This window comes from Phoca vitulina, unplaced genomic scaffold, assembly GCF_004348235.1.
Source record: "Phoca vitulina isolate PV1807 unplaced genomic scaffold, GSC_HSeal_1.0 scaffold40, whole genome shotgun sequence".
Classification (NCBI taxonomy): Eukaryota; Metazoa; Chordata; class Mammalia; order Carnivora; family Phocidae; genus Phoca; species Phoca vitulina.
The window spans coordinates 322,724-394,812 of NW_022589743.1; the positions used below are offsets into that span (position 1 = coordinate 322,724).

General features: G+C 40.0%; 3 protein-coding genes across 6 annotated transcripts in view; all 3 read left to right on the forward strand.

Annotated features, from left to right (window-relative positions):
* Positions 1-2,707: 2,707 nt before the first annotated feature.
* Positions 2,708-9,994, forward strand: KRT25 (keratin 25). Its single transcript, XM_032428878.1, has 8 exons — positions 2,708-3,256; positions 3,779-3,861; positions 4,281-4,437; positions 6,561-6,722; positions 6,823-6,948; positions 7,313-7,530; positions 8,145-8,212; positions 9,623-9,994. The coding sequence occupies exons 1-8, from the start codon at positions 2,828-2,830 to the stop codon at positions 9,730-9,732; spliced, it is 1,353 nt and encodes a 450-aa protein (XP_032284769.1). The 5' UTR covers positions 2,708-2,827; the 3' UTR covers positions 9,733-9,994.
* Positions 9,995-27,586: 17,592 nt separating this feature from the next.
* KRT24 (keratin 24) lies at positions 27,587-32,055 on the forward strand. The gene is made up of 8 exons (XM_032428886.1): positions 27,587-28,207; positions 29,022-29,104; positions 29,636-29,792; positions 30,275-30,436; positions 30,535-30,660; positions 30,982-31,199; positions 31,565-31,695; positions 31,894-32,055. The coding sequence occupies exons 1-8, from the start codon at positions 27,587-27,589 to the stop codon at positions 31,995-31,997; spliced, it is 1,602 nt and encodes a 533-aa protein (XP_032284777.1). The 3' UTR covers positions 31,998-32,055.
* Positions 32,056-62,428: 30,373 nt separating this feature from the next.
* Positions 62,429-72,089, forward strand: part of KRT222 (keratin 222) — a 10,258-nt gene continuing 597 nt past the window's right edge. Inside the window, exons 1-6 of one of the 4 annotated variants that reach the window (XM_032429085.1) lie at positions 62,429-62,787; positions 66,513-66,641; positions 67,610-67,830; positions 69,647-69,723; positions 69,901-70,036; positions 70,462-72,089. The exon at positions 70,462-72,089 is cut by the window's right edge and continues 597 nt beyond it. In XM_032429085.1, coding sequence (XP_032284976.1) covers positions 62,692-62,787; positions 66,513-66,641; positions 67,610-67,830; positions 69,647-69,723; positions 69,901-70,036; positions 70,462-70,690 — 888 coding nt within the window. In that variant the 5' untranslated portion in view covers positions 62,429-62,691 and the 3' untranslated portion in view covers positions 70,691-72,089. Of the gene's footprint in view, positions 62,870-66,512; positions 66,642-67,609; positions 67,831-69,646; positions 69,724-69,900; positions 70,037-70,461 lie in introns of all 4 variants that reach the window. The other 3 variants (XM_032429087.1, XM_032429086.1, XM_032429088.1) reach the window with 3 other exon arrangements.

Consider the following 72,089-nt stretch of genomic DNA (forward strand, 5'->3'; position numbering starts at 1 on the left):
GGTAACTATGTGAAGTGGTGAATGTGCTAATTAACCTGATTGTGAGAATCATTTCACAGTGTATACATATATCAAATCATCACATTGTACAGTTTAAATATATTACAATTTTCTTTGTCCATTATGCCTCAATAAACCTGGAGAAAATAAAAACTGGGGTGAAAAGAATAGAATGTAGCAAAATTGATCACAATGACTACATAAATATTAATTGCATTTCTTATGGAGTACTGGGTGTTATGCACAAACAATGAATCATGGAACATGATATCTAAAACTAATGATGTAATGTATGGGGATTAACATAACAATAAAAAAATTTTTTAAAGAATATTAATTGCATTTCTTATATAGTAAAATTTATCTAGAAAATGTGATTTCTAAAAGATATCTTTAACAATGATATTAGATAAATATCTGGAAATTTTCTAAAAAACAACATGAAAGCACATACAGAAAAATAACTTTCTACTAAAGAACATTAAGGCCTCAATAAATGGAAATGATATTCAATTTTTTGGCTAGACATACACCATATCATAGGGGTGTCAATTTTCCTCAATATCTTTATAGATTTAAGGCAAATCTTGGGATCTTATTGTATATAAAAAAGCTGATTTTAAAATTTATATGAAAGAAGAATGGAGAAAGAATATTTGACTTGATGGCGTGGAGTTGATGGAGTTCTTGCCTTACCAAATATCATGTTATATTATGGAGCAACTGTGACTAAAATGTCATGGTTCTGGCACAGATAGAAAAATAATACCTATTGAACCCTCACTTATATGAAGATTTTACTGACGACAGAGGAGGCATTGAACACATGCTTTATGACAATATGGCACTGCAGGGAAAGTATGGCACCATTCAGTAAATATGACGAAATTATCACTATCTATATTTTTAAATGAAATTTGATTCTATATCAAAGAATTTTAAAAAATAATACTTAAAAATTTTCCCAACTACCAAAGCCTGAAATGTGAAAGGCAAAATGATTAAATGTTTAGAAAACAACATCGGAAAATATGTATATGATCTTGGAGAATTAGTCATTTCTTAAATAAGATAAAAGAATCACAATCCAAAAATAAAAAGAGCGATAAATTCAACCTGCTTAACAATGAAATGATAATGGGTTAATATCCAGAATATATAACACACTCTTACAACTCAACAACAAAAAAAAACAAACTACATGATTCTAAAAATGCGCAAAGGACTTAATGGACATTTCTCCAGGTAAGATACTCCAAGGGCCAACAAGCACATGAAAAGATGCTCAACATCATGTATCATTAAGGAAATGCAAATCAAAACCACAAGGGGATACCACCTGCTGTGCATTAGGATGGTCACTATCAAGAAAAGAAATAAAAAGAAAACAACAAATGTTGGTGATGATGTGGAGAAATTAGAATCCTTGTGCACTATTGATGGGAACATAAAATAGTGCAGCTACTATGGAAAGCAGTATGGCAGTTCCTCAAAAAATTAAAAACAGAATCACCATATGATCTATTAATTCCACCATGGTGTATATTCCCATGAGAAATGAAAGCAGGGACTCAAACAGATGTTTGTACACACATGTTTTTAGTAGCATTATTCACAACAGCCAAAAAGTGAATACAATCCTAATGATGAGTGGGTAAACCAAATATGGTATTCACATGCAATGGAACATTATTTAGCCTTAGAAAGAAAAGAAATTCTGACACATGCTACAACATGGTTGAACCTTGAAGACATTAAACTCAATGAAATAAGTCAGTCACCAAAAGACAGATAATGTATGAATCTACTTATCCCAAGTGCCCAGAACAGTGACCGGCACATATAGGTGTTTAATAAATACTTGTTAAGTGAATGAACGAATGAATCTGTAACAGCCTCACACCCATAATAAATATTCAGGGAAATTTTGTCCACAAGTCAATTTCCAGATGTCTCAAAAACTTCCAAAATATTCAGGGTTTTCAATAAATATCTGGGAATCCACACCCAGTAAATAATTAGTCTACTGATGACTTTCACCTAAGCTAACCCACAATGAAATAAAAACACATGAAATATTTCCTTCCAGGTTTGCCTCAGATTTTGCAGGGTCAGGAAAAATGTTAATGTCCTTCGGAAGTCCCACAGCACATAACAGCAATTAGGGGTGTGTTCCTAATTGCCAAAATGGATAAGAGAAGACAACTATCCCCAAGCATAAGTAAGTGTCAACAGAAGATGATGGCACGTCAGCCAAAATGGAAGTGAACTTCCCATTAGAAACAGCGCCAAGAGGGAGGGGAAAACCAGTGACTGAAGGACCATTTGGGGGGAGTAACAAGTACAGGACTGTTCTCTACTTCTGTGGAAAGAACTGTGAAAAAAAAAGTAGAAAAAGTCTCAGAAACGTCGATATCTATTAGCATAATAGCCCAAAACCATGACGCCAGATTTCTATTGTGTGGTGGACTGATGAGTTTTATCTTCTGAGGATGGAAGTAAAGAATGACTCACTCGCAATTTAAAAAGGCAATAAGGAAACTGACATGGCTCCACCCAGACCCATTTCTCAGATAACCACCAACCTGAGGGCAACTGCCCTCCTACAGAAAGGAGCCCAGCTAAGTTAGTTACTAATTAGGAAAAATCACCCAATTATGCTAACTTGCTGAGGCTGGCAAGCCATGTTTTACTCTATGTAGGCAGAATTTCATCCAGAACACACTTGAGAATTGTCTATAAAAAGGCAAACAAAACAGTTGAGACGACGAGGCACTCCACTCTGGCTCTCTCCAAGACAGCTGTGCAACGCATCGGCCCTGATACCATGTCTCTTCGACTCTCCAGTGGATCCAGGAGGGCCTGTCCCCGTCCTACTGCAGGATCGCTCAGGCTCTCTGGCGGGGGGTCCAGCTTTGGAGTGGGCAATGTTTGCAGCCTGCCTGGAATTGGAAGCGGTTTCTCGTGCGCCTTCGGGGGCAGTTCATCAGGCGGAAATGCAGGGGGAGGCAATCTCTGTGCTGGCTTTACGCTGAATGAGGGGGGCCTCCTGTCAGGCAACGAGAAGGTGACCATGCAGAACCTCAATGACCGCCTGGCCTCCTACCTGGAGAATGTGCGAGCTCTGGAGGAGGCCAACGCCGACCTGGAGCAGAAGATCAAGGGCTGGTACGAGAAATTTGGGCCTGGTTCTTGCCGTGGTCTTGATCACGACTATAGTAGATATTTCCCGATAATTGAGGATCTGAAAAATCAGGTAAGAAATTACACTTCATGATCATTTTTACATAGTTTCATTTCTAAATGTTCTTTTCCTTTCTTCACTGAATACTAAAAACATGGATCATCCCTATGTGTAATTTCTTTTTTTTTTTAAGATTTTTATTTATTTATTTATTTATTTGAGAGAGAGGAGTGATAAAGCACTAGCGGGGTGAGGGGCAGAGGGAGAGGGAGAAGGAGACTCCCCCTCTGAGCAGGGAGCCCTACTCAGGGCTCGATCCCAGGACCCCAGGATCACAACCTGAGCTGAAGGCAGACGCTTAACCGACTGAGCCACCCAGGAGTCCCCCTATATTTAATTTCTTAAAGGGAATTTCAATGTAGCATTGGAAATAAGTATTAAGTAGATTTAGTTTGTGAACCTCATGATAAAAATGTCACTATCTAGTAACTATATTAATTTTTATTATTCCCACTCCCTAACCTTAAAAAAAAAAACTTATTTTTTATTGGTTGTGCTAAATTGCCCTTTAAAAGTCAAACTCCCCATTTCCAGATCATTGCTTCCACCACCAGCAATGCTCATGCTATTCTGCAGATCGATAATGCCAGGCTGACAGCGGATGATTTCAGACTCAAGTAAGTCAACTCAGAGAGTGAAAAAGATACATGGGAATTAACATGAAGCATTAAATTGAATTTATTTTTTGAGCCCTCCATTAACTATTACCAACTCTTATTCCAACACTGGTAAAACACTTGGATTTAAAACAGAATGTAAAATAAACTAAACAGAATGTTACTACTTTTTTATATTTTGGCTGTGAAACATAAAGTATGAACTGCTCTAAAAGCAGTGTCCAATCCCCTAGTTCATTTTCTGTGACAGAAATACCTCAAATTAAAGAAAATAATTATTCTTATGCAGTATACTTTTAAAATGTTTCTTGTGGCCAAATCTGCCACTTCAAAATCCCAGAATTCTAGCCCTTGATCATTGATAAGTGACTATTTTTCCCACCATATGACATACCGGAAAATCATGAATGTTCCTTAAGGTATGAAAATGAGCTGGCTCTTCACCAGAGTGTGGAGAGCGATGTCAATGGGCTACGCAGAGTTCTGGATGAAATCACCTTGTGCAGAACAGACCTGGAGATTCAGTATGAAACCCTCAGTGAGGAGATGACTTACCTGAAAAAGAACCATAAGGAGGTAAGAACTGCCTATGTGCATTTTGCTATCCCTCTGCAGACACCGTCCATCTTGCGGAAGATAATGCATTTGACTTCTTAAATGAGAAATTGGTACTAAAGACCCACTGTCAAATAGGCAATGAGGCATGAGTTGTCTTGAGAAATGGCAAAGTATTTGTACAAATCCACCCTTGCTCTCTCATCAAGTTTCCCACGGGAAAAAAAAAAAAAAGAATCCTGTTTTCCAGATCAATCAGGTTTATAAGAGTAGTGTTTGGCTAGGTAATTATAGCTAAGTTAAAATGGGACAGTTAAGAGATTACATCTAATTACATAAAATAAATATACTGTAAGGACATCCTACAAAAACTAGATCTAAATTCCTATATAATAGTGGCAGATTCAAAACACTTAAACATTTACCTTGTACATACATTACATATATACATTTAATATTAATGCATATTCTTAATAGGTGTGTCTATAAAAAGGGAGACTGAAAATAAATTGTTACATCAAAATCTTTTCTTCCAAATAAAGAATATACTTCAAAGCAGTCACCATTGGAAGCTGGGTTCAAAATCGGATCCTACAGCCACTATTCCAGACACGTCTTTGGGACTGCTTTTAGAACCACTGTTTTCTGAAAAAAAAAATCTTTATTCTTTGAAAATGAACTTGATATTTTTAAACAGCCAAAAGGCTTCTACAGTCAAGCCAAATACTTAAAGCAGGAAATCAGGCTAAAAATGCTATTTGATTAGGCATGAGCCTGTCTTATAAAAATAACTACTTGAAGAACAACATTTCTATGGTTCAAGCATGGGTGTTGCCCATCCACGGTAGTTAATAAATTTTTGATAAATCGCATACCATTGATTTTTTTACAGGCAAACCCACATGCATCTCTTTTATCTTTTTCTGCTTGAACTGGGGAAGTTTTCACTAAGTCCTCTGAAGTAAAAACCACATCTGACAATAGAGAAGATCTGGGGCTACCAGGGAGGAAAGAATGCTAGAATCGCTCGAGGGACTTGGGGCAGGAAGGAAAGAAAACCTCATTATTCATCGTCATAAGGACCAATCTAAACCCAGGACGTGGCGGAGAGGAGAGTTTCTGCAGTAGGGACAGAAGCTGACCCGTACGATTTCAGCGCACACAGTCTTAGCAGTGATGTCTGCCAGCCACAATCTGAGAGAAGAAACTCACTCCATCCCAACAGTACATACTGCATAGGGAATCATGTGTGGACTTTGACTGCAAAACTGATTCCAACTTCTACGATGATGACAATGAGCAGAATAACTAGCATTTATTTAGTATTTATACACCAGGTATATTGTTGGTCATTTTAGTAATAGTTCTTTCACCCCTTTCAACAACCCAGAGAAGGATTTTTTATCCTCAACTTTCAGATAACAATACTGAGATTTAAAGAAGTTAAGCAACTTTCTCAAGTTCATCCAGCCACAAGGCAGAACCAGAATTCACATAGAGATGTGTCTAATGTCCCTGTGTAAGCTTAATAGCTTCTTAAACAGCTAGAATTCTTTAGAGGATGGTACTCTTCCTTTATTAATTAGAAGTAAACAAATATATTTATAAGTATAAATAAATATATACACATAAATATTTATTTATAATTATTTCAATTGTTCAGAAATACTCAGACTCAGCCCCTCGCCCCTGTTCATGCTGTGTTCAGGATCTGGCTGAGTCAAGAACACATCAAAGCTCTTTGCTAAGTGGATTGAAGACCAGTCCACCAAGGTGGAGACATTTCAGCTGTAAATGAATAGAATAAGAGATGGTGGATAATTCATTTTCAATATCTTAAGTTAAGGTTTTCATTCGGAAAAGGAATTAAGACTTTCTGTGCAACAGAACTAAAACCAGTGAATTGGAGTCATAAATGCAGGACTTTGGTTCACCGGATGGGAGAGCTCTGGAGCAGTTGAAGAACTCTCTCATTATGAAGCAGGCTACTTCGTGAGATGGGAAAGAAATATAAAAAGGAGAGGAGGGTCATTGCACAGCCTGGGAGGTGAAGCCAGACGAACTCTAAGAAGCCTTCCAAAGCTAAGCCTCAGACTTTCTATGAGATCCCTGCATACCTGAGCTGTACACTTTTCTACCTCTAGGAAATGCAGGTCCTGCAATGCGCGGCCGGAGGGAACGTGAACGTGGAGATGAACGCGGCGCCCGGGGTGGACCTCACCATCCTGCTGAACAACATGCGGGCCGAGTACGAGGCCCTGGCCGAGCAGAACCGCAGGGACGCAGAGGCCTGGTTCAACGAGAAGGTGAGTCCTGTCCAAAAAAAAAAAAAAAAAAAAACGATTCCTCTGCATCTTAGTGATGGTCACAAAACTAAGATTTGCTCCCTCACTCCTACCTTTTCAGAGTGCTTCGCTGCAACAGCAGATCTCTGAGGACGTTGGGGCCACAACCTCAGCCCGGAATGAACTGACCGAAATGAAGCGCAATCTCCAAACATTAGAAATTGAACTTCAATCTCTCTTAGCCACGGTATGAAAAGGACAATTTCTTACCATCTCCCAGAGTATCGTTTTAAATATGCGCCAGTTGGTTTTAAAGCCCTTAACCACGGTGAGAATATATCCACATGTATATTTATGCAATGAACCTAGAACATAAGAATAGGATTTTACATAGAACAGCTAAAACAGCAACATTAATGTCTCTAGCTTATTCCACCAAAAAGAGAGATGTGCTCCTTTTTAAGAATGCCATGGAGTCTTCTTCATTACGTGTCCACGTGAAATCGAACTCAGTTGGAGACGAAATTAACAAGAGAAGGAAGTCATCTATCAGAGCAAACGTCTGCATATCTCGGGTTCTGCACCTCAGGTTCGTTCTTGTTTCCCGACAGAAACACTCCCTGGAGTGCTCCCTGACCGAGACCGAAGGCAGCTACTGTGCACAGCTCGCCCAGATCCAGGCTCAGATCGGGGCCCTGGAGGAACAGCTGCACCAGGTCAGAACCGAGACGGAGGGCCAGAAGCTGGAGTACGAGCAGCTGCTCGACATCAAGGTCCACCTGGAGAAGGAAATCGAGACCTACTGCCGCCTGATTGATGGAGAGGATGGGTAGGTGAAATAAGTTACGGGGAAGATGTCCGTAGTGAAGTCCACTTGACACTTAGATCCCTAGAAAGTGAACGTAAACTGACATGACTGCATCTGTTATCGTGAATGCTAAACATTAAACATAACACGTGACCGCCAAGGTACAAATTAACAACATCTCACAAAACCAAAATGGGACAAGCCCTGTATTAAAGGTATGACAATTAAAAATATCGCCTCTTGATGCTAATGCTAAAGCAGAATAGTTCCAGCTGTGTAACCCACTGCAACTGTTCTCGCCAAACAGTTAAAGAAAATGCAAGAGTGAATCTAGAATTGAAAAGGTTCTCTCTAGAGGCACCTGGGTGGCTCAGTTGGTTGGGCATCCAGCTATTGATTTCAGCTCAGGTCATGATCCCGGGGTCATGGAATCAAGCCCCACATCGGGCTCTGTGCTGAGTGTGGAGTCTGCTTGAGATTCTCTCTCCCTCTGCCTCTGCCCTCCCCCCCCACTCATGCACTCGCACTCTCTCTCTAAAATAAATAAATACAATCTTTTTTAAAAAAAAGAAAGAAAGAAGGAGTTCTCGCTAAATCACTCTCTTTTGTGAGTTTCCAACAATATGTGTTCACAGGGCTTGCAAGTCTGGAGGTTACAAGTCTAAAGATTATGGATCTGGAAACATGGGAAATCAAGTCAAAGGTAATTAAAATGAAATTCTGTTTGTATGCTGTACTATTTCATTTGCAATGTCCAGCTTGGTTGTTTTTATATTCCCAGGGCTTAGTAAGAATAGGTAATGATAAAGATATATAGTACACACATCAGCGTGCAATGGATGTCTAACTTTAGTGATATGCAGTAATTTTATTTTTTTTATTTAAATTTTTTTATTGTTATGTTAATCCCCACACATTACATCATTAGTTTTAGATATAGTGTTCCATGATTCATTGTTTGTGCATAACACCCAGTGCTCCATGCAGAACGTGCCCTCCTCAATACCCATCACCAGGCTAACCCATCCTCCCAACCCCCTCCCCTCTAGAACCCTCAGTTTGTTTTTCAGAGTCCATTGTCTCTCATGGTTCTTCTCCCCCTCCGATTTCCCCCCCTTCATTCTTCCCCTCCTGCTACATTCTTCTTCTTCTTTTTTTCTTTCTTAACATATATTGCATTATTTGTTTCAGAGGGACAGATCTGAGATTCAACAGTCTTGCACAATTCACAGTGCTTACCAGAACACATACCCTCCCCAGTGTCCATCACCCAGTCACCCCATCCCTCCCACCCCACCCCCCACTCCAGCAACCCTCAGTTTGTTTCCTGAGATTAAGAATTCCTCATATCAGTGAGGTCATATGATACATGTCTTTCTCTGTTTGACTTATTTCGCTCAGCATAATACCCTCCAGTTCCATCCACGTCGTGTGATATGCAGTAATTTTAAACAAAGTAATATGTCACCAGGCTTTTAGCTAACCAAGAAATCAAAATTCACCAAAAAATCATCTACTTTGTGCTTACTGCATAGTCCATCCTATTAAAAATCCTATTATTCCTTTAATTTATAAAATTTCTTATTCATCTTTTTTTTCAATTTTTTCATTGTGGTAAAATACACAGAACACAAACTTTACTGTCTTAGCCATTTTTAGGGGACAGTTCAGTGGCATTAAGTACATTCATACTGTGGTGCACCCAGCAACACCATCCATCTCTAGAACTCTTTTCATCTTGCTCTGTAACTAGTAAACAATAGCTCCCCCTTCCCTCCTCCTCCCAGCCCCTGGCAACCACCACTCTACTTTCTCTCTCTACACATTTGACTACTCTAAGTCCCTCCTATAAGTGGAATCATACAATATTTGTCTTTTTGTTGATAACGTACTTCACTGAGCATCATGTCTTCAAGATTCATCCATGTTATGGCATGTGTCAGAATATCCTTTCTTTTGAAGGCTGAATAATATTCCATTGAATGTATATACCATATTTTGTTTATCTGCCATCCTTTGGTGGACACTTGGGTTGCTTCCACATTTTAGCTAGCGGGATCTTATTCATCTTTTTTCAACTCTCTAAAATCTCCTTTTAAATTTTAATTTTTAGATCTGGCCAAAGCCATAGTGGTTAAAAAAGTTCTTGAGGAGGTAGACCAACGAAGCAAAATACTCACCACCAGGCTCCACTCCCTGGAAGAGAAATCTCAAAACAATTAATTTAAGACACAAGAGGGAGCATATGCCAGATACTCTCTAAGAAAAGAGAGCATTATGTCTGGAAAAATGAGCAAGCCTAAGAAAAAATGACTGTCCTATTTTCTTTCTGTTACTGAAATATAAGCACTGTGTGGGCAATCAATAGTGGTATCTCCCCATTCATCTGGAAGAATGTCACATACCAATTTGATGAGTCATTTGATTGCCCGACAGAAAATGTCAGTTCTTTGTATTCAATAAACCTTCTTCCTTTAGCAAGCTACCACTGGTGGTGTTGTCTTATCTTTAAAATGCTTGTGTCTGGGCGCCTGGGTGGCTCAGTCATTAAGCGTCTGCCTTCAGCTCAGGTCATGATCCCAGGGTCCTGGGATGAAGCCCCACATCGGGCTCCCTGCTCCGCGGGAAGCCTGCTTCTCCCTCTCCCACTCCCCCCCGCTTGTGTTCCCTCTCTCGCTGTGTCTCTCTCTGTCAAATAAATAAATAAAATCTTTTAAAAATAAAATAAAATAAAATAAAATGCTCGTGTCTGGGGTACAGATGTATGAACATCTAATAGCTTTTAATTTATATGAAAATTTTTACAAAAAATTGACAGGCTTCCCCCTAGATTTTCATGAGGATTTCCCAATAATTCAAAATAAGACAAACTCAGAAGGAATAAAAATACTTCCACTTAAATCTCCAATCTGCCATGCTGTGATATAATAACAAGCCTCTTCTCTTTCATAATAGCTACGATGTAAGCAATTCAGGTTCATCTGTCAAATACTACTACTTCTCTCGAGTGGTTATTGTAAAGATTAAACAAATAAATTATTGGATCATGCACTTAAGGAGCAAGCATTCAATAAATGCTAACTCAGTTTTTCATATTTGATATTTATAATGAGGAATTTTCAAATCTCATTTCCTTTTTGAATATGTATTTAAACAATATTCCAAGTACAGGGAGGTTAAGCAAAAGTTCTGGTTTAGAATTCCAGTTCTATTAATGGAGTCATTCACTTGTATTACAAAGTATGCTTGATGCTTATAACTCTCTTGACCAATGGATCCATCTCTAGTAAAGGGAAATAAATCAGATGAACTGAAAACATAATTTTCTCAGATCAAATATTGCCCCTAGATACTTTATTGACTCTCGGTCTTCTGTGGATGGACTATCCATATTGTAATCTATCCATGAAAATTTGATTTCAGGCTTCATCTGAAAATTAAGCAGAAAAGATACTGGGATCCTTCAAGGACACTAGAATTATCCTTGAATTACTTTTATTATCTTCTTCTAATGAATCTTAGCCAGAGGGACTACAGTCAAAATGCCTAACAGTATCCTCCATCAGATTATGTGAAACAAACCATTATAGTCTTGGAGAAAATTCCACTGAGAAAAAATATCTTGTAATTATCTAAGTGCTGAAGGAACGTACACCACCTTTCCTACCTGTCATCAAATCCCACCTCATTAAAATGATGCTGCCAGATGTAAATTCTGACACATTTGTCAAAATTTATAGCCCCAAACACATAAAAAGGGCAAATTTAAAAATTTCTGTAAATTACACCTAGTGGTATCTGGGAGCTGTTTCTCCATCTCAGAAGAACCAATTCTGTACATCTCTTCCCAACTCCCCACTTAGTGATGTCACCTTGGTAGCTTGAAATCAGCCATGGAGAAGATATTTACACCAGAGAAATCGGCTAACACTACAAATCAGGAATCCCTCCTCGAGAGTTGGTTATTAAATATTTACTAGCACATCATTGATTGCCCCTCAATAAAAATGACTTTTTTTTAAAAACCCACAGTGTTCCGCCGAGCGCGGAGCCCGACATGGAGATCACGACCTGAGCCAAAATCAAGAGTCAGACTGAGCCACGCAGGCGCCTACACACAATGTTTAATGTTTTAGTATGTGACCTCTATGACCTGGCCCTGCTCATCCCTCTACTCAAATCTTACACTCTGACCCTCACCCTCAGTTCTAACCATATTGCCCTTTATTTTATTCCTTAAATACAAGTTCATCCTGCCTCAGAGCCTTTGTGCTAACTGTTCCCTCTGCCTGAAATGCACTTGCCCCAGATCCCCCTATGGCTGGTACCTTTTTATCATTCCTATCAGAAGAGCTGTTTCTGACCACTCTAGCCAAAGTCGCTAATATATCACCCTGTATTATCTCCTTGAGAACACTCATCACCATACAAAATTATCTTGTTTTGTTTTATTTCTTGTTTGGTGTTCCTTCCTCTGAACTAGAATATGAGCTCAATAATGACAGGGATGTCATCCATTTTGTTGAAGATCATATTTCTATCACCTAGAACAGTACCTGGCGTCTGGTAGATACACATTAAATATTTGCTGAATGAATGAAAGAATGAATGCATTTATTTTGCATTTATTATCTGAGAGAGAGCGTACGCAAGATCATAGGTGTACTGCTCCACAAATTTTGATTAAATGTACAACCCATGTAACCACTATCTGGATCAGGAAATAGAAAATTAACCCCCTAGAACTACTCTTTCCTGCCTTGTCCACAGGCCCAAGCCATATGATTGTTAATTTTTTTTTTTTTAAGATTTTATTTATTTGTTTGACAGAGAGAAATAGTGAGAGATAGTGAGAGATAGTGAGAGCAGGAACACAAGCAGGGGGAGTGGGAGAGGGAGAAGCAGGCTTCCCGCTGAGCAGGGAGCCCGATGCGGGACTCGATCCCAGGACCCTGGGATTATGACCCGAGCCAAAGGCAGACGCTTAACGACTGAGCCACCCAGGCGCCCCGATTGTTAAATATTTTAAATAGCACACCTGGTTTTAGCCCTTTTCCTTTGCTTGTTTCTTTGTTTTCTTGTGTACATCCGTAGAAAAGCCTTCAGGAGCTTTTATTTATAGGCTCAGGAATGGTCTGTTGTATCATATAAAACCATATTCCACAATTCCGGGTGGTCAGTTTCCAGGGCACAAAAAAGTGACCAGACCAAGAGCTCTGTGACAACTCAGACTAGAACTGAGTGGTCCTGGCAGGTCAGAGCCTCATGGCTTATACCTTCTCCTCCTATTCATCTCACTAAAGAATCCAACTAACATACCAAACTAAAGAAAAACATAGTCTCTAACTCACTTGTTAGAGACGGTAACATCAAAGCACGGTTAAAGGGTCAGGCCCTGAACTGCCTGAATTCAAAATAATCTCTACCTGTTTCCAGCTGTGTGTTTTGGGTTGTTTTTTTTTTTTTTTTTTTAAGATTTTTATTTATTGGAGAGAAAGAGAGAGCACAAGCAGGGGGAGCAACAAGCAGAGGGAGAAACAGGCTCTCCACTGAGCAGGGAGCCCAACGCGGGACTCAATCCCAGGACCCTGGGATCATGACCTGAGCCGAAGGTAGATGCTCAACCGACTGAGCCACCCAGGTGCTCCCCAGCTGTGTGTTTTTGACAAAGTTATCTAACTGCCCTATCCTTCCATTTCCTTACCTATAAAATGGTGACAATAATGATAATAATTCCTTCAGAGGGTTGTTAGGAGTAAATATTCAATTTATGTAGTTTGAAAAGTGTTTGGTTCATATTAAGCCCTCAATAAATGTAGCTAGCATGATGAAGAAATAGAAATGTAAAAATTAAGTTCATGATATCCAAGAACTTTAAAGACATAGGAAAACGTAGAGATGATCAAGTCCATGTTTCCTCCAAAGGCTACTGAGTCCCCAAGGGGATTCAGAGTCATCCATGGTACTCAGAATGAGAGATATAATCATATCAGTCCTTTTAAAGGTGAACAATAATCCTCCCTACTTTTCGATAAGGCTCGGGCAATGAATTTAATAAATCAGCCAACTAAAACAAAAGCATTCAGGAAAAAAATGACCTAATTCCAATGATTGTGTTGCCAAAATGGCAAGTCTGCAAAGAAAACAGAGCACAGCTCCTGATCCTATCCTTTGTGATGCTCATGCCTGCAGGAACACGGTGCCCAGCGTGGCCAGGATGTTCCTGCTCAGGTGGGAGGTACAACCTGGCGCAGTGGGTAACATGCTTGAACTAGTGTCTTAGGAAGGAAGCAGCTGAAAGCTTTCCAGAAAGGGAAAAAGAACATCACTGCCTTGGTTCATTAGGGCCCTCTTGCTGCTTGATATAAAAATGGATATATTTATACACAGTACTGAGAGAATATAGCTATAAATTTTTAATTATCTAGGAGATTTAGTAACTTGGAAACATAAAAACTTTAGTAACTTTGAAACATAAAAAAGTATATAGGTATCAGAAAAGTCTCCTTAACATTTATACCCTAGTTTTTCTAATTCTTTAATCCCCACCTCTAAAACTACATACAGACCTTTTCCACTATAATTTAATGCTCTGCATTAGGCTGTAGATAATCTCAAATCTCAAGATGCTACAAGGACTTGGAAGTTGTATCGGAATATGAAAAAAGAAACACCCCTTCCTCTCTTCTTGGAGCTCTGCTCTGTGTAGGTGTGTTGGGGGCCCCAAGGCCATCCTCAGCTTCAACAATTCCCCAGAAGGACTCACAGAACTCAGAAAAGCTGTTATATTCATGGTTATGGTTTTTTATAGTGAATGGATACAAATTAAAATCCACAAAGGCAAAGGCACAGAGGGCCAGGTATAGAAGAGACAAGGCACAGTAGAATCATACAAACTGGGACTTATTTCTCCCAGAAATGACTTGTGACAACATATAGCTTTTCCAACAAGGGAAGCTCACAACACCTTGGTGTCCAGGGTTTTTACTGGGGGTCGGTCATGTTGCCAGGGGAGACCCATGTGACACACCTTAGTTTCTCAATTTCCAGCCCCTTCAGAGGCCACACTGATACAAGATAGCCGAAGGACCCCACCATAAATCCCATTGTTACATAAACTCTCTGGCATCTACAAAGGCACTCTAATCAGGCAAGATCTTCCAAGGCTTAGAGGTAATCTCTCAGGAGCTGGGTAAGGGCCAGACCTTTCTTTGGAATGTGCAGGGTTTGGGCACATTAACCCTTCACCGCCTGTGGGATCCCACAGCAGAGCCCCAAGACACTTCAGCATTCAGCTCAGAGCAATCATTCCCTACAACTCTTACCCCTGAACTGCTAGGATGCATGAGCAGTCCACACTCAAGACCTCCACGTCCCTTGGAACATCCAGCCTCTGTAGTCAAGTGCAGCTCATGGTAGAGTCCATCTTTTCTTAAAATGAGTTCTATCTTAGAGAGACCTTCTTTAATATTTAGCATCCGTCAGGTCCCCGCTGATCTGCGCTGGCATATATCCAAAACTCAGTCACAGAGAAGACTTGCGACACATTCACAGAAGGCCCCTCAGTTCCCACACAAAGCAGAAGATGGAAACAATTACCCCTGGGTGTACCTAAATCTGCGCTCAGGATCAGAGGGATTTAATAGCGTTTGGAAGCACTGACTATATTAGAGGGATAGATGTGTGTGTGTGTGTGTGTGTGTGTATGTGTGTGTGAATACTTGAAACAAGGCAAGCTTAATAAAAATTTACATGCACTGAAACCATTTTCCAGGCAATTAAAGCAAAAACAGGAAATTCAATCAATACAAATAGGCATGTTTCAGACATTTCGGAAAATAGCATTTTCTAACCTATTGCTACAATTCAGCTTCTAGGCCTAGAAACTCGAGGAGAGAGAAAATACAAAGGGTACTTACTTAACTCTGATATAAAAATTCATCTTCCAAACATAAAACTCACTCCTCCCTTCCTCCTCACCTTGAATATCGATTTTTCTTAAAGCCTGGAGATAGAACTCAAGGAAACAAACTAGCATCACAACTAATTGAATGGTGATTATACATTGTTTATAGATCACTTTAGAATTTTAATATACAGATACATAACAAGAATTTGATCTTCACAAAACCCTAGAAGATAAGAAGTGTGAAGACCATTTATAGATCAAGAGTCAGACTCAGAGATGTCACCTGTCTTGTCCTTGGTCTCATAGCAATTAAGTGACAGTATGGGACTTGGACTCAGGTCTCCAAACTGCCAGTCCAATTCTTTCTACACCCAACGCACTACCCTATGAATTTGGCAAGGATTTCAAAAACTTCAGTCCCTTGAAACTTATTCCACAAAAGGTGATTTTATACAAAATGTTTTAAAACATGTGGGGAAACAGAGAAACTGATACATATAAACTTCTTTTCTTCAACATGGACCTAACATGCTTAATTTTATGTCACCAATCAATACAAAATGAACAGAAAGTAAATTATATTCATTTCATTAAGAAGAATTTACTAGGGGCTCCTGGATGGCACAGTCTGATAAGCATCAGACTCTTGGTTGTTTCCGTGCAGGTCATGATCTCAGGGTCGTGAGATCCAGCCCAGGCGGTGGCTCCGCACTCAGCCTGGAGTCTGCCTGAGATTCTCACTCCCTCTCCCTCTGCCCCTCCCACCCCGCTCTGTCTCTCGCTCGCTCTTTCAAATAAATAAATCTTTAAAAAAAAAATAAAGAAGAATTCACTAAAGCAAAGACCGAATGCTTCTAGATTAATGATACAAGTGTGATTGTCTGGGAGTCACAGGAATATTGGTAAATTTCATGGGAAGTTTTGCTTAATTGTAACTTTCACCAAACTTGTTTCACAGTAAACATCTCGAAGCAAACCTGGCAGAATTAGGGTAAATGATAAGAAAATATTACTCATTAAAAAGATTAAAATTTTAATTGTAAAAAACTGCTTTAACATACCTCTCCCCCTCCCTCCCTCTCTCTCTCTCTCTCTCGCTCTCTCTCTCTCTCCCTCTCTCGGGTTTTTTCTTTCCCAAAGAAAGAAAATATAATAAAATATAAAATATCCAATGATAATTTTTAAACTGCTCCAAAGGGTCAGAATTTAAGGTGGAAACACTGAATTTCAAGTGTAAGGGATCCTAAAAATGAGGACATCCATGGTTTTTACTCATAAACTTCATTCTCTTCAGGTGTGACCCCTATCAGCCTAGGATCCCTTCAAGGTAAATGGGTGGTCAGGGACACCCTCCCAGAGACTCTCAGTGAAGGTGACAACACAAAGAGAGCGTGTCAACAGTCAGAGAGCATTTGATGTAGTGAAATGAGTGTTGGGCAGAATCAAGAGACCCAGGTTCTAACCCTGGTTTCTTAGCACCAACGAATTGTATTACATAAAGGAAAACATAAATTTTTAAATTTTATTAAGTTTTTCATTTTAATCTCAGTGTAGTTAGCTTACAGTGTTATAGTAGTTTTATTAGATGTATAGTATAGTGATTCAACAGTTCCATATATTACTCAGTGCTCATCACAAGTGCACTCCTAATCCCCTCCACCTATTCCCCCATCCTCCTACTCCTGTCCCCTCTGGTAACCACCAGTTTGTTCTCTACAGTTAAGAGTCTTGTTTCTTGGTTTGTCTCTCTCTCTCTCTCTTTTTTTTTTTTTCTTTATTAACTTGTCTTGGGGAAACATAATTTTCAAACTTCGGTTTCCTTCTCTGTGAAATGTCCTGACTGCCTCTCACAACTCTAATAATTATTACATTTGATTACATTGACATGTGTAAGTGAGGTTGAAAACTGCAAAAATGATGTGGAAATGCAAGTATGAATAGCAGGAGAGATTAGACAAGAAAATGATGTCTTATTTAAAGGAGCAAAAGGCCTTGAATGTGATGAATCATTAGAACAAACTTTTGAGAAATGATACTTAACACAGATTAGAGATAGTGGTGTAGGTGTAAGTATAGGTTTCCATGGTGATAAACACACCTACAGTTAAGGTAGGTGTCATGATAGAAAGACCGGAGGCTACAACGGTGGGCTTTTCCCATGTGAAAAGGATACCATCTGGAACCTCAGTTCCCAGGATACAGCATCAACAAGCTGCTGATTTGAAAATCAAAATCAATACAGAGTTGGTCCAGCCAGAGATTACAGCAAATATTATCCAGTAATTAAAGAATGGATGAGTCAAGCAAGAAACCTATACTCCTCAACCTTTCTTATAGGTGATAGTTTTGTGGGATTTTTAAAATAAAAAATAATGCATTGCAACATATTCAAAATCTTGCTTTCTATTTTTTAGGTAACTGGTCCTAGGGATTAAAATCCCAGAATTTTTTTTAAATGAGCAAAGACATAATGGTTATTGATTACATTAATTTGTCATTAAAAGCAAAAGCAGTCTTCAGTTCAAAAGGGGGTTATGTTCCAAGAGGTTTCTTAATACATTTTTCTATTTGACTAACTAACACATTTCATACTTGCCATATGCCAAGAATTACTCCTGGTTCTTTACAACTATACCTTGTTCAATCTTCATGGTAACTCTATGAAGTAGAAGCCGATGTCTTCATTTTATACCTGGGAAAACCAGTGTGCAAAGATGTTAAGTAATTTTCTCAACATCACACAGCTGATAAACAGCCAGATAGTAACTGGGGCACTAGAAGTACAAAAAAAATGTGGCTCAAGGATTCTTTCGCAGCATGCCATGCTGACTGTTTTTGTTTTTTAAAGATTTTATTTATTTGAGAGAGAGAGAGCACAAGCAAGGGAAGCGGCAGAGGGAGAAGCAGACTCCCCACTGAGCAGGGAGCCCAATGTGGGGCTCGATCCCAGTACCCTGGGATCATGACTCGAGCCGAAGGCAGACGCTTAAGCGGCTGAGCCACCCAGGCGCCCCCATGCTGACCATTTGGAACTTGAATACATTTTCCTACGGAAATAAGGTCATAGTTATAAATTCCACCATAGCCAGTTTTAACCGCATGTAGCTGAGCTGAAATTCTGTAGATCAATCAAAATATATCCCTGTTTCCCAGCCAATATCAGTCAAAGAATAAGGGCTCGATAAAAGTTTGTTGGATTCTATATAGAACAGATACCCCTACTTACAACACTAGCGCTCTAGGACAACTTGAAGGCCCAACAGCCGGAACATGGATGTTCTCCTTTCCAGCATCTCCTACATCGGTCTGAACAGTTGGTGATGAAAAGGAATTTGGGCGATTGGACCTTATGGAAGTAGCACAGGTCTTTGGATGCAGAGGACCGATGGGATCTTGGTTTTCGCAGGAGGGGCTGCAGCACAGAACTTCAGCAGCAAAACTAGGAAAGCATCATTTCTGTCACTGGGTAGCAGGATATGGCTGTAAGTCCGTGACAGAAGGTGGTATGAGCTTCTAGAACCAAGCTACATGGAAACAGGGTTTCTAACTAGGGCAACCATCTGTAAACAAGGGAAGATGATAAAACAGCCAGCAGCAACCAAGAGTCTACAACTAGGTCAACCACTGGGACAGCAAATAATCTCTATTGTTTCTCAGTAGGAAAACAAAAAAATGTAAATTATTTTTTGACACTTTCTTAACATTGTGAAAATTACATAAGAGAAGATTTGCTATGATCATATAAAATACAACAAAAATTATACACAAGTTCTCTAAGATCAGGGACTGTGACTTGTCAGTTTGATGCCCAAGATCTAGCAGAGTGGTTTCTGCAAGATGTTCAAATAATAACTGACGAAAGTTGACTTATTACTGGTATGTAAAATATAAACTAACAAGATAATAAAAGAATGACAGAATAAATGACAGAAGAGAACAATAAGAATAATAGGATGATAAGTTATAGAATTATAAAAAGAAAATAATAGAATAAATAGAATAATTGGTAAATGAATATAATAATAAATTGAATAATAAATAATAGAATCATAAGTGAATACAAGTATCCCTCACTTTTCAAAAATTCACGGTTATACCACCTCACTTTTATGAAAGACATATATTTGGTTTTGGGGGAGTTTTCTTGTTTTGTTTTGTTTTTAAAGATTTTATTTATTTGACAGAGAAAGACACCACGAGAGAGGGAACACAAGCAGGGGGAGTGGGGGAGGGAGAAGCAGGCCCCCTGCGGAGCTCCATCCCAGGACCCTGGGATCATGACCTGAGCCAAAGGCAGACACTTAATGACTGAGCCACCCAGGCGCCGCGAAAGACATATATTTGTACCTGATTTTGCTAACCGAAAGAAATCCAAAGAGGATTTCGCTTTTACAAAAGCATGAAGGGAAAGAGAGATCTGTATCAAAAAATATGTATATATACAGTGAGAAGCACAAAATTAAAAAAAAATTTTTTTAAACCTTAATAAAACATGGACAAAATCCATTCCAACCCCCAGGGGACTCTGCAGCAGCCAGCCAAGGGGCTCCAGATTTGGACAACACGATTTCAATCTTGTCCTAGCTGCAGTTTGGCGCCACCTGCTGGCAGCTGTCTTCTCTGTCCAAAATTAAGAGAGGATTCTGGGACCAGCCAACTTCCAAGAAAGCGGTAGTTCCAGGAATCCACAGCCTGTTTAACTGGCCTGACTCATCCTCAGCCTCCTATTCCCCAAACTCCCCTTCCCTAAACACTGCCCCCAATCCTCCCTGTCTACCTGCCACATCTCCCCATCTCACCCAAGAAGATAAGAACTTTAGCCCACCTTCTTGGAGGCTGGATGCAGAAGGGGCACCAACAGCCAATCACTTTATGTCTAAATTTTCAGCAATGCCACAAGGTACCAGGGGTTTTCACTGTCCTTGTCATATATGACATATATGACTGATGTCCCCAGTATATAAACTCATGAACAGATCCATAAATAAAAGATAACCATCGTGCTAAGAAATGGATACATGATACCCATAAGCAATTCATAAACTATGAATGGCCAACAAACATTACAAAGTGACCCATGCCCAACATCTCTCGTATTCAAAGAAAGACATCAAAACGGGTCTGTTTTGTTTAATGATAATACCCATTTTTACAAAGGTGTAGGGAAAGGCACCGCTAGACGGAGTGGAAATTAGCAACAATTCAGCAACAGGTATCAAAAGCCCTTCAGAAAAGAGTATGTTCTTAGAACCTTCAGTTCCATTCCTAGGACAGTTATTTAATATATGCCCATCCTTCTAGCAGTGTCTTATCATACTGAAAAACCAGACATGATAAAATATCCCACAACAAAGAATCAATAGACTTGTTACCAAACACACATCAAGGTCCATTGAAGGAGTGTCATGCAGCCAATAAGAATGTTCGAGTTGGTCTACTGGCCTGAAAAGATGTCAGTCATCTCTTAAGAAAAATGAAAAATAGAGTTCCAAGACAATAAATACAGTATCATCTACTTTTGTAAGAAAATAATTATTCACAAATTACATACATGCTTATTAAAAAACTGGAAGAATGTACATCAAAATGTGAACAGTGGCTGTTTGTGGGTAGTGAAAATGTGAGTGATCTTTATTTTCTGCTACACGTTTATATGCATTTTCCAATTTTTCTGAAAAAAACATGTACTACTTGTACAATTTTAAAATCTTTTTTTTTTTTTTAAGATTTTATTTATTTATTTGACAGAGAGAGACACAACGAGAGAGGGAACACAAGCAGGGGGAGTGGGAGAGGGAGAAGCAGGCTCCCCGCAGAGCAGGGAGCCCGATGCGGGACTCGATCCCAGGACCCTGGGATCATGACCTGAGCCGAAGGCAGTTGCTTAACCGACTGAGCCACCCAGGTGCCCAATTTTAAAATCTTTAAAGAAAAACTGTCTGTATGTTTAAGTGTTTTTGCAATGAATATGCTCCTTTTTTATTTTATTTAATTATTCTCTTTAGAGAGATCATGCAAGCCAAGAGGGATGGTGGGCAGAGGGGCAGAGGAAGAGAGAGAATCTTAAGCAGGCTCCACCCCCAGCACAGACCCCGATGCGGGACTCGATCTCATGACCTTGAGATCATGACCTGAGCCAAAATCAAGAGTCAGATGTTTAACCAACTGAACCACCCAGGTGCCCCTCCTTTTTTTAATTTTAAGGAAAAATAAAAGAATAGCTAAGTGGTAAGTAAGTGGTAGAAACTATTAGAACAAAAGAAGGAAGAAGCATGTGGGGAGATGGGGAAGCTGGTAAATTAGGAGTTGGTAAGGAGGGGCAAGAAAAGTGTTCAAGAAGAGGCAGGCCTTGAAAGGTAGTAAAATTTGGAAACACAGGAGCGCCTGGGTGGCTCAGTTGGTGAAGCATCTGCCTTCGGCTCAGGTCATGATCTCAGGGTTCTGGGATCAAGCCCCACATCAGGCTCTCTGCTCAGCGGGGAGCCTCCTTTTCCCTCTCCCTCTGCTGCTCCCTCTGTTTGTGCGCTCTCTCTCTCTCTGTCAAACAAATAAATAAAATCTTTAAAAAAATTTTTGGATACACAGAGAGAAGAAAATAGGGCATAGTCTAGGTCCTTGGCTCTAGGACTAATCACGTCAAAGTGCTTCTAGAAACAATCAGTCACCTACAGTGAATAAGTCACTGGCTAGTACATAAACATTAGCCCTTTTTAGAAATATGTGTGTCTCTCTATAGCCTGGACTTACTTTGGAAGGAACACAGGCTTACTTAGCACCCTTCAACCAATGTTCCCTGGGCACCCAGTTCCTCTGTCTTCCTCCAGGGTACAGACACCAGAGAAGAACAATTATTTTCTGGGACCTGCTCCTCATTCAATATAGGTCCCATATCAGAGCAAAACTCCATTTTTTTCCCCTCCCTGGAAAGATCTGGCTTCATAACCTGTGTTCCTGCAAACCCACTGTGTGGGTTCCCTCCATGTTCCCACCCTGTGACCACCTGGGCCCTAACACCACAGCCAACCCTCCCAAGCCTGGCACAAAACTGTGAGCTATCTACTCAGACTTGCCTTATTCCATGAGCCTTTCTCATTCCAGGCCACAGCTCTGCCCCGGTTTCCAGACATCCCTGCTTTCCTGGGGTGAGCCCTGTGCCCCCTTTCCCCCAGCATGCCTCGGGGCCAGTACAGATAGGCTGTCTGCCTGAGCCTGCGCCAGTCCCTGTCCCCGGAATGAGCCTTGAAGGGACTGGTCTCATGGGCACTGAGATCACTCACAGAGTAGTAATAATTTGGCTAAGTACTAAAAAGTTCTCCAAGTGTGTTGCCATTGATTAGTATATGGTATTCTCTTCTAATTATTTTAATCTTTTCTGTACTACAGTTGTGTTTCCGATCTCGTTTCCAATCTTGTGTATTTCAAATCCTTCTCTCTTTGCTTTAACCAGGCTCACAAAGAGGTTGGTCTATTTTGACCAAGAGCTCACAGTAGCCCATTTCTTACCCTCCGCTTTGTCTTGACCAAACTCTAGTTAGGCTTCTCTCTTCCCCAGTTTTGTGTAGGAAAGAGAGAAGCCAACTAGAATCAGTCGATAGATTGGAGAACAGTGCCTTGGAAGAATTCCTCCTCAGGATTCTCTTCCTCAGTCAGCTGCCTTTATCAGGCCTTCCCTCAGGGGCCAGTTAAGGAGGGCCTCTAATTCAGATGAATTAAGTCTACTCTATCCTCTAATTTGGCACAATTTCTACCAAATAAGCAGTACTCTCGAGCCACTTCTCAAGTACAAGTGCTGAACTTTTGCAGCCTACACATTAGTAACAAAAATCCCTCCTCATTTGTAATATAAAACATTTCCTAAATCTGATCAAGAAGTAATTGACTAAACCAAATCGCTAAATATGAGCGTTTGAAGGTAACTTGAAAATTATATAGTCCAGTAGAACCGTTTTACAGATGGGGGAAACTGTGGCCTCATCTAGAGACAGCCAAAGAACTAGAATTTGAGAACAATTCTTATAAAATTTTGCTACAGTCCTAGTGGAAAGAAAGAGGTCAGGGGACATGAACAGGTGAAGATTTCTCCTGAGCCCATGAGATCAAATATCATCCATTCCTTTGCTATGAAACAATTGTTTTACCACTGGGATTCCTTAACTGGAGGTGTGCAGCCTTCCAGAGATCAGAAGGCCAAAGGAGACTGAGGACAGAGAGACAGAGAGGAGAATGCCCAGCGGGTTGACTTCACTGTGGCAAGAGACACGGGAGACTGGGCCTTGCTGCTTATGTTACACTCTGGGTTATATATGTCTGTGGGTTCTCTGAATAGAAAGATATTGTCTCTCTGGCATGAAGAAAGGTCCAAAGGACCTTTCAAGCAAAAATAATCAATAAACTCTGCCTTATTTCAATCTGTATTGGCTCTGGACCCTGGAGGACAGAAGTCCCTCAGCCCCTACAGAGTCACTTGCCCATTCTTTTAACTCTCCATCTACTGACTAAATGATCTTCAGGAAAACTAGAAAATTGAGCTGTTTGAAGAGATTCTAGAGCATTCAATCTCAGCAAGTACTAAACTGAGTCATTTTCTCCCCAGATCAAAACGTGGCAACATGGTGTCACCAAACAAGCTGGTGGAGAAGGCGGAGCCCGGACATCGGGGGTTCACTCTGTTTCTTTTAAAGGATCTTATATTGAACAACTCCTGGATGCCTGGCACTGAAGCTGGCATCTCTGAACATTATGTTTCACTGGAAACTCACCAGATTCTTGAAGCTTTCATTTTACAAATGAAAGAAATGGCAAGAATTAATCTGTGAGCTTTGGCAAGTCATTATTTCAAATAAAGAGAATGAGTATTAAATTTGGAGGATGTCTTAAAACAATGGGGACCAGTGTTTACTAAAGAATTCTAACACTTGAGGCAAGAACAGAATTGTATTTATGTATGCGATTAAAACCCTTCAATCCGCTAAACACCAATGTTCTAGAGTTTGCAAATCATAGAATTAAGAGAAGTCTGTTTGATAGGTTTACCCATTTAAAAGGAAATGCCCATAGAGCCATAGAAAGAACGTATTAAAAATGCATGTAAGGGAATACTAATGAATAGAAGAAAGTCCTGTGGGTTTATGTCTACATTTATTTATACACTGCCTCATTAAGCAAGGAATTTGAGGTAGTAATGGTCGTTTTATTTATAAAATGCCCTTCCCAGCAGTCCTCTCTAAATAGAGCATCAGAGAAGTATCTTAGAACTTAATTTTGAATCTCAATTTTAAAAACAAAGAAGAAATAGATGTCAGCATTAAAAATTATATCAAGGAACCATGAGAGACGATGGACTCTGAAAAACAAACTGGGTTCTAGAGGGGAGGGGGGGTGGGAGGATGGATTAGCCTGGTGATGGGTATTAAAGAGGGCACGTTCTGCATGGAGCACTGGGTGTTATGCACAAACAATGAATCATGGAACACTACATCTAAAACTAATGATGTAATGTATGGTGATTAACATAACAATAAAAAATTTTTAAAAAAATTATATCAAGAAGAAAGCTTAAAAATGAAAAAAAAAAAATAGGACACAAAATGGAATACCTCAGTCATCACAAGCTTCTTCAGTGGACACCCAAACATCCAGATATCGCCAAAGAGAAGGTGAGTAAAGCTGCCAAAATGAAAAAGATACAACTCACATGACCACTAAAAACACAAGTCCCAAGCAAAATTCGGAGGCCAAAGATCCTGCTGAATGTTGTTTTTTTCTCATTCTTTCCACATAAAGCTCTTTCTACCTAGGCTCTGAAATGTCTCCGTTTCATTAGTTTTCTTTCATTTAGCTATTGTCCCTTTCTTTAAACCTTCTTTTAGCCAAATGCCAGCCTTTATGAACGTGGAAAGATTACATTTCATATGTTTAAAAGGGAAGAAAAGCCCAGTGATTGTTTCTCATTTCCAACATTTGCCATCATATCATTAATCTTGGTATGGTGCTTGGGCTTCCCTGGTTTCCTAGCTCTGGGGAGGGGTGAGGCAAGATGACCAACATACCTTAACGGCTGGTGCATTTTTTACCTACCTTAAAAGGGTGTGATGAGAATTACTCCCAGCTTAACAATTTAAAGTGTTTGGAGCGCCTGGGTGGCTCAGTCGTTAAGCGTCTGCTTTCAGCTCAGGTCATGATCCCAGGGTCCTGGGATCGAGCCCCGCATCGGGCTCCCTGCTCAGTGGGAAGTCTGCTTCTCCCTCTCCCACTCCCCCTGCTTATGTTCCCTCTCTCACTGTGTCTCTGTCAAATAAATAAATAAAATCTTTAAAAAAAAAAAAAAGTGTTTGAAGCACCTTCTCCACCTTGGAGAGATGGCACCCTCCATAGAAGAACAGTAACACACCACTACTGTGAAAACAGGGCAGGCAAACATAAAAGCTAAATCCTGAAGAACCACACAGCAAAGGGAATTATCACCTATTTAATAGTGTGTCCCAATCAAAGACAGTCCACGGAGAAATTAACAGAAGGTATAATGCTGGATAACAGAAGATCGATGATAAAGATTAAAGCACACACATAGTTTAACAGAGACTGCCAAGATAAAAACAGTTTTAAATAAGCAAAAGTCAGCTACTTGAGCATAAAGCTGAGGCCAAGAAAGATTTTAGAAACATCTACACTTTTTTTTTTAAAAAGACACTTTTATAAAATTGTGGTAAAGCAAACATAACATAAAATTTACCATCTTCACATTTGTGTCTGTTCAGTAGTGTTAAGTACATTCATATTATTGTGCAAACAACCTCCAGAAACTCTTTTCATCTTGCAAAACTGAAACTCTACATCCATTAAACAACTCCCCATTTCCCCTCCACCCAGCCACTGGCAGCTACCATTCTCTTTGCTGTCTCTGAAATTGACTAGGCTAGGTACTTCATGTAAGGGGAGTCGTACTTAACAGGAGTTGTCTTAACAAAAAACAAAACAAAACTTTTAAACCAGAGAAACTACCAGCAGAGGCAAACGGAAATAATCTAAAGTACAAAGGGACAGAAAAACAGGAAGCAGAAAGTGAACTGGGGAGGATTCTAGATTTTAGTATCTATAAAATGATCCCAATCATAACATTAGTTATGGGAAGTGGATACATATCTTTTCTAAATATCTTTTCAACAAAAACAGAGAAAACATGAGCAGAAAGTAGACTGGGTGGGGGGGACTCCACATTTTAGTACCTGCACAATGACTCCAGGCATAACATTGGTTAGCAGAAATGGATTCAGATCCCCTTCTACAGATATCTTTAAAACAAAGATGAAATCAGCATCATCTTAGTTTCTTAAGATTTGACTCCAAAAAAGGAAGTTGGTGTCACCATCTCAGCCTTAGTCAGAATGAAAAGCATGTTTGTACCATCACACCAGTGACAATTAACCCCTATCTAAAAATGTTTCCAATCTTTCCCGGACATTCTCTGCTCAAATAAACATGTTGCTGAGATCTAATAGTACACACAGAGAAGACTATTATATTTAATTTTTTCTTCTTAACAGTGAAAATACCTGATCTGATCTCAGAATACAAAGAAAACTTCAACACAAACGTACCCCTAGAAATACGCTGATTGAAATAATCATAGAGGACAAGTAAGTAAATCTAAAACTAATGCTGATGCTAAAGCTAACTTCAACTTTAAGAGGATAATATGAACAAAAGTTATGAGTTTGATGGGAAATTTCCATTCTCATCATATTAAGTATTTTAATTGCATTTGCTAATCTGGGGATGTGTTCTTCAATTGGGAAATCATGAAGCAAAATGAATAGAATTACTCTTTCAGGAAAGAATTATAAGTCATCGAAACCTCTGAAAGATTAAAACTGTAATTCTGGAAAAAAAAAAAAAAGTTTTTGCTTTGCTCCACCTTATTTTTTTCTGGAGATAGTAAATGCCCGGAGGCTCTGACCTAGCTTCAGAAAAAGAGCCAGTAGAGTGGGTTCACGAAAAAGAAATTATCCAATTGCAGATTAGCAAAACTATAAGAGGGATTAAGAAGTGACACAGAAAAGGAACACCCTGAAAGTGTGTATATAAGGGCCAAAAAGGCAGCTTGCAAATCCATGCTTCACTGGCACCTCTCCTCTTCACCTGGACAAGCTAAACATTTGCGGGAGCATCATGTCTTGCTCGTCTCGTGTCTCCTCTTCCAGGGCTGGAAGCAGTGGCTTGATCAGGGTGTCTGCTGGTGGAAGCAGCTTCAGCAGTGGAAGCAGATGTGGTCTGGGGGGTGGCTCTACCCAGGGCTTCCGAGGAGGAACCGGCAGCTGTGGCCTGAGTGGGGGATCAAGCAGTGGATTTGGAGGCAGCTTTGGAGGAGGTTTCGGTAGCTGCTCAGTAGGGGGTGGTTTGGGAGGAACTCCAGGCTCTGGGGCTGGTTTTGGTGGAGGTTCTGGCTTTGGTGGGGGTTCTGGCTTTGGTGGGGGTTCTGGCTTTGGTGGGGGCTCTGGAATTGGTGCTAGTGGAGGCTTCTACAGCTATGGGGGTGGGATGGGGGGTGGGATGGGAGGTGGTGCTGGCGATGGCCGGCTTTTCTCTGGAGGTGAAAAGCAAACCATGCAGAACCTCAATGACCGCCTGGCCAGTTACCTAGACAAGGTCAGAGCCCTGGAGGAGGCCAACACTGATCTGGAGAATAAAATCAGAGAGTGGTATGAGAAATTTGGGCCTGGGTCTGGAGATGGTGGATCTGGAAAAGATTATAGCAAATACTATGCAATAATTGAAGATCTCCGGAACCAGGTGAGACACTAACCACTACTGAGTTTCTATTATTTCTGTATCTTTTGCTCTTATTCAGATCATATACCGTAATGAAGATTTCAAGTCAAGGAATTATTTAGAGACATATTTGCTTGTTGTATATGTAAAATGGGACTTGGTGTGTTTTAACTATGACAGTATTGTATATGACATCCAACCACACTAATTATCTGTTTGCATCTCAAATTTGAGTATTTCTACATAAGAGCAAAATTTATATCATGTGCGAGGCAGCTAATGAACATGTACATATAAGAATGGTGGCAATGAGTCAACACTAGCTTAATCTGATATTTTCATGATTAATTCTGGCAGGTTGACATATTTTCGTGTCTTGCTAGATTTAAATCATCTTTACAAACTGTTTTTCTTCCTAGAAAATCTGGGTGCAAATATTGTATGAGCATGCGGCAGAATCTGAAATGTTTAGCCACTGCTGTATGGGAAGTATTTTTTTAAGGACTTTTTAGAAGTAAAATTCATTTTCTGTACTATTTTCTGAAAGAACTTACAGAATAATTGATTCTCCAAAGCAAGAGAAATAAGCAGAGGGCTGTGCTCTGTAAAACAACATTCCATGCCTATTCCAGTAAATGTGCAAACTGTTCCTTTTTGCAGAAAGATGTAGTCCAACTACACCAGATTATCAATAAAGATGTCATTACTAAGCAAGTTTTCAAAGCAATTTACCTTTAAAAGCCAACTCCAAGGACATCCATCTACCCTCACAGGTGGGCATGCGGACACAGGTAGAAAGCATCCATGATGCATTCACTATTATTGCCTTTTCTAGATCATCACTGCCACTATTGAAAATGCTGGGATCGTTTTGCAGATCGACAATGCCAGATTGGCTGCTGATGACTTCAGACTGAAGTAAGAAAAGCGAAGACTTGCAAACAAATGTTGTGGGAAAAATAAAATGCAATCTGTCTGTTTCATTTAGTCTAAATTTAAAGAACTATCTTTTAGGGGATCAAGACCTAAATTTACAAACATTCCAAGAGTAAATTTTAAAAACCATCACTCCACTCCAATAAGAAAACAAAAAAAAAAAAAAAAAAAAGAGGCAAATTAAGGATGAAATGTTTGTTCTAAAAAAAATTAGCTGTCAACAGAATTAATATTCGGTTCATAATTTTCTTTCCAGGGGAAAAATTCCTAAGAGAAAACTTAGTAGCCTTCGTTTATCAAATAGCTCAGAAGGGGGTGCCTGGCTGGCTCAGAGAGGCATGGGGTTCTTGATCTCAGCTGGGGTCGTGAGTTCAAGCCCAGCGTTAGGTGTAGAGATTACAAAAATAAGTAAGTAAGCAAACAAACAGCTCAGACAAAAAATCTTTTTCTTGAATATGGAAGAATGGATGGACTCTGAAATGCTCTATCCTGTCCTCCTGCTGTCCTTTCCAGGTATGAGAATGAGCTGTATCTCCGGCAGGCCGTGGAGGCCGACATCAATGGCCTGCGGAAAGTTCTGGATGACCTAACCATTACACGCTCTGACCTGGAGATGCAGATTGAGAGCCTCACTGAGGAGCTGGCCTACCTGAAGAAGAACCACGAGGAGGTAGGAACACGTTCCACATTATTAAATGACTCTGGCCTACCTATTTTCCCCCACATCCATTCTGTAAAAATAAAATAAGTTCTATCTAAATGGATTTCCAACTCCTATGATCAAGGAAAAAAGTAGTCATGGGCGCCTGGGTGGCTCAGTCGTTAAGCATCTGCCTTCGGCTCAGGTCATGATCCCGGAGTCCTGGGATCGAGCCCCACATCGGGCTCCATGCTCCGCAGGAAGCCTGCTTCTCCCTCTCTCACTCCCACTGCTTGTGTTCCCTCTCTCGCTGTGTCTGTCTCTGTCAAATAAATAAATAAAATCTTTAAAAAAAAAAAAAAAAAGTAGTCATGAGCAAATTATTTCTCAATTTAGTGGGAAGCGAGGGTAGCCTTTAGTGTCCTAGTTTCAATTTTTTGTTGGCTACGCACATTTTAAGAAGTCTTTGGTTTTCTGTTGTTATCACTGTTGTCCTTTTCTCTCCACGCTAGGAAATGAAGAGTATGCAAGGAAGCTCCGGAGGGGACGTGACCGTGGAAATGAATGCTGCTCCAGGAACTGACCTGACCAAGTTACTGAACGACATGAGGGCACAGTATGAAGAGCTGGCTGAGCACAATCGCCGCGAGGCCGAGGAGCAGTTCAACAAACAGGTAGATTATCACTGCTGGATGCCTGAGCCGGCAGTCACACACAGGCCACCTCCTCTCATTTCTTCAGCCTGCAGCGATGGCATTTTCTTTTTCTCTAGAGTGCATCACTGCAAGCACAAATTTTTACGGACGCGGGGGCAGCCACTTCTGCCAAGAATGAGGTAACAGAACTGAAACGCACTCTGCAAGCCCTGGAAATTGAGCTCCAGTCCCAAATGGCCACGGTAAGTGCAAAGAGGTTTGCAACATCTCCAACAGGGAGTTAAGCGATCCCATTTTCTTTCTTTGCCAAGATGTTCCACTTGGCACATAATGAAAGCAGCATTAGGAGAACTCGCTTGTGGCTGTAGAAAGCCCAAGACATTCCAGTTAAAGATAATGTACTTCCATAGAAGATTTAGCTTAAAGAAAAACAGTCATGTCAACAAAAATTAAGGAAACAGTGATAGAACAATATAGGTTGTAACTTGAAGGTGTACTTCTCTGAGCACCTTATAAAAAAACGAATTTTTCATCATGGAGTTTTGATTTGCTTTTTCTCTTAGAAAAGCTCCCTGGAAGGAACCCTGGCTGACACAGAAGCTGGCTACATGGCTCAGCTGTCAGAAATCCAGATGCAGATCAGCAACCTGGAGGAGCAGATCTGCCAGATCCGGGGCGAGACCAAATGCCAGAAGGCAGAATATGAGCAACTGCTGGACATCAAGACCCGCCTAGAGATGGAGATTGAGACCTACCGCCGCCTGCTCAATGGAGGGGGAGGGTAAGTGAAAGTCATGAGCCCAGTCAGTGCATTCCTTGGTGTACTTATGTTATGAAACCAAGAAGGGGTCTGGGGGCTGGACTTGGTTTACAAAGTCACAGTGGGGCACCTGCGTGGCTCAGTTGGTTAAGCGTCCAACTCTTGATCTCAGTTCAGTTCTTGATCTCAGGGTCGTGAATTTAAGCCCTGTGTTGGGCTCCATGCCCAACTTAAAATAATAATAATAATAATAATAATAATAATAAAAAGTCACAGAGACACAGTCCAATCAGAAGACATTTACCTTCATCAGGGAGAGCCCCCTGCATGAAGGGTTTCTCCCACCTTTGCAAACTACAAAGGAAAACAATTCTTTTTTCCTCTAGTGGTTCTGGTTTTGGAGGATCTGATTTTAGAAACTCAGGATCCAGAAATACAGGACCCAGAAACATGGGATCTAGGGATTTGTCCATATCTGGTGACTCAAGATCTGGAAGCTGTTCTGGCCAAGGAAGAGGTAAACATTTTTTAATGTTCATGATCATTTTATAATTTAAAAGTAAAGGCATGCTTCATTTGTCTTATAAAAAGTATATACTATAGTTTACAAAATCTTAACCCAGAGAGAACTTACTTAAAGAATGCACCTGAATGTCTCTTGATCTGGGTTTCTGTGATCGTTTCCAGACTGACATTGTGATTCTGTGATTTTCAGAACCAAACAAGACCAGAGTGACTAAGACCATCGTGGAGGAGGTGGTGGACGGCAAAGTCATCTCATCTCAAGTCAGCAATGTGTCCGAGGTGAAAGTTAAATAAGCAATTTCCAGATCAGCAAGAATGTCTTTTAGAGAAAAACTGGAAGGACACAAATGAATAAATCATGTCAATCTCACCATTTTTCTGGATAACTTCAGGCAAAGTTTCCATCCAGAAAGAGATGACCAAGCAATTTTTCTGAATCCTCTTTTTTTTCTTATTAGAACCTTCTTGAAAAAGTTGAAATGACAATTTTGCTCTAATTGTTTTCATGCTTCAATAAACTTACTTTTGCAAGTTAACTAAATGCTTCCTGAAATTTTTAAAGAAATTCAATATTTTACCTAGAAATAAAGCTATCAGTCACGATCTCGCTTCATTGTTATGTTACTAATATTAATTCATTATTTATATAATACCCTCTTCATAAAAATCAAGATTGTAGCCATGTGGTATGTGGGCATTTCTAGCAACATCTCACTGGAACTTAGTGATAGCTGAAATTAGACCTTAGCATCCCTCAAAAAAGTCGTGGGAAATAAGATGGGATATGTGATAGGGTGCCAGATTTCTGAAAACCTTGAAAGCCCCAAAGAGGAAAGATCTCAGATACTTCTACCCTTAAAAAATCTAGCCACATCTCTAAGCCAAAAATTGTCACTTAGCCAAGTTGGTGTTTCCTTTTCCCACTCTCCATTGCTGAAGTTCTTACCCCTGAATCGGCCACATGGCTCCATCTTGTCTTGCTTGGGATAATGAAGCCCATTAAAGTAGGGCAGGAGGTGGTACAGAGTCAGTCCCAGGAAGAACCAGACACAGGACAAAGCCAAGCTGGGTAAGGCCTTTCCCACTCAAGGAATTTAATAGGGCCAGATCACAAATTAGAGAATCAACCCCACAAGCCAGTCCTCGAGAAAAGAACTTGAGACTTGGCACAGAAAGGCAAATTTAAAATTACAAAGGATAAACCTGAACATAATTTATGCAAATCGTACCTTCAAATATAAAATCAGTAAGAGCTGTATGAGCGTATCAAACTTTAATAATCAAAACAACCCAGAAAATGTGGTTTTTCATTTGCTAGGCATTTTGAATAAAACCTAAAAATGAACCTGCAGGCACACTGAGACTTCGGCTTAAATAGATAACCACAGAACAAAGTTAATAGCTAAGCACAAAACCACTACTCAAAAACAGCAATGTTGTCTTAAATCAAACATATGTTTCCCATCAAGCCATTACAGTAAATTAAACCTTGGATATTTGTCCTGTACTGAGAAGTTTAGAAATATGAACCAGCTGACCTAGGCTGGATTAATGGTGGGAGGACACAAATGGAAACCAGTTGTGTGCAGGCTCCAGCCCCTTGGGTCATCATGGCCACACTGGGGAAGCCTCTCTCCGTGAGTCTTCCCAGATGTAGTCTTCTAGTCCTGTACCACCTGGTACCTACATTGATGGCTGGTATTATCCTCATGTCAGAGCAACAATATGCAGCTACTCTGAAAATCATCTTTAGGCAAAAACCCTCATTCTTTGTTTCCTTGGCATGTGTTAAGATGCTGCATTTGTACTAAATGATCATTTATAGAAAAGGCCAGAACATACTAAGATGCAGTAGGGTATGTTTCGAGCATTTCAATTTTAAAAGTGAAATTACTGAACCATTTTAGACCATGAAGTTTAGAGTACTGAATAAAATGTTAAGGATAGGGTGTTTGCACATTATGACCTGCTCTAAAATCACTTCAAAACCACATGACATAAAACTGCATATGTTTTATTCTGGAACTCTAAAGTTCAGCAATCCATCAACTTTTAAATGAGAGTGGACTTACTCAAGAGGAGGAAGAGCCAGTGCCCACTTGCATAAGGATTTTCATCTGTTGACTTTTGATCCAGAGATTCATATAGTTGTTGTCATTCTGACCTCAAGGGACAATGGACAAGAATGGACATGGTATCCATCCTCACAAAGATTAGAAGCAAGAAACAAGGTTTGTAGTAGGCAGAGAAGAAGAAACAGCCAAAGGATTTGAGACTCTATGGAAAGTAGCCTAAACTTGCTTAATGACTTCATGGAATTAGATGCTGTTCAAAAGACCTTCAAGAGAAGACGAAGTGATGAATATAAATCACCCAGAATGTAGCTCGAGTAATATTTTCCAAATAACCTCCTCAATTAACAAAATACTACTGCATGTAATACACTTTAAAAATTTATCAGTGGCTCAAATGGGACACTTGAAAAATATTGGTCAAGCCCTTTTAAAAATAATTTACTCATTTGTAATATCAATGGCAATATGAAATGGTAAGGTGGAAAGGAGCAAACACTGAGATAACACTTCAATCAATTGTTTTTATATTAGCATTTAAATGGCATAGAGAGGACAAGCCCAGAATGTATCACTGATCTATCATGTATAAAGTACATGGATTCCTGGGGAGTGGGGGGGAGGGTGTGTTTATTTCATTAACCAAATCACAAGGAACATGAAAGGATACAGGAGCTCATTAAAACTGCACTAGGACTGCATCGCACGGCCCCAGCTTGCTTCTTACTGACACTGTAGAGCTAGGGAGTGTTTCACAACATCCCAACCTCTGTCAATTCATTCAAAACCCTAACCTTAGAAACATGCACTGCCTTTAGCTTTACTCATTGCTTGCAGCTAGCTGTAAAATAAATTACTTCAAATGATTTTATATTAGTTTTCCTAAGACCAAGAAGTCAGATTTTTTAAGTCTCCGCGATGGTTTTTAGGCAAACAATGGCTTTGTGGCACCATTTTGAGATAAGGTAACTGTGCTTTCCCCGCTGAGTGTTCCACACCCAAAAGTTTCCATGAAGATCAAATATTAATACTTGTGAGATCTATAATAACAACATAAAAATCACAATTTTTTTCCAACTTTTATATTTAAGATTTTATTTTTAAGTAATCTTTACACCCAATGTGGGACTTGAACTTACAACCTGAGATCAAGAGTCACATGCTCTACCGACTGAGCCAGCCAGGCACCCCTACAGAGTTTTATTTTATTTTATTTTATTTATCTTTTGCCCTTTTTTAACTTTATTTTACTTTAACTCAATTAATTAACATACAGTGTATCATTAGTTTCAGAGGTAGAGTTCGGTGATTCATCAGTTGTATATAACACCCAGTGCTCATTACATCATGCGCCCTCCTTAATGCCCATCACCCAGTCACCCCATCCCTCTACCCTCCTCCCCTCCAGCAACCCTCAGTTTGTTTCCTATGCTTAAGAGTCTCTTGTAGTTTGTCTCCCTGTCTGATTTAATCTTGTTTTATTTTTCCCTCCCTTCTTCTATGCTCCTCTATTTTGTTTCTTAAATTCCACATGAGTGAAATCATATGACAATTGTCTTTCTCTGTTTGACTTATTTTGCTTAGCATAATACCCTCTAGTTCCATCCATGTCATTGCAAATGGCAAGATTTCATTTTTTGATAGCTGTGTAATATTCCATTGTGTGTGTGTGTATATATATATATATATACACCACATCTTTATCCATTCATCTGTCGATGGACATCTGGGCTCTTTCCACACTTTGGCTACTGTGGACATTACTGCTATAAACATTTGGGTGCATGTGCCCCTTCAGATCACTACATTTGTATCTTTGGGGTAAATACCCAGTAGTGCAATTGCTGGGTCATAGGGTAGCTGTATTTTCAACTTTTTGAGGAACCTCCATACTGTTTTCCAGAGTGGCTGCACCAGCTTGCACTCCCACCAACAGTGTAGGAGGGTTCCCCTTTTTCCACATCCTTGCCTACATTTATTGTTTCCTGACTTGTTAATTTTAGCCATTCTGACTAGTTTGAGGTGGTATCTCATTGAGGTTTTGATTTGGATTTCCCTGATGCCGAGCGATGTTGAGCACTTTTTCATGTGTCTGTTGGCCATTTGGATGTCTTCTTTGGAGAAGTGCCTGTTTATGTCTTCTGCCCATTTCTTGATTGGATCATTTGTTCTTTGGGTGTTGAGTTTGATGAGTTCTTTATAGATTTTGGATACTAACCCTTTATATGATAAAACATTTGCAAATATCTTCTCCCATTCTGTCGGTTGTCTTTTGGTTTTGTCGACTGTTTCCTTTGCTGTGCGAAGCTTTTTATCTTGATGAAGTCCCAATAGTTCATTGTTGCCTTTGTCTCCCTTGCCTTTGGAGATGTGTCTAGCAAGAAGTTGCTGTGGCTGAGGTCAAAGAGGTTGCTGCCTATGTCCTCTTCTAGGATTTTGATGGATTCCTGTCCACATTTAGGTCTTTCATCCATTTTGAGTTTATTTTTGTGTGTGGTGTAAGAAAAGGGTCCAGTTTCATTCTTCTCCGTGTGGCTGTCCACCCTACAGAGTTTTAAAAATTTGACTGGTGGGGCGCCTGGGTGGCGCAGTCAGTTGGGCACCCAACTCTTGGTTTCAGTTAGGGTCGTGTTCTCAGGGTCATGAGATCGAGCCCCCCTTTGGGCTCCATGCTCACTGGGAAGTCTGCTTGAGATTCTCTCTTCTTCTCCCTCTGCTCCTCCTGCTTGTGCACTCTGTCTCTCTTGCTCTCTCAAATAAATAAATAAATAAATCTTTAAAAAGAAGAATAATAATAAATACAAAGTTGACTGGTGACTTTTATTCCAATCTCCCACGTAGAATAGAAATTCTTCCTGAAAGATTATTCTAGGCCTCCAGTCTCTGGTTAAAGGTGCCCAGAGCTCGCAAAGTTCATGACTTGGGAAGGCAGATCATTCGATTTAAGAACAGGTCTAAAGTTAGAAGTGGTTTCCTTACATGGAGCCAGATCTGTCTCCCTGTGTTAACTTCCAGCAATTTGATGCTGGTTCAGGCCATGTGTCTTTTCTTTTCTAAACAAAAATCCTGATTTCCTTAAGTCAAACAGAGAAAGACATGCATCATATGACCTCACTGATATGAGGAATTCTTAATCTCAGGAAACAAACTGAGGGTTGCTGGAGTGGGGGGTGGGGTGGGAGGGATGGGGTGACTGGGTGATGGACACTGGGGAGGATATGTGTCCTGGTAAGCGCTGTGAATTGTGCAAGACTGTTGAATCTCAGATCTGTACCTCTGAAACAAATAATGCAATATATGTTAAGAAAGAAAAAAAGAAGAAGAAGAAGGTAGCAGGAGGGGAAGAATGAAGGGGGGGGAATCGGAGGGGGAGAAGAACCATGAGAGACAGTGGACTCTGAAAAACAAACTGAGGGTTCTAGAGGGGAGGGGGGTGGGAGGATGGGTTAGCCTGGTGATGGGTATTGAGGAGGGCACGTTCTGCATGGAGCGCTGGGTGTTGTGCACAAGCGGTGAATCATGGAACACTATATCTGAAACTAATGATGTAATGTATGGGGATTAACATAACAATAAAAAAATTTTAAAAAAAATCCCGATTTCTTGAGCCATGTCTTCTCTGACATTGTTTCCATATTCTTCGTTATTCTTTATTAACTGGACCACACATGTTCGATATTACAGACATATTTGCAATTAATTAGTCCTCTTAAACTATGGCACCCAGAATTAAACACAAAGATCAAGAGCACTGGGAGAATGGCCCCTGGGCTTTTGTAAATCTTTTGATATAGTCTAACTTCAGCGGCCACGGCATGTTCACAATTGCTGAGCTGGAACTTTGACAGAGAGACTTTATCCTTCACCTGATGTTCCCCCTTTCTTTTTTAACTCACGGAACTTCCTTTTATTATTCCATTTGCTTTACAAACTCTTACCAATTGGGGGTCATCATTTTACCCTGAAAGTTTTTAAAATATAGTTTTGATTCTCTCATTCAACATATTAAATATGTTTGTATCATTTGGAAAAAATGCAACAAAGCCGAAAACACAAGCCATACCACACCAAAGCCCCCCACCTGCCAATCACAAATATCAGCTTGCCATCAATGTTTCCTCAATAAGCCATCTGAATATTTTATTTTATTCTGTGTTAAATTGTTTCAATGTTAACAAAAGTTTTAAGAAATGTTTACTTGGTGAGTAGGGTGTTTGAAGACATAGGAACAGGCTCAGAGTCCGCTTAAGTAAAACGAAGCAAAGGTCATGTGGGGAAAGAACATCAGGTGACACGGAATTTATATACCAAAAAATATCATCTTTCTAGTGTGACAGCTTTAGTTAAAGATGATAGATGATAGATAGATAGATAGATAGATAGATAGATAGATAGATAGATAGATGATAGATTTATTTCACTGCCTCTGACAATACACGTAATGAAGAAGAATGTGTTTTGTAATATGGAAATCATGGGGGAGGGGCTTCCCGTTATAAAAAGGCGTCTGGAGAGAGGAAGTAGGGTATGTTATGCTTATTATCTCCAAGTTTAGGTAATCTGCTGCAATTCAAAATCTGCATACGTTGAATTTACCTGCAGAAGGAGCTAGGTGTAGCCACAGCAGAGGTTTACAAGAACCTGGAGAAACTTAAAACTGCTGTTTAATGGTTAATCAAAACATTATAGTGTATCAGTTTCTCCTTTTCTCTTTAACTTTCTTGGGGGTCCTGCACTTTCATAAAATAAGAATATACTGTTAGATATTATTAATCACTTCAAAAGCCCAAAGCAGGCTTTGAGAAAAATTTAAAACTTAAAATTTTATTTTCTTACAATTGACAAAAGCAAGAAAAAAAATAACAGAAGAATATTAAAAGGAATCTGACCATTTTCTCTTCCTACATTTTATTCTTATTTAAGACAGGATACATACGGTAAGGATCTACCACTTTCTGTTACTTCACCAGAAATCCCTAAAATTGGTTTCAGATACCTTCATCTGAAAAGATGGTATATTTATCATATAATTCCAAAGGAAAATAAATTGTTTTAAGCACAGTCATCAAAATGCATGAGGACAGAAATTCAATAAGTGAAAATACACGTTTAAGTAGGCTGATAGCCTGCAAATGTTATCTGCTTCACTTCTCCAGTGAGAGATAATAAATATCTGAAGGCATTTTCTGTGTTTTAAAATAAATAAGACACTCTATGGAGTTTAACAAACAATTAACAAAACGATAATTTAGTATTACAGATGTCACTGAAAATCTTTCAGGTGATAGTATCAGAGACGAAACACCCACTTTATCAGCTAGAAAAGGAGGTACTAACTGATAACTCCCTAACACTCTCCTGGACGTTGGGCTTTGCAGGATTGAAACCCTTCCATCCTGTCCCATTTTGCCCAAAAATCTAGTCTATGGCAATTAGATTCTGATCACAGGAAAGGAAGAATCCTAGTGTTGGGGGAAGTGGCTCAAGTGGCTCCTCAGGTGGAGCTTTTCACACCAACTTTGGGGGTGCCAGCAAGGGAGGAGGTGAGGGTGGGTTGCTCCCTGATGAGAAGGATACGATGTGAAACCCTGTGACCCTCTCGCAGTCTGCCCGGACAAGATGGCGCTCTGGAGCAGGCAAGCAGTTCACTGAATATAAAATCAAAGCATGGTGTAAGAAATTTGGACCTGGGGCAATGGCCAAGAAGTAAAACAGGACTAAAGAAGTATCACCAGATAATTGAGGAACTTAAAAACAAGGTAAGAAATCTTGCTACAGCTGGACGACAGAATGACACGAAAAATGACAAAATATTAAAAGATGGAGACCATTTTACACCGTTACCTGTACTTTCCTCAATTTAACCAGATTAAGGAACTTAACAAGCAACAGAATATCCTTCTTAGCTGCATTCAATTTTTTTTTTTCTAATTTGCTTACTTTTCTATAGTTCATGTCCTGGAAGGAATTATAGAGATGTTTCAAAAATACTTAAACAAAATTAAGCTAAGTAAATTGCCTGCAGTTGCTGTATCCTCAAAAGGAGAGACAAATGCTAGAAAGATATAGACAACTATTTAATGTATTGGTCCTTAAAGAACCACATACCTATAAAACTTCTGTGAAGACCCTGACGCAGGCCTTGCTAAATACCAGTGCGCAGAAGTTCAAAATGTGAGTGCAACGCATGGTTTTTTTGTGTCCTGCTTTTCCATATATCAAATGCAACCGTTTGGTTGCACCAGCTTCACGCTCCAGACTGACAATGTAAAATGAGCAGCGGGACGCCTGAGTGGCTCAGTCGGTTAAGCGTCTGCCTTCGGCTCAGGTCATGATCCCAGGGTCCTGGGATCGAGCCCCGCATCAGGCTCCCTGCTTGGCGGGAAGCCTGCTTCTCCCTCTCCCACTCCCCCTGCTTGTGTTCCCTCTCTCACTGTGTTTGTCAAATAAATAAAATCTTAAAAAAAAAATTTTTAATTTAGGGGCACCTCGTGGCTCAGATGGTTAAGCGTCTGCCTTCGGCTCAGGTCATGATCCCGGGGTCCTGGGATCGAGCCCCACATCAGGCTCCTGGCTCAGCAAGGAGCCTGCTTCTCCCTCTGCCTGCCTCTGTCTCTCTCTCTCTGATAAATAAATAAAATCTTAAAAAAATATATTAAAAAAATAAAATAAAATAAAATGAGCAGCTGAAGACTTCAGACAGAAGTCAGGTGTGGTTACCTTCAACAGCACAACAGAAAACATAAGCTATGGAGAGAAGCAGTAGGGGACGCCAGGCTTATTTTTATACTGGAATCACAAGTGACAAAAGGAGTATTATTCTTTTTAGAAATAAATGAAATCCTAAAGATGGGAAAATATTTTAGCCGAATACGCTAGAGAAGGCCATTATTTACAAAAACATTATGGTGGTTCCGTGTTCAAAGAATCATCACCTAGTTTATAAGTAAGAACTTGTATGAATTAAGTATGTCCTAAGTGAGATTCCTAAAAGTACCATCATGTGTTTCTGAAGATTCTTTAACTCCCTTCTTTGCATGTGTACAGGGCCCTCACAAACAAGAGGGAAATAGTGTGGCAACTGTGTCCTAAGAAATAAAAATGCTAGAGGGCTTTTCCTCAAACCTTTTAGTGTTTCATATGCAGTGCCATGGTACCCCCTCCCCCCAAAATGTGAAATGTGAATAGCAAATTATATTTACAACAAATATTAAACTGAAGCTTAGCATCTCTGGAACAGTCCTTTAAAAGATTGTTCAGAAAAGAGTATTAACACAAACCTAATAACCACTGAGAGAATTTGAAACTTTTTTCAGGTCTGGGTCTGAACTGGCCCTGGGCCAGAATGTGGAGGCTGAGAGCCGCGGCCCGAGCAGGGTCCAAGATGACCTCGCTTCTTCCAACACTGATATGGAAATGCAGACTGAAACCTGGCAGAGGAGTTAGCTGATCTCATGAAGAACCACAAGGATGCGTGTGTCCAGAGGCTGAAGTGTAACTTGCCTCTTTCTTATTTCTTGTCTTCAATTCCAATTAACAATGAGGTTAAGGAAAATTCTTTTTTTTAAGATTATATTTATTTATTTATTTGTCAGAGAGAGAGAGGGCATAAGCAGAGGGAGCGGCAGAGGCAGAGGGAGAAGCAGGTTCCCCGCTGAACAAAGAGCCCCATGCGGGGCTCGATCCCATGACCTGAGCCGAAGGCAGACACTTAACCCACTGAGCCACCCAGGCGTCCCGAGGTTAAGAAAAATTCTAATAAATGAAGTGAATTCGAGTGCCATCATGGTTGAATCCCCTGATGGTTGTTTCCCATTCTGGAAATTGAAGGTCCGCCAGAAATTGCAGGCTCTGACAGGCGTGTGGAGACGGTCGTCACACCTGGAGCTAATCTAACCGAGTTCCTCAAGGACATGAGAACACCCCGTGAAGCCCTCACTGAACAGAATCACCAGGATGCTAAAATTAGGTTCAACAATAAGGTAAACTAAAAACACAGTCAAGGTCAGAAAATTAGAACGACTCCCCTTCCCTGATAAATGACTCTGTTTCATAATGGCATTTCAGAGCAGAGTGCTACTTCAGCAGATCGCATCCTAGTCTGCTAAGATTCAGATGAACAAGCTAAAGTGGACTATTCAGGCCATGGAGTTAGAACCATAGTCTGCAGGAGCTCTGGAATGTAACAGTCTCCTCCTGGGTGAATGTGCCAAAAAACCTATTTGTCCTCACAGGTGATTTCATGATTTCACCTCAGCAATAGGTTTCCAAAATATTATATTCCCTAATGAAATTTATTTTGAAAAGCTCTTACAATTTTAAGATCTTTGGCTTCTTAATTACTAACTCAGGAGAGTGTTCATTTAATATATGAAAAATATCTAGAACAAAATTAACTCCACATATCAACCCCTATTTTGAAAATACTCCAGCGCCTGAATCAGCTAAGACACCGCAAGCATGTCAACGTGAGCTCGCTGTTAGAGAAACACTGGGCTGGCTCAGTTCCAGAATGAGATCACTTGTTTCTATCTCCAGGTAGGTGGTAAAGCAGGACTCCTGTCCGAAAGCTTAAGAGAATTAATCTAGGTAAAATGTCTTCATGAAGATCCACCTAGGATTTCTTCAATATCAAGGAGTATATATGTTGTGTTTTAATTAAGAAGATTTTATACATTTACACTTGAATTACAATGTTTTCTTTTTTCTTTTTTTTTAAGATTTTTTATTTATTTATTGACAGAGAGACACAGCGAGAGAGGGAACACAAGCAGGGGGAGTGGGAGAGGGAGAAGCAGGCCTCCCACAGAGCAAGGAGCCCGATGCAGGGCTCGATCCCAGGACCCTGGGATCATGACCTGACCCAAAGACAGATGCTCAACTGACTGAGCCACCCAGGCGCCCCACAATGTTTTCCTTTTTAAATCAATTTTCAGGGGCACCTGGGTGGCTCAGTCAGTTAAGTGTCTGCCTTTGGCTCAGGTCATGATCCCAGAGTCCTGGGATCGAGCTCCGAGTCGGGCTCCCTGATCAGAAGTGAGTCTGTTTCTCCCTCTCCCTCTGCCACTCTGCCTCCTTGTGCTCTCTCTCCCTCTCAAATAAATAAACAAAATATTTTTTAAATAAATAAATAAATTTTCACTTGTACTCCCAAAAGACAAGATTATTTGTGATAAGCATTTATCAAGTATCTGATGTTTCAGAAGCTGTGAGATAGGAAACAGGATAGCGGTGGCATTTCTCTCTTCTGGGAAGCACACTTTAACTATAAGGAAGTTTTTATTAAACTAATTGCATTAGCCAGTTGTTATATTTTGCATCAGCCTGGTAGACCTGAGCCCCAGTCCTAGGCTGCCTCTAAACTCAGTGTGTGACCTTAGATAAGTCACTCTTCCAAAAGTATCCATCTCTAAACCTCATTTTTCCTTTATCTATAAAACAAGGGAGTTGGTGATCCATAAGGTGCTTTCCAATTCTAAAATCTATGACTCTATGCAACTAAATTTTAAAAACAATAAAAAAAATCAAGGTGGTGAAATGAATGTTAGAGTGAATTAAAATTAGGTCAGATTCACTCTAATTCAAGGGGTTTGCTGAAACTTCTGTAATACATAACATCCAATGTCAGGTTCTAAGGTAGGGTGTATCAACGTTGACACTCTAGACATTTGAGGTTGGATAATTCTTGGGCAGAGGGTGGCTGTCCTGTCCAACCTTATCGGTTGTAGCAGCATCCATAAGTTTTATCCACAAGATACCAGTAGCATCCCCTATCACCCTTTGTGACAACCAGAATGTCTCCAAACGTTGCCATATGCCCAGAAGAGGAGCAAAGACACCCTTTTGAGAATCAATGCTCTCCATATGCAAGCAGGATTTTCATACTCCACGAAAGCAAGTGCTCACCATGGTTTGAAATGCTTGGCTTGGTGCAAAACACACGAAGTGAAGTACCCTCCTTCTCTCAAATCTGAAAACTTCACCCCCTTGGGGCCCCTGGGTGGCACAGTCGGTTAAGCATCTGAGTGTTGGTTTCCGCTCAGGTCATGATCTCAGGGTCATGACAACGAGCCCCTTGTTAGGCTCCGAGCTCAGCGAGGAGTCTGCTGAGGTTTCTCTCTCCCTCTTCTTCTGCCCCTCCTTGCGCACATGCCCTCTTTCTCTCTCTCTCTCTCAGATAAATAAATCTTAAAAAAAAAAAAAAAAAATTCACCCCCTTAAAACATGGTGTCCAAGTGGAAAAGTTTATCTCTGTTTCACTTGAAAGAGAAAGGGCTAGAATAGAGAGAAAATGGCTATGCATTGTGTCTTCTTTCTTGCAACATAAATAGGAACACTTTGTGATACTTATCTGCCTAAATAACTCTTTGTTTCATCTTTTCTCTGAGGGAAAACTGCAAACTTCACGTATCCTCAGAAAACATACACCGAAGCCAGGCCGACAGAATCTGAGGCCAACTACCAGACTCAGCTTTCACAGACCCAAGTGCGGATACTGACCCTGGAGATCCAGGTCCTCCGGGAGGTGGGGAGCCAGAGTGCAGGCTGTCAGCAGGTGCTGGACATCAAGATGTACCTGGAGGATGAAATGGGGACCTACCGTCACCTGCTCCAGGGATGGGGCTGGTACGTGGGAAGCAGTGAGTTTGGTGAAGAAGGGGAGCAGGTGGTGCTGGGGGCAAGTATAGGTATCTAGTTGCTCCTATTGACGTTCTTAACTAAATGCAACAGTATTATACCACAAGGGCTGAACACACGTCCACAAGGTCCATCCGGTAAGTACTATTTTTAATGCCCCCCTTGCCAGGTCTATAAAGGCAGTGACCAAGGTCTTGATTCACATACCCTCCCCTCCCCCCGCCCCAGTTCCAGGCATTATCATCCCGCACAAGACACTCCACAAATGTTTGCCCAACTGAACTGAAGTTTAGGGTATCACTGTGGCTCTGCTTTCCCTGCCCAGAACACAAGCACATCCTATCCAACATATTATATGCTTAACAGTCATTCGGGGCCATGTAATTCAAAACGAGGAGGAATAAAAACACAGAAAGTTAAAAATTCAATGTCTTCAACTCAGAGTCTTTAAAAACAGTCCTGGGTATTACAATTTTTATGACTATTTCAAACAATCAATATAGAGTATAAGATGTGCTATTTTTCTTTTCAGTCGTGAGTTTGAAACTGGATCAGAAAGAGGAAATAAAATCAAGGGTAAGTTCGATAAGAAAAATTTTCCATTATCCAATTTCATTTTCTTTGGAGGAACAGTATATTTGGGTCCAAGAGAGTTGTTTTTTATATGAATTTGTCACTTATATTAAGCAATTAAAGGCATATGAAACCAAGCTCTGATTGTGGAATAGTTTCAACTGAGATATTTATCAATATATTTTTTTCTTCGAAATGTACACCTGTATAAGTAATAATAAATGTCCTAGAAGCTTTTACTACATCATATTTAAATGCTTTCCTTCCAACATTATTCAACTCAAAATGTGGGGAGACATTTTATTTTATTTTATTTTATTTTATTTTATTTTATTTTACTTTATTTTTGAGAGAGAATGTGGATGGCAGCAGAGGGAGAGGGAGACAGAGAATCTTAAGCAGGCTCCATGCCCAGCGCAGAGCCTGACGTGGGGCTCAATCCCACCACCCCGAGATCATGACTGGAGCCAAAATCAAGAGTCAAGACACTTAACTGACTGAGCCACCCAGACGCCCCTGGAGAGACATGTTAATGTACATTTACTCTGAAAGGTCAAAAGAAATAAAGAAGGAAAGGAGACAGACTAAATAAATAGAGATGCTTCATGGAAGACAAAATGGGATGAAACCAGGTTTAAGCTAATAGGTGAGTTTAAGACCATTTTTCAAACTGCAGATTTTGACCTGTTAGTAGATCTTTAAAAATATTAGGTCCCAGTCAGCATTTTTAAATGGAATGAAATAGAAAACAGTAAAGTACATGTTAGCTATGAATGATAAATATTATTTTACAAAAGTTTTGTTTTAACTATATATACATGTGTGTGTTGTGTACTGATGTTACAGCATAAAATGCATTTCTCTTGTGGGTTGTAAAAATAAAGTTGGAAAGCTACTGTGTTGATTTGGTTTTGGGGTTTTGAGGGGTTTTTTGGCAACCTGTCTCTATCTCTATCAGTTCATCTTCCATACTGCTGCTAGAACCATCTCCAAAATTTGGATCACATCATTCAGGCACTGTTCCAAGCATTTTATACATGTCAACTAATTCAATTCTCACTATGGCCCTATGAGATAGACTATTAGTATCCCCATTTTACAGATGAGGGAACCAAGACATGGAGCAGATTAAGTAAGTTAGCTAAGGCAGTCAGTAAGTTACCTTTCCAAGTTTCTGTCACAGGTCCCTCTGTGTATGAATCGACAGTCTAGAAAGAGAAAGAATATATGTAAATACATAAGTTTATAAATAATAAAGCACTAACCGTAATTCTGACTAGATTTTATCAAAATCACTCCAAATTAGTGAAGCTTTAAAAAGTAAAGATCAAGGGGGACCTGGGTGGCTCTGTCGGGTTAAGCATCTGACTTCAGCTCAGGTCATGATCTCAGGGGCACAGGATTGAGCCTCTCCCTCTGCTTGTGCTCTCTCTCTCCCTCTCTCTCAAAAAACTAAATAAAACCTTAAAAAAAAGTAAAGATTGAAATCAATGAGATTTATACACCTATCTTTCTATTTAGTAGGTAGTTAATAAGTGCTCAATAAAAGAGCTCTTACTTTTGATTTAGGTGGAATGCTCTATCAATTTCCTTCATATCCATTAACATAAAATTGGTATTTCATTTTCCATATTTTCTTTTCACAGAACCAACAAAAATATTCTAGTACAATTGTTGAAGAATTTGCTGATGGCCATCATTGTCTCATCACAAATAAAAGATGTTCACCAAAGACCAACTTAAGGAGCATCACACAAATCAGCCCACAAAAAGTAAGACAAATCAAGGACCATTTAATCTTGGTCATGAATGTAGGATAAGCCATGCAATGTTTAGAGAGTCAGACTGAAAGAGATGTGAAGACCATGGCATACATTCAAACAATATTGATCTTTTAACAATGGGAACAAGAAATGTCACCAAGATATTTGGAGATCTTTTTTGGCTCATATATAAGAAAGTCATATGAACAGATTCACTTGATTTTGAAGTTTTTTTAATCTTTGTGAATTTACCAAAAATGAGTAACTCAGGAGGTCTAATTCTGAGTCTGAAGCAATCAACCTGGGTCAAGTGCCTGGCTAAACACTCTAGATAGTAAACAATAAGTATTCCCTTCTAGAAGCTAACATCCAGCTGGAATGTAAGAGATACTCATGAAAAAGTTCAGTGGCATCAGAATATCACATAGCACCAAAATTAGTAGTACAGATGATAAGTGCCAAGGGAATTCACAGAGGAGAGTTCAATATGGGCCAGAGAGGCCAATGAAAAGCTCATAAAGCTCTAAAGCTACAATAATATAACAGTCCATACTCATCAGTGAGCAAAAATTAAAAAGACAATATCAAGTGTTGACAAGGATGTGAAGCAACTGGAACATTCTGCAACTGGAACTCAACATCTACTACTGATGGGAGTATAAATTAGTGCAACCACTTTGGAAAACAGTTGTTATTATCTACTACAGTTAAAGAAGATACACTATGAACCAGAAATGCCTTTCTTTCATTCATTCATTCATTCACCAAAGTAAACCCTAAAAGATTAACACTTAGGATTTCTCAAAGAGAGCTGAAAATGTTTCCCTAATTCTCAAACGATGCTGATTTCAATGGCCATCCCTTCCAAGGTATGACTCACTAGTTTTTCTGGCTACTTGGAGAAGTTTCAAAGGTAATGATTTTTGAGGGTAACTGAGCTTGTTGTACCTGCATGTCAACCTATCACCAAATTTCATTTCAGGAGTCAGCAATGATAGATGTACTGAGCCACTGGTGAGATGAGGTATTTGGGGGGAAAAAAAAAAAAAGCAATTAAGAAGGAGTTGAAGCTTAATGGATTAGTATAATGAATTTTTCCAAAGGCAACAGTGTGAAAATATTCATAAAAGGTGTGGCAGAATGTGGATTCACTGAAGGGCAACTATTCTGGCCCTACCAACCGTTTTGTTTTTTCATACAGACTAGACTAAATATCGGAAAGTTCATTAATTTCCAAATGTAATTGTTTAAGATTTAAGCCAAAAGACATCTTAAAATGTATTAAACTTTAAAAAAATGTTTTTTACTGAATAGACCAGTGGTGTAAGAAGCCAAAGAGAAACAAAAGTCAAATTGAGGAGCCAAAAAATTTAAAGGAAACAAAAAACATTCACTAATTTCAGAACACTTTGTATCACCAAGGAGCATAGTATTGCAGAAGACTACAGTCTTCAAGAAATCAGCAACTGTGTTCAGCACTAAATCAGAAAATGAATCATGCACACTTTTATCTTAATACCAGATTATTTTTAATAGCTCCAAACTTATTGATTGTTAACTATGTGAAGTTATAGTTAAAAGTAAAAAGGTAATATAGCTAAACTATCAAAGGTATCAAATAGAATCATATAGTCGAAAAGAAGGGGTTTTGATTTACTCAATCTCTAAGATTGACACTGAGAATTTATTGGGCGCCTGGGTGGCTCAGTCGTTAAGCGTCTGCCTTCGGCTCAGGTCATGATCCCAGGGTCCTGGGATCGGGCCCCGTATCGGGCTTCCTGCTCGGCGGGAAGCCTGCTTCTCCCTCTCCCACTCCCCCTGCTTGTGTTCCTGCTCTCACTATCTCTCTGTCTGTCAAATAAATAAATAAAATATAAAAAAATAAAATAAAATAAAACACTGAGAATTTATCAAAGAGAATAGGAAATGTTTCCCTAATTCTCAAACAACGCTGACTTCAACAAACATATCATTCAAAGCGTGGTGGCAAGTTTTGTGGCTGCTTGGGGAGGTTTCAAAGATAATGATTTTTGAAGGTCAAAACTACCGATCCCAGCATTTTCTCCAAATGCGTAAAATTATTCACAGAGATAGAAGTACTATTTTCACATAAAATGATATGATCTATAGATGTAATTATGTTGCATTAAGCTGAATAATTGCTGGGTATGCTGGATTAGTGTCTTTAATCTGAACACAGCCCACGCCCAAGAGGAAAAGATTCCCATTCTATCCTAAATATACAACAGTAATCCCTAAGAAAGCAACGCTTCTCTTGGTTATATGATGAGAAAGTCAAAACAAACCTGAACCTGGCAATGAACATTTCCAGAACCCAAAACATATTTTTGAAAGAAGTTTAACAACCTTCACTTAATTTTTAAGACAAGATATAAAGTCAATAAAAGATTATCTACTCTGATATTCATTCATTTGTTCAAAAGCATTAAATGAACATTAAGTCTAAAGGATTAATGGCAAAACCCATTAAATTAGTGGGAGTTGGGGCAGGTTCCAAAGAAATATAAAACATGCATTCTGTGCCCTTGAGAATTTCACAATTTAGTTAAGGAGAAAATAATTACCAAGCATTTTGAACCATACTTGAAAGTTGTGGAGAAATAAAATTTTTATTAATCTATACATTTTAAGTGCCATTCATTTAATAGTCAAGGTTAAATAGTACCTCCTCCAAGCCAGTGGGGAAATAATTTTTTTTTAATTTTTTTGTATGGCTAAAATTTCTTTTGCAAAATGTCTTTTTGTAAAAAGCCTGGATGTACCTCTTCTGAGACTCCAGTTCTTTTTTTGGGGGGGGAGGGGTTGTTTTTTATTTTTTATTTTTTTTATTTTTATCTCCTTTTTTATTTAAATTCAGTTAATTAATGTATAGTGTATTATTAGTTTCAGAGGTAGAGTTCAGTGATTTATCAGTCTTATATAATACCCGGTGCTCGGGGCGCCTGGGTGGCTCAGTTGGTTAAGCGACTGCCTTCAGCTCAGGTCATGATCCCAGGGTCCTGGGATCGAGCCCTGCATCGGGCTCCCTGCTCGGCCGGAAGCCTGCTTCTTCCTCTCCCACTCCCCCTGCTTGTGTTCCCTCTCACTCTGTCTCTCTCTCTCTCTCCCTGTCAATTAAATAAATAAAATCTTTAAAAAAAAAAAATACCCAGTGCTCATTATATCATGTGCCCTCCTTAATGCCCATCACCCAGTTACCCCATCCCCCTACCCCCTCCCCTCCAGCAACCCTCAGTTTGTTTCCAATGACTGAGTCTCTTATGATTTGTCTCCCTCTCTAATTTCATCTTGTTTTATTTTTCCCTCCCTTCTCCTATGATCCTCTGTTTTGTTTCTTAAAATTCTGCGTATGAGTGAGATCATACGATACTTGTCTTCCTCTGATTGATTTATTTCGCTTAGCATAATACCCTCCAGTTCCATCCACATCGTTGCAAATGGCAAGATTTCATTATTTTTGATGCCTGAGTAGAATTCCATTGTGTATAGATATAGATATAGATATAGATATAGATATAGATATATCACATCTTTATCCATTCATCTGTCAATGGACATCTGGGCTCTTTCCACACTTTGGCTATTGTGGACTTTGCTGCTATGAACATTGGTGGGACTCTGGTTTTTATATATCAAGCTTACTTAGAAAGAGGTCCACAGGTATCTACAAGTCCGAATGTCCTACCATGCTCACTGTGTCCTCCAAAGCTGTAGAACCGATCTGAGCAACTGGAAGGTGCTCATATACTTACAGACTGACCTGGAAGGTAGAAGCAAAGGAAGAAGAGAAAGACGGGGAGACAGAAAGAGATGCCTCTGCAAGCAGCTGTCAGGGAGCAGAGTCTGGTCCAGAGAATGTTGGGAGGCTCTGCAATGGCAGCCCCAAAACTAAGGAGACAATGGGCATCGTGGAACAATAAGGCAGAAAGAGGCACAGGACGCAGACAGTTGCTTCTGGAGCAGACACATTCAGCCACAGCCAGTTTGGGCAGTGGAAGGGCATTTGTTTTTTTAAGATTTTATTTATTTATTTGACAGAGAGAGACACAGCGAGAGAGGGAACACAAGCAGGGGGAGCAGGAGAGGGAGAAGCAGGCTCCCCGCCGAGCAGGGAGCCCGATGCGGGGCTCGATCCCAGGACCCCGGGATCATGACCTGAGCCGAAGGCAGATGCTTAACGACTGAGCCACCCAGGCGCCCCTGGAAGGGCATTTAAACCTGAAAATAAAACTCAGTAACTCAAGTCATTATGTGAAGACCTATAAGCAAAAATAATACCTAAAAATATACGAACTTGAGTTACAGATAAGAACTGTGTCATACCTTTGAAAGCAATCCACTCACATCTCATGCTGCTCACACAGTCTGTCATGGGGAGGCTACTGGAGAGGACAAGAGGGAAACCAAAGCGGGGTCCTGCATGCAGGGCATGTGAGATGCATAAATGCTCCATTCTGAGGACTACACTGTCCCTACTATAACAGTTGCGCAGGGCGACATCCAGGACCAGGAAGTGACCGGCCCTATAATCAGAGAAGGTTCATACTGAGGCACCAGCTTGCGGAGGTAAGGATGGAGAGGAATCTCTGTAAAGCCTCACCTCTGCCATCATCAGCCATCCTCTGGTTTTCTACTTACGGCCTCTTCCAATTTATTACTTCTATTTACCAGAAAAAAAAAACTCCACACGATGACCAATCACACCATCTCTGATAAGGGTTCAAAACCTAGCATATAACATCTTCCCAGGTATGCCAAAATGTTCCCTCAAAAATTTTTTTTGTTTACTGATTCTGGACATTTCATATAAATAGAAGCATACGATATGTGTCCTTGAGTGTCTGGCTTCTTCTTGTATAATGTTTTGAAGGCTCTTCCGTACATCAGTACATCATTCGTGATTACGGCTGAAGAAAATCCCGTTGTATGGATATACCACAATTAGTTTATCCATTCACATGTTGATGGACACTTGGGTTAGTTCCTTCATTTGGGTAGTATGATCAGTGCTGCTATCCATAAAGACAAAAAGCAAATCGATGGTTACATAGGCTGGGAGAAGAAGGAAATGTGGAGTGACGGCTTGATAAGTACAGGCCTTCCTTTGAGGGTAAGTGCTTCGAAACTACACGGATATGTTGGTCACACAACACTGTGAATGTACTAAATGCCAATGAACTACACATTTTTAAAATTCTATGTTATATAAATTTCACCTCCGCTAAAATATTTTTTTTTAATTTCAAGGCAAAGCCTCCACCACCACCTGCCGGGATTTTCTTGCCTAAAATGTGGGTTAAACTACAAACAGAGAATGTTATATATTTTTAAATAGATTGCCTGTAACATGTAGGTCATCCTTCAAAGCCAAGGTTGTAATGATCACATTACACACGTGTTCTCAAGATAAACGAAACAGATCACAAAGACAGAAAAGAATCTCGCTTCAAGCAGACAGAACTCATTACACACATGTTCTCAAGATAAACAAAAACTAGTTCTCAGGTAAAATGATTTGACAGCATCATTTGTCACATGTGGCTCATCCTAACTTTACCCGGCAACTGGGGTCACCACCTGTGTTAGCTAGTAGGTTTTATATAAAGCTCCTCTTGGGCGCCTGGGTGGCTCGGTAGGTTAAGCGACTGCCTTCGGCTCAGATCATGATCCTGGAGTCCCGGAATCGAGTCCCGCATCGGGCTCCCTGCTCAGCAGGGAGTCTGCTTCTCCCTCTGACCCTCCCCACTCTCATGTGCTCTCTCTCTCTCTCTCTCTCATTCTCTCTCTCAAATAAATAAATAAAATCTTTAAAAAAAAAAAAGCTCCTCTTATCTTTATGACAGGAGGTGGTTTCGGAGTGAGGTGCCCACCAAAGTTAGGTTCCTAGCCTTCTAGAGAAACTGGGAGACAGGACTGCTATGTTCTTTGGATATGTACCATCCAAAGATTCGGTGCCCAAGTCCTTGAGAAAGACATTCCAGGGCCGTAAAGCTGGCGAAAGGCTTATTTAGCTTTTAAAAAGATTTACTTATATTTCAAAGAGACAAAGAAAGAATGTACAATTAACAAGGTTTCTGAAGTAAATGCTCTAAGAAGAGAGAGTGGGAGTGTATGTGTCTTCCCTTATTTTCAACAGGGAGAATTAAGACTCTTATTTTTAATTTGTATTTGCCCTTACAAGCCTTCTCTGATCCCCTCAGCAAAAAGTAATTACTCTCTCCCCAGAGGTGCCTTTCTGTGGCGCCTCCCACTTTCCAACCTTGAATTGAAGTAATTTCGGCAGGATCCATATCTGATTCCTTTCTTCATCCCTCACGGTGCCCAGCACGTCACACAGAGCCACCATTCAGGAAAGGCCCCAGACAACCAGAAGGAACTTTGTGGCAATGGAAATATTCTGATTCTTGATTGTATAATGTCCATATGCTGGTTGCAATAATGTCCTATAGTTTTCTAAGACGATATCACCGGGGAATCTATTCTTTCCAATTGAATCTACAATCACCTCAAAATAAAAAGTTCAATAAAAAAATAAAAAGGCCCTTGAATAAATAATCACTTGTGCATTATCAACCATCAAACACTAGTCACAGAATACGATAAAAAGAAATACAGACCAAACTACAGAGAAGAAAATTCACAGCTGCATTCAGGGGAAGAGTTAAGCAGAATTAGGGGATGCCTTTAGGAAACTGTGGGGAATATCTGTCAGGATGCTAGAAACTGCTGGGTACAGTGGAAAAACTGTGAGACGAGCCTAAGTAAAAAACCGTTAAAATTAAAAATTTTTAAAAAGAGAGAAAAAGAAGACAACAGAGATAATATCCAAGAAAGGATGGATCCAGGGGCGCCTGGGTGGCTCAGTCGTTAAGCGTCTGCCGTCGGCTCAGGTCATGATCCCAAGATCCTGGGATCCAGCCCCACATCAGGCTCCCTGCTCAGCGGGGAGCCTGCTTCTCCCTCTCCCACTCACCCTGCTTGTGTTCCCTCTCTCGCTGTCTCTCTGTCAAATAAATAAATAAAATCTTAAAAAAAAAAAAAAAAGAAAGGATGGATCCAAGTGCAAGGGATTCAGTTGTCTAGAATAAACCAAGACGAGGGGAAAATAACTAAAAGTAGAATATCCAGGACACTAGAAGAGAGCAGGGCCAATGTCATGAGAGAAAGGGAGTTTAGAAAAATCAGTATTTCAAAGACAGAAAGGGAAGCTAAGGGAACACCTGTCCAACTGGTGAGAAAGTTGTACTCAGGGCCCAGCAAAGACCTGTGTCCCAGGGATCGGAAAAGAAAGGCAACAATGAATCATGGAACACTATATCTAAAACTAATGATGTAATGTATGGTGATTAACATAACAATAAAAAATTAATTAAAGAAAAAGAAAAGAAAGGCAAATATTGTAGCTCAGGTGGGACCAGCACACAGGTGCACATTTCAGCCTAAGAACCATACCTGTGGGGCGCCTGGGTGGTGCAGTCGGTTGAGCGTCTGACTCTTGGTTTCAGCTCAGGTCATGATCCCAGTGTCGTGAGAGCCCCGCATTGGGCTCCACGCTCAGCATGGAGTCTGCTTGAGATTCTCTTTCCCTCTGCCCCTCCTGCTCATGCTCTCTCTCTCTCCCTAAACTAAAAATAAATAAATCTTAAAAAAAAAAAAAAAAAACTATACCTTCAAAGGTTGGGATTTAATGAAGGCACTTCCCGAGGAAAAGGGGATGGGGAAAAGGAAATTGAATTTCCTGAAGAGTTTTGCTTAGTGTTTATACTCTGTAACGCTAACAGTGTAACATGAGTTGTATGTAATTGGGATCTTAAATTGCCCTCACCCCCTGGTGGCGTTCGTGTTTGAGCACAAAACGTCTGTGTGTCAGGCTGCAATGAACAAAGTAGGAGAGGAAGCACTGTGGGAAAATACGAGAGGAAACGGGAACCAAAGGCAGAGTCTTCGATGGGAGAAATGGCCCTGCTTTTCACTCGTGGGTTCCAGCAGCAAAGAATGAATTCAGTAGCTGCCGAGAGCAGGCCTGCCCGTACCATATAGCCTGCTTACTCGCTCCGTATGAAATGTATGTGCAAGACATGTTGTATGTACATACGCATTGCACATGCGCCTTGAAGCATGCCGAAAAAATGCTGACCGATATATTCCAACACTAGTCTTGGTCTAATTATATTCTTAACCGACACATGAAACAAGATTAAGCCATATCATGTGGAGGCATGTTCCTATAAGTAAAAAACCAACAATATAACAAAAAGGGGACAAACCAGGAAAGTAAAGGCCTGTCACATAACATGGTTTTTCACAAGTACCAAAATAAAAAAAATAAAAATCTTTATTTGCTGACTAATGATGCATCTATAATCTTTTTTTTAATTTTTTTATTGTTATGTTAATCCCCATACATTACGTCATTAGTTTTAGATATAGTGTTCCATGATTCATTGTTTGTGCATAACACCCAGTGCTCCATGCAGAACGTGCCCTCCTCAATACCCATCACCAGGCTAACCCATCCTCCCACCCCCCTCCCCTCTAGAACCCTCAGTTTGTTTTTCAGAGTCCATCGTCTCTCATGGTTCTTCTCCCCCTCCGATTTCCCCCCCTTCATTCTTCCCCTCCTGCTACATTCTTCTATGCATCTATAATCTTATTAAAATGCATGATTGATTAAAAAAGAAACAGGATCTTCAGCTGCGGAAGAAATTACACTTAATAAATAAAATAATACCCCAGTTCTTTGGGATTATTCCCCCAAATTAAAAGATCAGTTGGACTGATATGTCTGTCTAAAGAAAAGAGATTCTTATTTACAACAGCTTGGAGAAGAAATCCATTTAATATAAACTCGTGTTGCTGTCAGTCCTATCTGGCATGCTTGTTAGAATAAAACCTGATCACATTGATGCGTAGGACAAAACATTGAATGGACTAAGATCTGTGACTCTTGTATACAACAAAATTAGGTACTTTAAAGGAGGCCCAAGTGCATTACATAAAAAGCGCATACCTATGTGCCCAAGTGCAATGCATAAAAATAAATTCGCCCATTATTTTCTTTTCCAAATTTTTTTTTCCTCCTTAAAGCAAAAATCCAATCTTAAGTAGGAACGGGTCAGAAGAGATGTTATTTCCCACAAAGATTAATGCAGCTCTCATCATATCACCCAGTGAAAATCCACCAAGAAGGTAGGTGGGTGTGTACCTGACTCGCCTGCATTTACAAACACGAGAAATGTGAGGAGTATAACGTTCTTGAACTACTTACCTGTCTCCTGCTAGTTCATCACCAGCCAGGCTCCCACCTCCTTGGAGCAGCAGATAAGTGACTCTGTTCGTTGCCTCTGGGGAGAGTGAACAAAAGCCCTTTAGTCTTAGATTGAAGAGGACTCGGGACCGAGACAAAAGGTACAGAAGAAACATCATTCATTCTACACACATTTTCTGTCTGCTGTCTCAGTGCCAGGCACAATCGTGCATCCATTCATGACCAGACAGACAGGTCTTGGAACTTACATTCTAGACTAGAACCCTCAAGAAGAGAAGAGCTTCTCTGGACCAAAGGGAGAGGGGAGAAAGGAGAAGGGCAGCCGTGTGGGTCCCTGAGAGAGGAGCCCCAGGCCCTGCTTCTGAGTCAGAGCCACCTCAAAGCAGCAAAACGGGAGGTAAGTTGGGGACCTGACTGCTTAGCAGCATTGCACCCTGCTTCTTGGATTGTGGTCCCAGGAAAGGGATGAGGGCCAGATAGGTTTGGTTTGAGCAGTGCGTCCGGGCGGGTGGAGCCGCAACCTACCTGCCATTTCCTTGCCCCTCTGCACATTGAAGCCCAGAATGGTTCCCAGGCCCTCGGGCACGGAGGGAAGTCTGCAAGGGAGCTGTTGGATGCAGGGAGGGCAAATACAAACTAGAAAGGAGAGGCTTTAAAAAAAGAAGAAGAAGAGGAAGAAAGAAAGGAGAAGCTTAATTCTCCCTGTTGAAAGTAAGGCAAGACACACACTCCCACTTAGAGCGTTTACTTCAGAAACTTTGGAATTGTAAATACTTTATCTGTCTCTTTGAAATGTAAGTACATCTTTTTAAAAAGCAAAATAAGCGGCTTTATGGCCTGGAATGTCTTTCTCAAGGACCTCTGGATGGTAAACATCCAAGGAACATAGCGGCCCTGTCTGTTTCTGTGGGGAGGTAGGAGCCTCTCTCCAAACTACATCCTGTTATAAAGACGTGTATTTTTCCTTTAGATGAAGCCTCTTAGTGAATACAGATGGTCACCCCATAACCAGGTAAAGTCACCAAATTACCAGATGAACTATGTGTGACAAATGGTGCTGTCAAGTGTGGTGTCCCTCCCTGTCGGTCGGGGGCCCCCAGATGTGAGGTGATGATCGGTAGCATGGGGTCTAGTGGTGCGGGCAGTGACAGGATTCACCTGAGGCAGAACAAAGGAGGTAGAAGTTTGGGGACTATGGAATTTTTCCCTTTTATGGTAACTGTGCCTGGTTGTAAGTAGCCCATTGGCAAATTAGGGCCCATGCGTAGTTTGAGGTGGGTCACCTGATGAGCCTGTCTGTATGCAGCTCAGTGGCCGGTGGTTGCTGTTGGGCCCTTTCTAATTTCCATTGCTCAGGCCCGTTGCCTAAAAGCAGCCTCTACAACAAGTCCTCCTACTTGAGGACTAGTTGTTTATCTTGAGAACAGGGATGCGTGGGTTGTATCTGGCTGGCTACATAAAAGGGTGAGATCTCTTTCTGTTTTTGCAGTCTCTTAGTGGATTGCCTGTGCTGTGCATCACATTCTGGTTTAATGTTTATTCAATAATAACAGTGTTTTCATTCTCTACTACCTTTGCAGAGAGGATTTCTAGGTTGGGAGATTTTGTTTTAATTTTTTTTTAAGATTTTGTTATTTATTTGAGAGAAAGCACACAAGTGGGAGGGGCAGAGGGAGAGGGAGAAGCAGACTCCCCGCTGAGCAGGGAGCCCGATGCGGTGCTCGATCCCAGGACCCCGGGATCATGACCTGAGCTGAAGGCAGACGCTTAACGACTGAGCCACCCAGGTATCCCTGGGAGATTTTGTTTTTGTTTCCCCCAACAACTTGAATGGGACAAATGGAAAGAACAATGATTGACTTAGTGAACACAGACTTGGACAGATGACATCAAGGACCATCCTGACCCCCTAATCCTAGCTACCGAAGTTCCCAGAAACTTAGATGCAACATTTTGGAGAAAAGGCAGGAAACCCAATTGAGGAGATTTAATTACTCATCCTCTACAGAATGGGAGCTCAAAGTAAAGATTAATTTGTCATAGAAAAATAAACAATGCATATGTCTTATCTACCTGACTCAGATTTGCACCAACCACAACATGAACAGTGGGGACTTGCCATTGTTTAACTTCTGGAGTCTTACTTCAGACACCTATACTAACAACCCATTTCCTTTGGGTGAAGCAAGATAGGGGAATGAGTAGAAGGAAACATTTGTAACATGTATAGCTATAATTGTCAAACTTTGCCACATATTAGACTCAACTGGGGAGTTTTAAAAATGCTGACGCCCAGGCAAAACATCCTGAGCTAGAAACTCAGAATCTCTGGCAGGCGGATGCAGCATCACTGTTTCTTAAAGTTCCCCAGATGAGTTCATTGTGCAGCAAGTTTGAAAACCGGTGATTTTAAAGCAGTACTCCTCAAACTTCAGTGTGCACACAAATCAGCTAGAGATCTTGATAAGAAACAGATTCTGATCTAGGAGGTTGGGGCGTGGCCTGAGAGCCTACATTTCTAACCAGCTCCCACTCTAAGTAGCAAGGATTTAAAGACCTCTCTTATGTGCCAGGGTTTTACTTCCGATTCCTAAGAAATTAGCAGTTGTGCTGTAAAGCGTAGGCTCTGGAGTCAGACTGCCTGGATTTGACTTTTGCCTCTGCACTTGATTGGACTTCAGTGTCTTTTATCTGTAAACCGAGGATGATGATAACAGTATCTACCATTCTTAGTAGCCATATAGTAGCATGAGAAGGGTATCATTAATCTCAATTCACAGATGAGGACCTTGAAGTTCAAAGAGCATCAGTACTTTACCCAAGCTCACCTTGCTAGTAATTGGCAGGCAGGGGCTTGAGCCCTGGTCTTTTCCCACTTTATCCTGCTGCTTTAAGGGTCTGGATTGAATTCAGTCTCATTATCCTCCTGTCTTTCCTGTTTCTGATCACAGGATCACTGATGTTCTAGGTGCAGAGAGTACAAACCTGAGTGACCTCTGTCCCTGCCTCCCCTTCCCTTTGTAAACAGCTGTCCCTCGCTAAAGCTCTAGAAGTCATGCCTGCTCCCCTGCTCTATTCCCACAGCATTATTCAAATTCAGTTTCCTAGGGTCTCTCACCCTGAACTTCTGAAATAGCTTTATGTTCTTTCTCATTAGTACTGCATCTCTCATTGGTGTCCCTACTCTGAAATCTTTGGCACTATTTCCAAATTAATCCAACCATGTGACTTCCCCTTTCATAAACCAGCAGTGACTCTCCATTACTTGCCAAATAAAACCCAGTCTTCATCAACTGCTTTTCCACAATCTGACCCTGACCACTTTTTTTTTTTAACTATTTCCTCTATAATGCCTTCTTCATCTTTTCTCCCCACCACATGCCAGAAGAGGTCATCTCTCCTCTTCAGAACTCCTCTGCACCCAGCACACTTCTTGCAAAGAGTAGGCATCCAATAATCAAATGACTGAATGAATGGCCTTCAGTCCTGAATTCTAACTCCCAAGGGTCTGGGGGCTCGCTCTCATGAATGTCCCTAGAGCCAGTGTCCTCAACCACAGCATTTTGGCAGTTGTGAAATGTGTTATAACTAATGAGTTTCTATTAATAAAGTATAACATTGTCAAATGATTTACTTCTGATAACTAGAGTGGACTCAAGATGGTCTCTGTGACACCCTTGCTTATTTGCATTGTTATGATTTTTGTGATTTTTTGTTTTTTTATTTAAGATTTTATTCATTTATTTGACAGACAGAGACACAGTGAGAGAGTGAACACAAGCAGGGTGAGTAGGAGAGGGAGAAGGAGGCTTCCCGCTGAGCAGGGAGCCCGATGCGGGGCTCGATCCCAGGACCCTGGGATCGCGACCTGAGTCGAAGGCAGACGCTCAACGACTGAGCCACCCAGGCGCCCCTCTGTTACGATTTTTGAAGCATAAGAGAACAGGATGTGACTATAGTTAATGTACTGAAAATGACACGAAGCCTGCAATTTTATATCTGCCACAGTGTTTAATGAGCTATCGTTACTGATTTTTTTTAATAAAGGGCAGTGTTTTTGGAAAGTAAATTAACAACATTTTTTCCTTGAAAAATAACAGCTGAGATTTTTGAAATAGTTAACTTCATTACTCAGATACTTGTAGGATACCTTTCTAAATACTACTCCCATCGCCTCCCCCCCCCCCCCCGCCCCGCCCCGCCCCAATCTAGCACTATTTCCTTTAAGATTCCCCTGGAGCGTTGCAGGCATGAGCTCTCATTTATGTGAGGCAGGAGCAGCCAACTACTAGAGCTGTGCTGTTCAACACGGTAGTCGCGTGGCTATCGAGCACCTTAAATGTGGCTTGTCCAAATTGAGATGGGCTATTAAAATGGGCTATTAAAATATCCAGTGGCTTTCAAAGAGAGTATCAAAAATAAAGAGTGTAAAATATCTCATTAATATTTTAGATTGATTCCAAGTTGAAATAATTATATCTTGGCTATATCAGGTTAAAGAAAATATAATATTAAAATTCATTAACACTTGTTTCTGTTTCTCTCTCTTGATTTGGCTACTAGAAAGTTTAAAATTCTAGTATGCGGTTTGCTTTTGTGGCTCGCCTTATATTTCTATTGGGAAGTACTGCTCTAGGGCGCCTGGGTGGCTCAGTCGGTGAAGCGTCTGCCTTCGGTTCAGGTCATGATCCCAGGGTCCTGGGATCGAGTCCCGCATCGGGCTCCCTGCTCATTGGGGAGCCTGTTTCTCCCTCTCCTGCTCCCCCTGCTTGTGCTCTCTCTCTGTCAAATAAATAAATAAAATCTTTAAAAAGAAAGAAAGTACTGCTTTAGGGTACATAAGAAATGTCTGGGAGTCCTGTTTAAAATGCAGATTGCCAGGACCAGCCCTCTGGGGAATCTAGTTCAGCTTTCTGTATTTTCTGCAGAGACGAGCAGGAGCTACATGAAGAAATGACTGTAATTATTTACTTTCTTGCTTCTCTTCCCACTACTAAGTGCCTGATTTTCTTCGTATTTCTCAGTTGCAATTACCAAGAAAGAGGATCAGTTTGGTCTAGATAATCATAATCATAAGTGACCCTCTTTAGTGAGAGCTTTCGTATCAGGCTACCTCACAGGTCTCTGCTCCGTGGATTGGCTATCCTTTGGTCAAGTGTCCATCTCTAGACCAATCATTTGTGGCTGATGGGGAGGGTGGAGGAGGCATGGGTCAGGTTAAACAGAGGACAGGAATGACCAGAACCTCTCCTCTCAGCAGGGCCAATGGATGGCCAGCTTTGTTTACAGGGGACTGTGGGAATGCCCAGCACAGATCGGCCTGGCCAGCAGTGAATTAATTCAGAAATTTAAAGAACCCAATGCACGTTCAAAGGCCCTGTGAGCACTAGAGCCAAGGATTGATTATTTCCTGAACGACTCTTTGGATACAATTCCAGCCAAGCCACTCTACAAATAACGATGACAATAGATCTATTCTCGAAAATATTTCAGTCATTTCTAACAGCCAGCTGGCCAGAGTAAACAAGGAATTTAGGTGGGGAGAGAGAACATGCAGAGGCCAATGGGGCAATATATGGAATACAGCGAGGCAGTCACAGTTCCAGTCCCGAAGATGCCATGACGTCGCCCTATGACCTTGGGCAAGACACCCCAACCCCTCCTGCCTCAGGCTTGTCACCTTTTCAGATTACAAAGTGACAGGGATCGTGAAGGTTAGATGGAATGATAGATGTAAAGGTGCTTTTTAAAGTTAGAAGGGCTGCGCAAATGTTATATTTACAGGTGTGAGTTGTCATCAACTACATGTTTACTAACAAAGGAGTAACCCCTACAATAAATCTTACCCAGTGGATAACCCCTGTGCACAGACCATCTGGTTGTATTTCTTCAACTTTGTTAAAATATTGGAAATGTTAACTCTCAGCTCTCACAGTTTATTAGCACTTACCTCCAGCTATAGCTTCGTCTGGATATGCCTTCAGGAATCCACCTCAAGACATCAAACTCTGCTGTGGGGCCAGCAGCCTGCCATGAACCACACAGCATGCATTTGAGAGAAATACAGTCAGTCCCATGGCTAATGACAACTGTCAGCTTCATCTGATGGTAGCTTTTCCCAATACCTGTCAGAATATTCAAGATTTACGACATCTTCTAATGCCCTACCACAGCATTTCTGTTTAAATAATCCAAATGGCAAGAAAAACTGTAGAAGAAAAATTTTAGCTATCATGTTTTCAGCCCTGATTAATTGCCATGCAGTATCTTGGGGAAAAAAAACAAAATACAATTTTCTTCACCTTATTCCCCATTTCTTTTACACACAAGATAAGTTGACACCCCCCCCCCCCCCCCCCAGCGCTCAATTTTACAGAGAACCAATTTAGGAATGCTGAGGATGCTTTCCTTTTCCTGTTCCTTTATGGAGAGTCTGACGCGTCTACTACACCAACAACAGGAGGAGAAAAGGGTTTGCATATTTGCATAATTGATTGGAAGCACGGGAATTTCCGTGGTTCTGAAAAAGGGAGCTCTGCGTCTTTAAGGCTCCATGGAGCTTCATCTGTGCTCGACGCAGACAGACCAGCTCTGCCGCAGCGACTCATCCTATCGATAAGGTTCACTTAGCCAAGGTGGAGGATGGGAAAAGAATGGAGCTGTCCCAGCTACTCAATGAGATCAGGGCAAACTATGAAAAGCTCCTCACGAGAAATCAGATAGAGACCGTGCTCTCAACAAGGATCCAGGTAATGATTTCATACAGACAGGCACCTTCCAGGATAAGGAGACAATCCCTGTCTATCCAATTCCTGTCCCGGCCTCTCTGAGGTACAGTATTTCCTTTTCAATGCAGCGTCTACTGGGGAAGGAATTTAGGTTTTACTGCGATGTGACTGGGACCACAGGGGGAAATGCTCTGATTATACTGTTATGTGGCCATTCGATTAATGTCGATTGATGATTTTTACATCAGTGGTGAGGTTCCTGTCATTAACAAAACATGGGGCCAACATGCAATAAAATGGGGCACTCTAACCTCTTTTAGACATCCTTCAGGAAGGAAGCATTTCAAATACCCTTTGAAGATATTACAGAGTTATTTATAGAGAATGTTTCAATTACGTCTTTAAAATGGCAAGCTTTATGGTAAGATTTATTAGCTTGCACACTTTGTAGAGATAAAACGAAGTAAAATATTTCTGAAAGGTTTCTGTCATCAGTTTTATACCAGATTGTTATAAATGGAAATTATCTAAGTATGTGAAGGTGGCATTCAGAAACAGTGATATAAATTGGGACAATCAAAATTCCCCAAACTGATACTGACTCTCCACTTACAGATTTTTGCTTTTGTACTACAAGATGAGAAAGGTTTATTTCCAATACAAGTCATGAAATATTTAAGTATTAAAAAGAGGGGGAGCCAAGTTGAATAAAGGCTAAATCCTAATTTCATAGACTTACTTTGTTTTAAAGTGACATTCACATTTAGCAATTAATTAAGATCTCAAACATTCAAATAAATGTTCAAACAAATATTTTAGAAAGAAGATTTAAAAACTCAGGGTTGGTTTTTTGGGTTTTGGGTTTTTTTTTTACCTATCGTATCTGAGTTCAAATTCTATTCCAGGTACCCAAATACAGCAAAGAGTGAACTTAAGAACAATCACCAATAGGGAAAAAATATTTCTAGGAAATCATAGGACTTTATATCATTAGCAATTCATTTTTGGTAACAATATAAATTTCACCTCTAGGTAATATTTTCAGTCTTCACAAAGAATGATCAGTACCCTAGATCAAGCAAAGTCACTGGGATATTTAAGTGTTGGAATAGTTCACTCACCTTTTGCAAAGAGAAGGGAAAAAATTACTAGATGACCATTTCTGAAAATTATAAACCAAATAAACGTTTTATTTTGCGATGGTACCAATACAAGTTATTCAGTTTGTAAGTCACAATGCCAAAATTAGTAAATTAAAGGGAAAAGGCAAGGTTACTGTAAGTTTTGTTTAGGGTCTTTTTAACATACATCTACTTTAGAGGATTTTTTTTTTTCAAAGAATTCAGAAAGTCAGTTGGAATAAATTCAGGGAAGCCTGTTCATTATTACAAAATAAAGATACATAAGCTTTAGTAATTTATTGCTGTAGAACAAACTACCCCCCAAATTTAGTGGATTAAAACAACCATGGCATTCTCTCTCATGATTCTATGGGTTGAATGGGTTCAGGTGGGGGTGATTCTTCCACTGTGTGTGACATTGGCTAAGACTATAATCATCTTGGGGCACAACTGGGCTGGGACATCCAAGGTGGCTCACTTATGTGTCTGGCGCCTTGGCAGGGGATTTTCGGAAGGCCGGCTCAGCTGAGACAATTGGGTCTGTTCCTCTCTCTCCGGGTCGCCTCAGGGTCTTTCTCCATCTGGCCTCTATGCGATCTCTCCAGCAGGGTATCCAGACTTCTTAACATGTTGGCCCAAGGCTCCCAAAAGCACAGGAGTGCAAGTTGTCAGGGCTTCCTGAGGTTTAGGACTAAAGCTGGCACTTCTGCCATGTTCTGCTGGCTAAAGCAAGACACGAGGTCCGCCCAGATTCGGTACAGAAGGGGACCACACAAGGACATGAATTTGGGGAGGTCTGGGTCATTGGGGGCTGTCTTCGGCATCTAGCTACCACACAAAAATAGCTGCCAGTTCCATACACAAAATCCAAAAGACCAGCAGATACGAGCATTTTTATGCCCTCCTATTTCCTAAATTCTTGACATTCTCTTTTGTAGTTGCTCTGCTAAGTGTTGCTGCTTAACTTTGCCAACTTAACACTAAGAACAAGTGATACAGCAAACCAAGAGAGATGTATGAATTTTGTTCTTTAATGCCTTGCCTTCAACTTTATTTGTGAACTTTCATTTACTGCAATGCTTTCTTAAAAAAAAAAAAAACTCTCGTACCATCAAATTAAAATTTGTTATTTCAAAATGCATTTTAATAAAAGCATTAATAAGTTGTAATTTTTGCTACAAAAGACTACAATCAATTCCATACATTGCCCCTGCTGCTCTTGGGGCCAAATGTTGAGAATTCTGTCAAAAGTTACTTTCATTTGATTTGAACATCAGCATAAGAACATTTAAAGCCAAATATAACATATTCCACTTGCTATTTAACATGATGACATTTAGAAAACAATCTTTAAAGATGTAATTTTGGCCACTTCCCTAGATACCCAAGATTAACATGCTTTCCAAAAAGATCATTTGCAAAAGGTGAATCAACAGTGGGTTCTCTTTCTACGGAAGTCTATTTTAGAGCCTCTAATGCCTATGATAACCTAATTCTCTAAATTATTCATAATATACTTTCCAGCAGTATTTAATCTCTGTCCATATGCCCAGTCCCAGAATTGATCAGTTTTTTTTTAATTTTTTATTGTTATGTTAATCCCCATACATTACATCATTAGTTTTAGATATAGTGTTCCATGATTCATTGTTTGTGCATAACACCCAGTGCTCCATGCAGAACGTGCCCTCCTCAATACCCATCACCAGGCTAACCCATCCTCCCACCCCCCTCCCCTCTAGAACCCTCAGTTTGTTTTTCAGAGTCCATCGTCTCTCATGGTTCGTCTACCCCTCCGATTTCCCCCCCTTCATTCTTCCCCTCCTGCTACATTCTTCTTTTTTTTTTCTTTCTTAACATATATTGCATTATTTGTTTCAGGGATACAGATCTGAGATTCAACAGTCTTGCACAATTCACAGCGCTTACCAGAGCACATACCCTCCCCAGTGTCCATCACCCAGTCACCCCATCCCTCCCACCCCACCCCCCACTCCAGCAACCCTCAGTTTGTTTCCTGAGATTAAGAATTCCTCGTATCAGTGAGGTCATATGATACATGTCTTTCTCTCTTTGACTTATTTCGCTCAGCATAATACCCTCCAGTTCCATCCACATCGTTGCAAATGGCAAGATCTCATTCCTTTTGATGGCTGCATAATCAGAATTGATCAGTTTAAGATATATAACTGTTTATCTGCTTTTACAAAGCAGCCTACAAGAAAATATAGGGGGAAATAATAGCTGAGTTTCAATCTGTCTTCCTCATAATGCCATAAATAATAGAAAGTTAAGAATCAGAGGTCGCAAACTTAGATCCTGCAAACTGTTACTTTTCATTAAAACAGATGTATTTTTCTCTGCGTTTCATAGACTGTCATAGTAGGAAGAGACGCCTGAGGTTCCTTGTATTATCTGAGAACACTGAAGCTGCGCATGCAATTCACTTACTCCCACATCTGACTAATGAGTAGCTAAGCACTGGAACACACTTTTGAAATTTAGCAGTTTAAAGGAAAAATGATGAGACACCTATGCTGTGTTCCTAGGATGACTTTTAAAAGTTCTCGTTTTCAAGAGCGCTCTTTGTTTCTGTTGTTCTTGTTGCTGGTGGCTTTCTTAAAGCTAGAAGAAGACATGAGCAAAAAAATGGACAAAGATGAAGAGGCTTTAAAGGCAGCTCAAGCAGAACTCAAGGAAGCCCGTCGCCAGTGGCACCACATGCAAGTGGAAATTGAGTCTCTCCAGGCGGTGGTGAGAATGAGCTCAAAAGCCACTGGCCCGCTGCGTCCCCAGACGTGTGTTGACTAAGAGAGAAAGGAATAGGGGCGCCTGGGTGGCTCAGTTGGTTAAGCGACTGCCTTCGGCTCAGGTCATGATCCTGGAGTCCCAGGATCGAGTCCCGCATTGGGCTCCCTGCTCAGCTGGGGGTCTGCTTCTCCCTCTGACCCTCCCCCCTCTCATGTACTCACTCTCTCTCATTCTCTCTCTCTCAAATAAATAAATAAAATCTTTAAAAAAAAAAAAAAAAGAGAGAGAGAAAGGAATAACGCCCATTACCTTACAGTGAGAAACTTAAAAAGCAAGGCCACTGAATTCTAGCCTTGGTCCTAGTTCAACTACCCCCCCCCCCCATCATGGCCGTGGCTATTATCAATTCATTCAAGGTCTAGTTCACGCCTATAAAAAGGAAGTCATCCTTGCTTATCATCCTGGGGTTCTCTAATTGCTGTAGTGGGAGAATATAGCCTTTGTCGTTATCCAAAGTCATCACCGGGCGGGGGTGGAGGGGTGGGGGGGGAGGGAGTCTTCTATCCCCGCGCCTGAGATTTCTAATAGTAAAAAATATTTAAACACCTTCCTAAAATGCCTTTTCTAAGCAGCCCACTCTGCTTTAACATTCGATATTCTACATTTCCAATTTTTAAAAAACCAAATAGATCAGGGGTAATAAGTCAGTCATACCGCAGATTTTTTTTTTTTTTTTTGGCCGAAAGAATTATCACAGGATTCCTTTGAAATAGTAAGCTCTCTAGCTATCTAGATATAATTTTTTTTTCATTTGAGTCATACACAAAGTTGTAAGGAAATATCTTTTGCATAAGTGAAGTACCATTATTGCAAACTTTTAAAGAACACAATAGAATGGAGATGTTGCAAATCAGATTTCAGCAGCACATTTTGTTTCACTGATTTCACTGATGAAGATCTATATAAAACAGGAAAGGGGCCTGGAAAACTCCCTACATGCCAGTGAGCAACATTACCAGATGCAGTTGCAAGATCTAGAGGCGGTGATTGAAGGACTAGAAAAAGAGCTACAGGAAGTAAGGCGCGGCATCGAAAAGCAGCTTCAAGAGCATGAGATGCTTCTCAACACGAAGATGAGGCTAGAACAAGAAATCGCCACTTATCGCCGCCTCCTAGAAAAGGAAGAAATCAGGTACCTGATTCCATATACAGTAGTTAATGGCAAGTGACCAGAAATACAGAGCTTCTGTCTTTGTTGAGGTAGTCAGAGAAATTACATCTAAAAACGCATCATCACCATGGCGTGTTCACTGGGTTCCTACAGCAAAGTAGGATTGGTAGGCATGGCAAAGAATATGTGGAAGAACTATTTCCAGCCTCCCAAAATTATGAACAGAATGGCCAAAGTCAGGAACAGTAGCTACAACAAAGCGCGCTTCAAGCCTAGAGCGAAATGTAAATAATTCTCAATCGCTACGAAAATGACCTTTCTTAACTTGCTCACTTTCCTTGTCATTCATCTCTTAGAATTAGTCAGTGCCTTCTATGGGCCACCCACAAAGAAAGCTTGGAAAATGCACATATTACCACATCCCCCCACCCAGGGCCCACTCCCACCACAGATCAAAAGTCAAAATTAATAATAATAATAATAATAATAATAATAATAATAATAATGTGATTATATTACCACCACAAAAAACAATTTAGTTCTGAATACATGATTTAAAAGACTTCCAGATGTCCTGAAACAAAAGGTATCAAAATATCAAAAGAGGAATTCTTACTAATTCACAGTTTCATAATCTGCAATCACTTAAAAGGTCACATGGTTTTGGGGCGCCTGGGTGGCTCAGTCGTTAAGCGTCTGCCTTCGGCTCAGGTCATGATCCCAGGGTCCTGGGATCGAGCCCCGCATCAGGCTCCGAGCTCGGCGGAGAGCCTGCTTCTCCCTCTCCCACCCCCTCTGCTCGTGTTCCCTCTCTCACTGTGACTCTCTCTGTCAAATAAATAAAATCTTTAAAAAAAAAAAAAAGGTCACATGGCTTTGAGCGCAGGACAACCTCCAATTTTCCATGTTCCCATAGAAAGAAACCTTTATTCTTGCTTGCTTCAGAATTCTGAGTCCTCTACAAAATTAGATGAAACTACTTTAACCTATAATAAGTTTCGACATTTCCTAAAGCTTTGAAAAACATAAATTGAATTCAAAATCTACCACTTACTAGCTGAGTGACACCAAGCAAGTTACCAAACCTCTCTGTGCCTCAGTTTTTTCATCCATAAAATGGGAATAATATTACCTACCTCATAGGATTGCTGTGAGGATTAAACAAATTGTTTGTAAAGTGCTTAAAACAGTGCTGTGTGAATATACACACACACATATAATTTGTTGTTAAATAAAATAAGTGGTCGTGGATTTTATTTAATGCCTAATCATTCAAGATGTTGATAAAGTGGTCTTTAATATTCCTTTAATACAATTTTTAAATTTTTTATTATGCTATGTTTAAGATATACAAGAAAGTTTCAAGAAAAATGTCATGAACTTCATGTACACACTTCCCCCAGCTTGAGAAGTAAAATATTTACAGTGTTGTTGAAGTCTTCCCACCCCACCCCAGGCACCTAAACCATATCCCAACCCCCTATCCTCCTCCCTTAGTCTAACCTGGCTCCTGAATTTGATGCTTATTAGTCTTAAACATTCCTTTATACTAATAGGTATATATGTATCCCTAAACAAAATATGAAATTTTTTTGAATATTATTTTAACCTTTATAAAATTAGCTACAAATTACCTTTCTTTTCCCATTCAGTGTTATACTTAGGAGATTCATCCATAAAGATACAGTGTAGCCTTAGTTCATTTATTTTCATTGCTTAATAGTATTTCCATTGTATGAATATATTACATTTTATCCATTCTCTTACTGGTGAGCATTTGTTTCAATTATATGCTAATAGAGTATTGCTTCTATAATATTATTCTTTCCAATTTCAGATATTATGGTTGTATCCAAGGTGAGAAAAAAGAACAAAAACCTACGACAAGTAGAGTTGGTTTTGTTTTACCTTCAGGTGAGTTTCTGATATAAGTAAACGAACTTGAAAAATAAAGTGCCATTTATAGGGATTATAACTAAATACTATAGAGTAGCAAAAACAAGCAATATTTGAATAAAGTTTGACATATAAATCAACTGTGACTAGTACTACAACATTGTAGTTTAATGTTTCACGATAACATTTTCACAGCCATTATAAATGAAATATCTTTTTCAACGAAACTCCCACAAAAGTATGAGAACGAAAAAGTGGAAACAGTAACCAAACAGGCAATACTAAATGGAAATATCGTGAAGGAAAGCACTGAGGCTCGTGGCACTATTCAGTAAGTAAAATAACTTTGACTAATAATAATAAACACACAAAGAAATTAACTTCAATTGAGTAACCAGTAGTCTTTGCATGTTTCCAAACATAATTTTAATGTGCTATGATTTTTTTTAATCTGACATGAGTAAATATATATAAACAAAAACTCAGATATAGGAGTGATCAATCCTTAATTCGCCATTTTTCCAAAAATATCATCAAAACATGAGAATTCCATAGAATTCCTTGGAAATTATACCTGTGTAATTTTTAAAGTATGTAAATTATAAATTCCACAATGTAAATTCTGAGTTATAATTCAAAATGTGTCAATTATGAATTATACAAATTTCTTGATTTCTTTTTCATATGGAATCCATATTACATATTTTTAATAGATCCATACTTCTTCATATGGAAAGGTTTATTGTATCATTTCAGGACAGAAAAAGTGGATGAAGTTATTAAAGAATGGGAAGGCTCCTTCTTTAAAGATAACCCTCGATTAAGGAAAAAATCGGTTTCTCTTCGATTTGATCTTCATTTAGCAGCCACTGATGAAGGGTGTTTACAGACTAAGCAGGATAATCTACCAGATATAGAAGTCAGGCTTATCATGAGAAGATCATGCAGTATCCCCTCTATCAAACCTCCATCAGGAGCTGATTAATCCAAAGACAGTATTTGACTTGATTTGAAAATGACATTAGGGTGGACCAAGGTGGGCCGTGCTGACTGCCTTCTGTCCCAAAATGTAAGTTATTAAGTATGTATGTTATGATCAATGTGTGATTCTCTTCAGAAAACAAACAGGAAGGGACAAAATTTCTCTGAATCTAATTACGGATGTATTCTTTGAAGAGAGGGAGTTTCAAAATAAAATCAGAAATTCAGTATGGTTTCTATTTTATTTACTCCAAATAGTCTTCTTTTCCTCTTGAAATTTTATCAGAGACTATAAGCGTTAAGGTGGCTTGATTAAGTCTTTGAAATTTCACTCAGTGGCCAAATATTCTAAGGAAAGGGAATGATTTGTTTAAGTATGATTGTATTATATTAAGAATCACACTGACTTATTCATCATTATTCCATGACTGGTTAGATCTAAAAAGATTTTTCTACTTAAAAAAGAAAACAATTGTAAACAAACTTTTAAAGAGGACTCACTAATCACAGAACCAAAAAAAAAATTTTTTTTTTTGAGACAATCATTTGCATACTTAGAAAAATAACAGAGCCACTTTCCACGAGCCATTCCAAGCAAACCATAGAACACACCCCTGGCTAATTTGATGATTAAATAAATTTAAATTAATCTTCATCCAAAAACTTTTTGTAATCATGATCTGATTTCCAGAAGAGTTACTTTATTCAAGGAACTTTAAGGTTGTGTCCTCCCCCACAAAAAAATCAGAAGGCCAGCAGCACAAACAGAAGATGAAAATCTCATTCTCGTTGCTACCGTTACTAGAATAGAGTCCTCTAATCTCACCATCCCAACTTTTCCATCTGTAAAGTTAAATGTGACTAATTTGAATATTCAATGTGAGCATTAGGTAAGATACTATGTAAAGTATTATAAATATTTCTTGCAATCATTTATGTGAATTAAGATAACAATATTGTTATCTAAGCAATGAGTATTTGCAGGATTTCTGTTTTTAAACTGTTCAAACTATAATAAATAGGGACAGAAAATCTATTTGTGAATAAGTCAAGTATTGTAGCAAAGTTTTTTAAACAACTTAATTTGTTTAATACAGGCATATTTATTTATTTTAAGACCTTAAATAATAAATACCTGTTTTAAAACATTAGAAATTTATAGGCTATCACTTTTTTTCTAAGCAGAAAAAAATGTTGATTACAACTCACCATACTTTTTTCCAGCTAAAGTATCATCGAAGGGCTACAGCTCAGTTAGCATTTTTATTACCAATCTTTGCAGTCTCTCTTTCTCTCCTTTATTTCACACAGAACAAAATGTGTATTTTAACCAGGAGAAAATTATGTTAAATCATCTTTAACATAATACAGGGATATAAAATTTTGAATTTTTTTTTTCGATT

Bases quoted from the DNA above. Each gene is read 5' to 3' on its own strand.
- KRT24 (XM_032428886.1), top strand. From the start codon at position 27,587: ATGTCTTGCTCGTCTCGTGTCTCCTCTTCCAGGGCTGGAAGCAGTGGC. The intron at 30,437-30,534 runs GTAGATTATCAC...CTTTTTCTCTAG, and splicing joins AGGAGCAGTTCAACAAACAG to AGTGCATCACTGCAAGCACA. The intron at 30,661-30,981 runs GTAAGTGCAAAG...TTTTTCTCTTAG, and splicing joins TCCAGTCCCAAATGGCCACG to AAAAGCTCCCTGGAAGGAAC.
- KRT25 (XM_032428878.1), top strand. From the start codon at position 2,828: ATGTCTCTTCGACTCTCCAGTGGATCCAGGAGGGCCTGTCCCCGTCCT. The intron at 3,257-3,778 runs GTAAGAAATTAC...CCCCATTTCCAG, and splicing joins TTGAGGATCTGAAAAATCAG to ATCATTGCTTCCACCACCAG. The intron at 3,862-4,280 runs GTAAGTCAACTC...ATGTTCCTTAAG, and splicing joins GCGGATGATTTCAGACTCAA to GTATGAAAATGAGCTGGCTC.